This window comes from Budorcas taxicolor, chromosome 11 (assembly GCF_023091745.1).
Source record: "Budorcas taxicolor isolate Tak-1 chromosome 11, Takin1.1, whole genome shotgun sequence".
NCBI classification, from domain to species: Eukaryota; Metazoa; Chordata; class Mammalia; order Artiodactyla; family Bovidae; genus Budorcas; species Budorcas taxicolor.
In genome coordinates this window covers 91,478,289-91,550,377 of record NC_068920.1, presented here as the reverse complement: position 1 = coordinate 91,550,377, position 72,089 = coordinate 91,478,289, and positions in this window count along the sequence as shown.

Below are 72,089 nucleotides of genomic sequence, written 5' to 3'. Positions count from 1 at the left end.
TAAGCAAAAAAAAATATTTTATTTAATCAAATCTTTTTTGAAGTTATTGATATGATCATATATTTTTAATCTTTCATTAATGTGCTCAAACAGATTATGTCATGAAATACTCTGAAATGGAGCAAATTGTATTTTCCTGAAATTGTTGGGAAGCCCTTGGTGGTGATAGCTTATTGTTAAAGACCAAGAAGCCACAGAATAGGGCTCATCACTTGCTTTGTGCAGGGCATGTCATTCATTTACACAAGCACACTGGAGAGTTAGTAAAAAGTAGAAAACATGTATACTGAGAAAGCAGAGAGTGCTAGAGCTCTGAGTGTTCTTACCTTTTCCTGAAGATCCCAGAAGAGCCCCCCAAGATGATAGCTTATGTGAATGATGTCAGATTCATGATCTCCAAAGAAGAAGATTTAGCTTTGGGACCAGACACCAGACTTGATCACTTGAAAGCTTTTGTGTAGCAGAGTTTAGTACAGAGTTTAAACTGAGTTGTTTGTTGTGTAATTATCAGTTCCTGGCTTAAAGAAAAAAAGGTTTTATGTGACTAAGACTAAGGCATGTAGAGGACAAAAAAAAGAAAAGACATTTGTCCTTTCCTCCTCCTTGAGAATTCCAGACCCCATCTCCTCCTTGAGAACCCCAGACCCTTTTCTCCTCCTGAAAGACTTATAAACCTGCCTAGGAATTGACTCTCTCATGGGCTCAATGGTAGAAATCCATCTGCAATGCAGGAGATACAGTTTTGCTCCCTAGGTTGGGAAGATTCCCTGGAGAAGGAAATGGCAACTCATTCCAGTATTCTTGCCTGGGTAATCCGATGGACAGAGGAGCCTGGCAGGCTATAGTCCATGACATCACAAAAGAGTTGGACATGATATAGTGACTGAACAACACCAAGAATCTGACATTGTTAGATTTGGATTGCAAATATATTATTTAGAATTTTTGTATTTCTATTCAGCAGTGAGATTTATTTCTGATATTATTCTTGTCTAGTACCTCAATTTTGGTGATCTCATTAAAATAAGAGTTTGGCTTCTCTGTTTTCAGAGAAGTTTTGAAACTTTCTTGTGTTTTCTGAATTGAAATTATAATTTACCAATACATTTCAATAATGGTATTAACCAATAGTCTGAAGAAGTTTGTAGATATTATACTTACCTTTGCTGATCCTCAGTTTCTTTAATGGTGATACTACCAAATCTGCTTTATATGTTTCCTATGAGGACCAAATTATATAACATGAGAAGCATATGTTTGATTTAAACATTAATTAAAATTTATATGTAAAATGGACAGCCAATGGGAATTTGCTGTATGACTCAGGGAACTCAAACCAGGGCTCTATAACAACCTAGAAGAGTGGGATGGAGAAGGTGGTGGGAGGGAGCTTCAAGAAGAAGGGGGCATATGTATACCTATGGCTGATTCATGTTGATGTTTGCAGAAACCAACACAATTCTGTAAAGCAATTATCATTCAGTTAAAATATATACCAAAAAAAGCATACATGCACACAGAATAGAAATATAGAATGCTAACAGATTGAGAATTTTGACTGAATGACTATAAGATGATGACATTAAGGCATAGAAGAATTCTTAATCATCCACCTCTATTAAATTTGGAAAGTTTACTCTCTCTGCCTCATTTTACACATATGTGAAAGTGTGCATGCATATCAGATAACTGCTTTTCTTCATAAGATTTCTATGAAAGTCAAATATCAGTCTTTATTGAATAATAAAGGAATGAAACTAGTACATTAAGATATTAATTATGAAGACTGTGACAAATAAGCCTCAATTTTTCAGTGGCTTAAATCTTGAAATTTTAAAAGTTTTTATTAGTGACTAGTATTTAAATTAAAACACCTCTGTAAGTGAAAGGGGAAGCTATTAATTCTACTGTGAAAGTGGGCACAGTAATCCTGGGCACCCTGTTTCTCACTGTCGTAAGGGTCTGATACAGGTGTTCTTGGTCAGGTGACTTTGTCCCAGTGGTGAACCAGAGACTAAGTTCCTCCTTTTAGATTTTGGCTCTGTCATCTCTCGTCTGTGGATTACAAAACCATTCTAACGGAAGTCATATGCTAGTAAACAGCCTCCCAAAATTAAGAAAAGAAAAAAGAGCTCTAATCTGTAATATTTGCTGATTTCTTTGGTGTAAATATTCTCACCATAATAAACCTCAAACTGCCAAAAATTTATCAACTGGCTCAAATACGTCATCAAATATTTAAGAATGGGCTTTTGTGGACTGTAGAATCTAACTTCGGAGTGTCATTGACATGTCTTCATTCCAGTCAGCTGGAATGGAAAGAAAGCAGAGAAAATTATGTGCGGGTGACTTTTTACAGGCCAGGCCTTGAACGTGAGCTTATTATGATGATTTGCAAACCTCTGGTTAGAATTCAGTCACAGGCAGTGACTGTGACATGTGATCTGTGTATCCAGGAAGAAACAGAACTGAGTAATGTTAAGCAGCAAACATGCCTCTGCCACAGCTAGATGATCTCAGGGACTATCCCTTATTAAATATCATAAAAACAGGACTATGAATCTCCAGTTTTCTGTCCTCAAATAATGCAAACACTCAATCTTATATGTACTTCGGAGGAGGATTGAGTAATCACCTTTAAATGAAAATGCAGAAGGTGGACTGGACATACTGTTATGTAATAATTTTAGAAATAGTTTAATTATGGCTTGATAGAATTACTCTATATGTATTACTCATAAAACAGCTATTTTGTAGTTTCTATTAAATACTAAAGCATTGCCTTGAAATTTAGAAATCAAGAGGTGTTCAAAGTGCATTTTAAAAAATATTTATTTACTTGGCTGCGTCGTGTGAGATCTTTTGCTGTGATGCAGGGATTCCCTAGGTGTGGTGCATGGATTTAGTTGCTCCACAACATGTGGGATCTTAGCTCTCCAACCAGGGATCAAACCAGAGCCCCCTACATTGTAAGGCGGATTCTTAATTACTGGACCACCAGGGACACCACACCCCCAGAGTGCATTTTTATCTTTGAAATTTGTTTACATCTACTGTCTCTTACTTGAATCACTTTGTGGTAAGGATGGAATTGACAAATCTGAAGTAAGAAACAACAACAAAAGGTTTCACTGGTAGCTCTACTCCAATGGCAGCAGTGAAGAAGTAGAACAAAATTAAGCTACCTCTTGTTCTGATAATTTCCACATGTCAGCTTCAAAAGTGAACTTCTTAATTTTGCAGCTAGATCTCCACTGATTTTGTTTTAGGGTATGACAGTGTGTATCATAAATTACATAAAACGTCTATTTTGTTCAACTTGGGTTTTAATCAATATTTTCAGATTCCTTTGAGTTGCAGAAGTATTGTATTGAATTGATGGAAGTAAGACAATTCAATATCAAGTTTAACCATAATGGTATCATTATATTTTCTCATGAACTCATTTCAGAACATACTTTTTGTCATAGGCACAATGAAATTCCCTTTGAATTTTTTTTTCTTCTGATAGCTGATTGATTTGGTAGACAATGTTACAAAATGAAAATGTTAAAATATAAAGAAATTATTTTCAGGTTATAACTCTGCCTGAAATTTTCCCCTTGCATATCTTGTACAATATTTAACTTCTGAGTCTACTTTCCATGAACCCATTTGTTTCCTTAGTGTTTATGATCCATGTGGTATAGAAACCAGTTTCCAGTAGTAGAGAATAGTGGGTAACAATCACTAACCTAAAACCAAAATAAGTGGACTTGAAGTCTGACCACCAATTAGTAACTCAGTAATTTAGAGCAGGGCTTTCCTGGTGGTTCAGATGGTAAAGAATCTGCCTGCAATGACCTGGGTTCAATCCCTGCGTTTGGAAGATCCCCTGAAGGAGGGCATGTCAATCCACTCCATGATTCTTGCCTGGAGAATCCCATGGACAGAGGAGCCTGGTGGACTACAATCCATGGGATTGTAAAGAGTTGGACATGACTGAGCAACTAAGCAATTTAGAGCAAGTCATTTTAATTTTTCTGTGACTCAGTTTCTCTTTTGTGAAATGGAGGCTGAAAAATTTAACTCTGTACTCCAAAAGTTTGTTATAAGAAGTAACTGTCAACATATAAAAAACAGTTTAGAACAACAGTACATGGTGAGTGTTTTACAAACATTATTAATATAATTGTATTTATTATTTCTTGATGAGATTACAATTTTATTGTTTATTAAAAGTTTCTATATTTTCTTTATTTTTTTCTAAAATAAACATTTGCCCAATTAAAAACAAGCAAAAGCAACACCAAATTTCTTGCTGATTATTTTGGCAATACTCTTTTTTCATCTGAGGAGTTTAGATGATTTTGCTAATTTTAATCCTAAGAGGTAGAGGCCACATTTAATCTAAATAATTATTGTATTATAGTATAATAATTTTTCAAAGTTCAGATTTTTGTGATAATAAAAGATGAACAACTCCAAAATTAATTCCCGAGTTGAGTACTAAGAAAAGATCATAACTGACCCTTTTTACACCTTCAAGAAAAGTCACATAGACTGTTTTTCCTCCCTGTATTCTCTTTCCTGTTCTTCTGTTCAAAATTTCCTTTGACTAGTGAACTTTAAGATGTTTTTATAAGAAAGCATTTTTTAGTTATTATTAAAACAAATACTTTGTTGGGTATTAGTTGGGTTTTAACTTTTTGATGGGTAGAAAAAGTTTAAAATGTTGAATCCTTCACTGTGACCTATCACTTTCTTGCTATTCAGCTCCCTGAGATCTTAACTGTAAAATAGGCTAACAGTGTTGACCTCTAAAAATGTAGGCATAAAGTAATTTGTTTTCTATGTGTGGAAAAACTGTAAACATTGATGGACACAAAGGCTTTTGATGTTTCTTGTATTCCTCTCAGATGTGATTGTCTGTGGCATATCATAGCCCTGCTTAGAGGTCTGAGTTTCTGGCCTCATGCTGGCAGCTATATAAGTATCATAGTTTCAGTAAGAAAATTGTAGTCTCAAATCATAGTTTAAGCATTTTTAGTTCTTTATTATTTATATTAGATTCCATATTAGAGTATCTGGTTAATATTGTTACTGATCGCTTTTATATTTACATGCTATGTCTTAGTAAAATAAAAATTTTAATCTGATATCTTCCATTCATTAGCTTTATAAGCTTTGTTATGTCTAAATGCTCTAATAAACTAGAATGTTATAGTAGATTAGCTTGTTCCCTTCTTTCTATAACCATCTATGATTTATGAAATATAACCACTCCCAGGATCCTTTCTGAAATCAGATAATCAAACCCCACACACTAGAATGTTTCCAGTGAGACTACAGACCAAGAACTCAAGTCTATGAGACTGACAGCACACATTGAACAGATGACGTTTCACAGCAGTGTTAGATCAAAGCCAGAAGGATAGTGCCCTTGCTTATAGAAGTGCTCTGGGAACATATAATTCACATGACAGCAGTTTGGAAACTGGACAGTAGCATGTAGATGGAAGGTGATCATGTTGTTGTTCCATGATTATGGAGTTCCATGTTGTTCCAGTATTATGGAGTATGGTAGGGCTGAGAGGAACTTAGCAATTTGCTATTGAAAGATAGCTCATGTTTTGGGTAAGAAAGTGAGCTCTAGAGCTAGACTGCTTGGGGTTTGACTTCTGGAACCACCATTTACTAGCCAGGTGATTTGGGCAAGTTACTTCATACTCCTATGATATAGGTTCCCCACTTCTATAAATACTATTTATTTCACAAGAGTTGTTGTGAGGATTAAATGTTACATATATAGGAAATTTAAAAGGTTTCCTGCACACTGTAATTACATAATGGTTGTTGTTATTATTTCTATCAAGAAAAACTCCAAATTATTATAGTTAAAAAATTTGGAATTGCAATGTTTTCCCTATTGTCACTGAATAATTATTATCAATAATAAGGATATTAAAACTTTACAGTTGCAATTGTAATAAATATTTTCTATCATGTGGTGATTTGCTTTTAATTTAAAAATTTTATGTAGTCAAAATTATTGCTTTTTCCTAAAGGACTGTTTAAAGATGAAAAGAAAAAAAAAAACATTCAAATCACATTAATAAAATTTCATCTTTATGTATTTTCTTTTCTCATATAAAATCTTCTATATTTAATTTTCACAAACATCACCTGTGATAGCATCAATATACTGGCTCATGTTGACATCAAATCTTGTAATTTCTTTCTTTCTTTTTTTTTTTTTTCAATGAAAGGGAAATTTTATTGAGGCTTCAGGGCCATGGAGCTTGGGCAGGTGGCCACCTTGAGAGCCAAGGAGAAGCGGATGGAGGGGCCTTATTTGACCTTCTTCTTGGGGCACAGGTTGTTGATTTGGCTGCACTTGTAGCAGCTGAGTGCAGGGGTCTAATTGAGTATAACGCCTGTGGCAGATCATCTTGTCCCAGTTGTATTTCTGAGCAAACTGGTGGAGAGAAGGCTAGATGATGTCGTCTCACAGACAAAGCACCAAGTGTAGGGTGGACTTTTTCTGGATATAGTCTGACATATTGCAGCCATTCTCTGGCTGTATGCCAGTGAAAATCAGACTCTGCTGATCAGGTGGGAAGTCCTCCTTGTCTTGGATTTTGGCTTTGACATGATTCCCGGTAGTGTCACTGGTCTCAACCTCATGGGTGATGGTCTTGCCTGTTAGGGTTTTCACAAAGGTCTGCATCTGTTCGGCCACCTCATTGAAAAGAAAGAGGGCCTGGTTTCTTTCTTTGTTTTGATCTCTGTTAAAATCAGAGTTGCAGTGTGTGACCCAACATTAACACGTGCACGATACTTCTTTTAGAACTAAATTTGTATTGCTGTTTAGTCATTAGTGTACTTCTGTGATTTTCAGTTCAGTTCAGTTGCTCAGTCATGTCAGAATCTCTCCAACCTCCATGGACTTCAGCATGCCAGGCTTCCCTGTCCATCAACAACTCAAACTCATACCCATTGATTCAATGATACCATCCAATCATCTCATCCTCTGTTGTCCCCTTCTCCTCCTGCCTTCAATCTTCCCCAGCATGAGGGTCTTTTCAAATGAATTGGTTCTTCACATCAGGTGGCCAAAGTATTGGAGTTTCAGCTTCAGCATCAGTCCTTCCAATGAATATTCAGGACTTATTTCATTTAGGTGGATTGGTTGGATCTCCTTGCAGTTTAAGAGACTCTCAAGAGTCTTCTCCAACACCACAGATCAAAGGCATCAATTCTTTGGCACTCAGCTTTCTTTATAGTTCAACTCTCATATCCATATATGACTACTTGTAAAACCATAGCTTTGACTAGATGGACCTTTGTTGGCAAAGTAATGTCTATTTTTTTTAATATGCTGTCTAGGTTGGTCATACCTTTATTGTCTTTTAATTTCATTGCAGTCACCATCTGCAGTGATTTTGGAGCCCCCAAAATAGTCTGTCACTCTTTCCCCATCTATTTGCCTTGAAGTGATGGGACCAGATGCCATGATCTTTGTTTTCTGAATGTTGAGTGTTAAGCCAAATTTTTTACTCTCCACTTTCACCCTCATCAAGAGGCTCTTTAGTTCTTCTTCACATTCTGCTATAAGGGTGGTGTCATCTGCATATCTGAGGTTATTGATATTTCTCCTGGTAACCTTGATTCCAGCTTGTGCTACCTCCAGTCCAGCGTTTCTCATGATGTACTCTGCATAGAAGTTAAATAAGCAGGGTGACAATATACAGCCTTGATGTACTCCTTTTCCTATTTGGAACCAGTCTGTTGTTCCATGTCCAGTTCTAACTGTTGCTTGCTGGCCTGCATACAGATTTCTCAAGAGGCAGGTCAGGTGATCTGGTATTCCCATCTCTTTCAGAATTTTCCAGTTTATTGTAATCTACACAGTCAAAGGCTTTGGCATAGTCAATAAAGCAGAACTAGATGTTTTTCTGGTATTCTCTTGCTTTTTTGATGATCCAGTAGATGCGGCCAATTTGATCTCTGTTTCCTCTGGCTTTTCTAAATCCATCTTGAACATCTGGAAGTTCACAATTCATGTACTGTTGAAGCCTATCTTGGAGAATTTTGAGCATTACTTTGCTAGTGTGTGAAATGAGTGCAACTGTGAGGTAGTTTGAGCATTCTTTGGCATTGCCTTTCTTTGGGATTGGAATGAAAACTGACCTTTTCCGGTCCTGTGGCCACTGCTGAGTTTTCCAAATTTGTTGGCATATTGAGTGCAGCACTTTCACAGCATCATCTTTCAGGATTTGAAATAGCTCAACTGGAATTCCATCACCTCCACTAACTTTGTTCATGGTGATGCTTTCTAAGGCCCACTTGACTTCGTATTCCAGGATGTCTGGGTCACAATCACACTATTGTGGTTATCTTGGTCATGAAGTTCTTTTTTGTATAGTTCTCTGTATTCTTGCCACCTCTTCTTAATATCTTCTGCTTCTGTTAGGTCCATATCTTTCTGTCCTTTATTGAGCCCATCTTTGCATGAAATGTTCCCTTGGTGTCTCTAATTTTCTTGAAGAGATCTCTAGTCTTTCTCATTCTGTTGTTTTCCTCTATTTCTTTTCATTGGTCGCTGAGGAAGGCTATCTTATCTCTCATTGCTACTCTTTGGAACTCTGCATTCAAATGGGTATATCGTTCCTTTTCTCCTTTGCCTTTCACTTCTATTCTTTTCTCAGTTATTTCTAAGGCCTCCTCAGACAACCATTTTGGCTTTTTGCACTTATTTTCCTTGGGGATGGTCTGATCCCTGCCTCCTGTACAATGTCGTGAACCTCTGTCCATAGTTCTTCAGGCGCTCTGTCTGTCAGATCTAATCCCTTGAATCTATTTGTCATTTCCACTGTATAATCATAAGGGATTTGATTTAGGTCATAATTGGATGGTCTAGTGGTTTTCCTTACTTTGTTCAGTTTATGTCTGCATTTGGCAATAAAGAGTTCATGATCCAAGCCACAGTCAGCTTCCCCATCTTGTTTTTGCTAACTGTATCAAGCTTCTCCATCTTTGGCTGCAAAGAATATAATCAATCAGATTTCGGTATTGACCATCTAGATTTGTGGTTTTATGTTGTAATTATTTCTCTCCTTCAAATATTGCTGTAATAAACTCACTCCATAATTTTCTTCTCCAATGAATCCTCTCTTAAAATAATAATAAAGCCCCAAAATGAAACTGATAAGAAAGGAGCTGCTCTCTGTAAACAGGAAGACAGAAAGAGAATCACCCCCCGCCCAACAAATCCTCCCCTCTTTCATCCTTTCTCTGGCATCTTTGACAGAGGTAAATATACTGGGAACACAGTTTTTTAAACTATTAAACTTAAACCCTTTATAATTCACTCAGTCATCCACATGTTCTAAATTTGTTCCTGGTTCAAATAAGACCATCAGAGACTTCATTATTCTTGTCACTGTTTGATCCCCTGGTGGAATCGTTTCTCTGAGCTACACTTTCGCATACGACTCAGGATTTGTGGTATTTGCTGTAAGCCTGCTGTTGAAGAACTTTTCAAGTTCATTAAGGAGAATCACTTTTATGAGGCTCCACGGGGGACATGTTTATCAAACCTTAATACCAACACAGAAAAATGAACTTAATTCTATCTATTGATTTCATATTAAAGATACTGAAACTTGTAATTGATTTCTCTTTGTTTTGTTTTCCACTTAAATTTGGAATATGTAACTCATCTCTAACCATTATACACAACACTTCTTTGTTTAGTAGATTTACAGGAACTATCTTTTGTCTTGATTTCTTCATCTCTCTCACTTTTCTTGGCTTCTACAGGTTATGCTGGAAATAGCATATATATATGATTAATTATTGGTTTAAGTTCCAAGTAGTGAAATTACTGTGTGTGTATAAATAAATATTTTTGTTTATATTTGTTGCCTTTGATTTGATACAAGAGTTTCTGCCTTGTCTCAAAGCTAACTTTATCATCTTTTATCATTTTATGAAATTATTTCATTGTTTATGATCCTAACACACCCAAGATGAACAATGCACACCTTGTGACTGCTGCAAAAATTAAACAAGATGATTTATGTGCAGTATGTCTAACAGCTCTTGATAAATACTGCAGATGCATTAATAAATATTAGCCATGTAGAGTATTTTCTAGTCAGCCATATTACTTGTATCTTTAGTTTCCATTTAATAAAACAGAGTAAACATTATAGTTGCAGCAACTGCCTCAGCAATAGAAACTAAACATTTTTCTTTACTAATTTTGTCACCAGTGTCCTAGAGTCCTTGGACAAGTAATGGTTTCCTTCGGTGCACACTTTAGACAACTGAATTTATTCACACAAATCTTCCTGTGCCAATGCTGTAATTGTCCTTGTAAAATGGTCAAGAGCTATGGTTGAAAAAAATTAATGTCCATTAACCAAAAGACAATAAGTTCTCAAATACATAAGCTTTGTAGGGCTTTGCTGCAAGTAATGAATGACATTACCACACTTCATTTTCAAGCAATAATTAGTTTAATTGTAAGAGGTAGAAATTACTGCCAGGGCTTTTATTTATTGAGTTGACTTCACTCTGCTTGGGGATAATGTAATGTTTACCATGGAATATGTGTTGTTTACTTCGAGGATTATTTTCACAATCACATAGCTCTAAATGGTATATTAACTCAGGTAGAGGCTACTAACATGTGCAGCCAAACTAACTGTCCACACACTGCACAAGCAGGTTTAATTTTTTTAGTAACAGATTGAGCAATAAAGATGTGTCAGCATTGTCTGAAAATATGTACTCCACCATAAGTGAAATAATTCTATTCTGGTTTTATTTGTAAGAAAGAGAAAAGAAGTGGAAAGAGTCCTCTTGTTATGCATACCAGCTTTAGAAAATGAATGTGTCTTTGGCTCACTATACTTTAGATTTTAATTGCCTGTTTGACAGTAAACCTATTTCCATAATGTAGTGCCTATATTTCATGTTTTATTTGAAGCGTGTGCTCCTTTTTCCAGATAGCAGCATTTAGCTATTTTTGTTTATATAGCTTAGTGTCATAGCATTGTTTATTTCAATAAAAATCACTGTTCAAAGAGAATTTTTAGGACCCTTCTATTCTTCTGAAATGTTTGCACCCTTTGCCCATTATTTTGGAAGAAATTCCAACTGAAAAGTAAGAGTACAGTCGATATACTTTTAGAAAATCTAGTTTACATGTGTACTCTTCAGGCCATCCTCCAGAAAAATCCCAACTTACCTATAATGCTTCGGACCAAAGGTCACTCATTTTCTCTTTATGTCACTGAAAGTTTCAATTTGATCTCATGAAATCATAAAAATAAACCAAACATACTAATTGTAAGAATGCCAGTACATATCTGACAAAATAGGCTTTAAAACAAAGGTGGTAACAAGAGACAGAGAGAACATTATGATCAAAGCATCAGTCCAAGAAGAAGATTCAATTATAATTAAATATGCAAGAGAATTCCAGAAAAACATCTGCTTCTGCTTCACTGACTACACTAAAGCCTTTGACTGCATGGATCACAACAAACTGTGGAAAATTCTTCAAGAGATGAGAGTACCAGACCACCTGAGCTGCCTCCTGAGAAATCTGTACGCATGTCAGGAAGAAAGAGTTAGAACTAGACAGGGAACAACAGACTGGTTCCAAATAGGAAAAAGAGTACATCAAGGCTGTATATTGTCACCCTGCTTATTTAAATTATATGCAGAGTACATCATGTGAAATGCCAGGCTGGAAGAAACAAAAGCTGGAATCAAGATTGCCAGGAGAAATATCAATAATCTCAGATATGCAGATAACACCACCCTTATGGCAGAAAGAGAAGAGGAACTAAAGAGCCTCTTGATGAAGGTAAAAGAGGAGAGTGAAAAAGCTGGCTTAAAACTCAATATTCAAAAAACTAAGATCATGACATCCAGTCCTATCACTTCATGGCAAATAGATGGGGAAACAGTGGAAATAGTGTCAGACTTTATTTTCTTGGGCTCCAAGACCACTGCAGATGGTGACTGCAGCCATGAAATTAAAAGATGCTTTCTCCTTGGAAGAAAAGTTATGACAAATCTAGACAGCATATTAAAAAGCAGAGACATTACTTTGCCAACAAAGGTTTGTATAATCAAAGCTATGGTTTTTCCAGTAGTCTTTATGGATGTGAGAGTTGGACCATAAAGATGGCTGAATGCCAAAAAATTGATGCTTTTGAACTGTGATGTTGGAGAAGATTCTTGGGAGTCCCTTGGACTGCAAGGAGATCAAACCAGTCAATCCTAAAGGAAATCAACCCTTAATATTCACTGGAAGGATTAATGCTGAAGAGAAGCTCCAATACCTTGGGCACCTGATGCAAATAACTGATTCATTAGAAAAGACCCTGATGCTGGGAAAGATTGAAGTCAGGAGGAGAAGGGAAGACAGAGGACAAGATGGTTGGATGACATCATCAATTCAATGAACATAAGTTTGAGCCAGCTCAGGGAGATGGTGAAGGTCATGGAAGCCTGGCATGTTGCAGTCCACGTGGCCAAAGGGTCAGACATGAATGAGCAATTAAACAACAGTGCATCCAACATTTGTTGTTGTTGTTTAGTCGTTTAGTGGTGTCCAATTCTTTTGTGACCCCATCGACTATAGACCTCCAGGCTCCTCTGTCCATGGGCTTGACCAAGCAAGAATACAGGAGTGGGTTTCCATTTCCTTTTTTAGAGGATCTTCCTGATCCAGGGATCAAACCTGCATCTCCTACACTGGCAGGTGGATTCTTTACCACTGTGCCACCTGGGAAGCCTGTGCACCCAACATAGGAACACTTAAATACGTAGAGCAAATATTAATGGACATAAAGGGAGAAATTGATATTAAAAATAATAGTGAAGTGAAGTCACTCAGTCATGTCTGACTCTTTGTGACCCCATGGATTGTAGCCTACCAGGCTCCTCCATCCATGGGATTTTCCAGGCAAGAGTACTAGAGTGCATGGCCATTTCCTTCTCAAGGGGATATTCCCAACCCAGGGATCGAACCCAGGTCTTCTGCATTGTAGGCAGACACTTTACTGTCTGAGCCACCAGGGAAGTGGATAAAAATAGTAGGGAACATTAATATGTATGTGTGTGGGTATATGTGTGTGTGTATATGTATATGTATGTGTATATATATATATATGTATATGTATGTATATATAATATTCCAACCAAAAGCAACAGAATACACATTCATTTCAAGTGCACATGGAAAATTCTCCAGGATAAATCATATCCAGGGGATTTTCCTCACCCAGGGATTGAACCTGGATCTCCCACATTACAGGAAGACGCTTTACCCTCTGAGCCACCAGGGAAGCCCAACACATAAAAACATGGAGCTAAATAATATGCTACAAAATGACTAATTGATCATAGGAGAAATCAAATACCTGGAGACATATGAAAACAATAAACAGTAATCTAAAATCTATGGGATAAAGCAAAAGCAAGTCTAAGAGGGAAGTTTATAGCAACACAAGCCTACCTCAGGAAACAAAACAAACAAAAAACTCAAAGAACCTTACCTTGTATCTAAAAGAATTAGGAAAAGAATAAAGAATAAAACCAAAAGTTAACAGAAGGAAAGAAATCAAAGATCAGAGCAAAAATAAATGAAATAAAGACTAAAGGAAAATATAAAAGATCCATGAAACTGACTCTTTGAAAACAAAAAAAAAATTGATAAAACTTAGCCAGACTTATTAAAATAAAAAGAGGGTCCGAATCAATGAAAGGAAAAGTTACAACGAATACCAGAAAAATACAAAGGATCTCAATAGATTACTACAAATGATTATATGCCAATAAAATTGGTAACCTAGACTAGATGGACAAATTCGCAAAAATATATAATATTGCAAGACTGAAACAAGGAGAAATAGAAAATATGAACAGACCAATTACTAATTATGAGTTGAATCAGTAATTAAAATTCCAAACAAAAGTCCAGGATCAGATGCCTTTACAGGTGAAATCTATAAAACATTTACAGAAATGTTAACACCTATCCTTCTCAAATCATTCCAAAAAATTAGAGAGGAAAGAAAACTTCTGAACTCATTCTATGAGGCCAGCATCATCCTGATACCAAAAGTGGAGGAAGTTATCACAGAAAACTCCAGAGCAATGTCATTGATTAATATAGATGCAAAAATCCTCAAAAATATATGCAATCCAAATCCAGCAATACGTTAAAGGGATCATATACTATGATCAAGTGGGATCATATACTATGATCACATTGGTGTATTGGAAGAATTAGTGTTTTTGAAATGACCACAATATCTAAGACAATCTACAGATTCAATGCAATCCCTATCAAAATACCAATGGCATTTTCCACAAAACAACAACAAATAATTTTAAAATTTGTATGGAATCAAAAAAGACCCCAAATAGACAAAACATTTTTAGGATAGAAGACCAAAGCTAGTGGTATCATGTTCCAGCTTCAAGCTGTACTATAAAACTACATTAATCAAAACAGTATGGCACTGGCCCATAAACAATTACATAGATCAGTGGAACAAAATGGAGAGCCTAGAAATGAATCCACACTTTTATGAACAATCAATCTATGACAAAGGAGGCAAGATGTACAATGGGGAAAAGATTGATTGGAAGGAGATATTTGCAAATGATATATCTAATATGAACTTAATTGCAAAATATACAAATAACTTACTTGAGTTGACTTCAAAAACAAAACAAAAACACTTGATTTAAAAATGGGCAGGGAATCTTAACATTTTTTTCCAAGGAAGACATACAAATGATCAACAGGTATATGAAAAGATGGTCAACATCTCTAATCATCAGGGAAATGCAAATCAAAACTACAATGAGATATCATCCCATACCTGTCAGGATGGCTATTGTCAAAAAGGCAATAAATCTGTGTTGGTAAAGATGTAAAGTGAACACTTGAACACAGTTGGTGGGAATGTAAATTGATGCAACCACTACAGAAAACAGTATGCAGATTCCCCCAAAAATTAAAAATAGAACTACCAAATAGTTCTAGCAAACTAATAGATCTAGCAAAACTTCCACTTCTCGGTATTTATCTGAAGAAAACAAAAATACTAATTCAAAAAAATATATGTATCCCCATGTTCAATGAAGAATTATTTACAATAGCCAGGATATGGAATAAACCTAACTGCCTATCAATAGATGAATGCAACAAATGTGATGTGTATCTCTCTCTTTCCGTGGGGCTTCCCAGGTGGCTAAATTGAAAGAATCCACTTGCCAGTGCAGGAGACACAGGAGACACGGGTTTGATCACTGGGTTGGGAAGATCCCCTGGAGTAGGAAATGGCAACCTGCTCCAGTATTCTTGCCTGGAGAATTCCATTGATAGAGGAGCTGGTGAGCTGTATACACCAGGGGGTCACAAAGAGTCAGACACGACTGAGTGACTGGGCACATAGATTGATAAATATACACATACAGTGGACTATTACTCATAAAAGAATGAAATCTTGCCTTTTGTAGCAGCATGGATGGAACTAGAGGGTATTATGCTAAGTAAAATAAGTCAGACAGACAAAGACGAATCCTGTATGGTTTCACTTACACATAGACTCTAAAATTGAACAAATAAAACAAAGAGTATTATAGATACAGAGAAAATATAAGTGGTTGTCAGAGGGAAGGAGAGTCAGGGGAGGAAGGAAATAGGTAACAGAGATCATGAAGTACAAACTTCCAGTTGCAGAATAAATGTCACAGGTATGAAAAAAAAAACATTATGGGGAATATAGTCAATAACTATGTAATATTTTTGTATAGTGACAGATGGTAACTGGATTTAATATGGTGATCAGTTTGAAATGTATCAAAATATTGAGTCACTATGTCATGTAACAGGAACTAACATAGTATTGTAGGTCCATTATACTTCAAAACAAGCTCATAGAAAAAGAGGTCAGATCTGTGGTTACCAGAGGTAAGAAGAGGTCGGGGGAGGGGCAATTGGCTGAAAGTAGTCAAAAAGTACAAACTTCCAATTATAAGTAAGTACCAGTACTTTGGCCACCTCATGCGAAGAGTTGACTCATTGGAAAAGACTCTGATGCTGGGAGGGATTGGGGGCAGGAGGAGAAGGGGATGACAGAGGATGAGATGGCTGGATGGCATCACTGACTCAATGGACATGAGTCTGAGTGAACTCCGGGAGTTGGTGATGGACAGGGAGGCCTGGCGTGCTGCGATTCATGGGGTTGCAAAGAGTTGGACATGACTCAGCGACTGAACTGAACTGAACTGACTAAGGATGTAATGTACAACATGATGAACATAATTAACACTGCCATTTGTTGTTTATGATAGTCAAGAGTATAAATCTAAGCATTCTTATCAGAAGGAAGTTTTTTTCCATTTAGTTTGTATCTGTATGGGATGATGTTCATCCATGTATTGTGATAATCACTCCATGGTATATGTAAATCAGATCACTATGTGGTACACATTAGACTTATACAGTGCTTTGTGTCTACATAAATAAATAATATACCATTAAAATGAGCACTGAAATATAATTGCATTAAAAATAAATTGCAGAGTAATTACTTTAAGGATAAAGCTTTCAAAGACAGAGCTTTGAAAAAGCTCTGTTCAAAGACAGAGCTTTGAAGTATCTTTGTCAGAATCATAGGGTTCCCCAGAGATGCACTGGGACCCGCTGCAGTGGAAACAGCAGGCCTATCTGGATGTGTACTGAAGCCCCACTCCACTCCAGCTAGGGAAGTTCTGCCTTTATTTCTGTATGTTGTGTTTATAGATAAAATCTTTCAAGAAAAAAATGATGACAAAATCCCCTGACACCTAATCATGTTGATTCTACAGATGAGAAGTAGAGTCAGTGAAGACAAAGGACTTGCCTAGGTAATAATTACCTAGTATTACCTATATTTGTATTCATAATATATTTACTCCCACTGTTTTTTTGTTGTTGTTGTTGTTGTTGTTGTTGTTACCTAGCCTGGCTCAATTAATGTAGGTTCACATTTGCCTAACTATTAACAAAGGGTCATGTTCTGTAGGAGATGGTGATAGTTGCTCTCTATGACTATCCCTTGAAATATATGGATTTTTCCATCAAGAGGTATATAAGTTCTACTTGAGGTAAAGCTTCTATATCTGCCTCAAGTGTGTGTATATATATGCATACACACACACACACACACACACACACACACACACATGCACGCATACTTGAGGCAGGTTCATATATATTGAACTGTACATAACTTAAGTGTATAGTTGGTGTTTTGACAGGTGTATTCAGCCAGATAACCTATAGCCACATTATAATTCAGAATATGTCTATCACGTTTTCCTGTTCCTCACCACCCAGGCCGCCAAATCTGCTGGAAGCAACAATTTCCTGTTCCACCACCGTGGATAAGTTTTGCCTAGTTTTTAACTTCATACACATGCAATATATATGTTACCTACACTTTGTGTCTGGATTCGTTTGTTCATCACAATGTTTTGGAGATTCATCCCTATCACTGACTATATCAGTAACTGTATTTTAATTGCAGAGTAGTTTACCATTGATTGAATGGTAGACAAATCATTTGTTAATCCATTCTTCTACTGATGGACATTGAGGGGTTTTTGAGGTTTTTTTCACCATTTATTTAATTCTATGAATAGAGCTACTAAAAACATGTTTGTGCAGTTCTTTTTATGGACTTGTATCTATTTATCTTGGGAAAATAGAAATGAAATTGCTAGGTTGTAATCAAAAGATACATGTTTACCTTTTTAAGAAATTATCAAATATGTCTCTAAACTGGGCATTTCATTGTATACTCCCATCAGCAATGTATGAGAGTACCAATATCTCCCAATATTATCATCAGTCTTTTACTTTGAGCCATTTTGATGGCTTTGAAATGGTATCTTATTAAAGTTTCAATTTGTATTTTCCTTCTTACAGATGACATTTTTCATTTACTTACTGGTCAGTTTTATATATTCTTTTTTGAAAAATTTATTCAAGTTTCATGGCCGTTTTAAAATACATTTGTTTTCCTTATGGAGTCATAGAATTCATTGTACATTCTAAATACACTCCAAGTCTGTTGTAAAATATACATTTTGAAAATATTTTCTCTAAATTTTTGATCCGACTGTCTTAACACCAGTTCTTGATGAATAGAAGTTCTTAACTTTGATAAAATTCAGTCTTTCCCATATTATTATTTTTGATTAGTGCTTTTTGTGCCCAGGACATTTTTTTGCATACTGTAGCATATGAAGTTAATCTTTCATGATTCACTTTGGAAGCTTTATATTTTTAGCTTTTCTGTGTAGAACCTTGAATCATTTCAAATTATTGTGGATAACATTAGTTTCGGGTTAAGACTCATTTTCATCCTCTAGATTCTTACCCTGCACTGTATTGTGGTTCAGTTGCTAAGTCATGTCCTACCCTTTTCATTTTCACATATATTTTAGATTCGGCTTGCCGATTTCTATAAAAAGATAACTGGACTTTTACTGTATTGCATTCAATCTGCAAGTAAAATAGGGGAGAATTGAAAATAATATTGTCTTCTTTAATAAATATTGTATTTCTTTCTAGCTATTCAAAGTTCTAAAATGTTTTCTAAGTGATGTTTTGTTTTCAGTGTAGGGATCTTGCACTTTATATGTGTTTTTCTAAGTATCTTAGGGGTTATGGTACAAATATAAATGGTATTCTTTCACGTAACAGTTGGTTACTCCTGGTCTCAGAAATACAATGGATTTTTTGTATGTTAAAATTTTTTTGTATACCCGGGCTTCCCCTGTGGCTCAGATGGTAAAGGATCTGCTTGCAATGTGAGAGATCTGGGTTTTATCCCTGGGTTGGGAAGATTCCCTGGAGAAGGGAAAGGCAACCAACTGCAGTATTCTTACCTGGAGAATGCCATGGTGAGGAGCTTGGTTGACTACAGTCCTGGGGGTTGCAAAGAATTGGACATGACTAGTGACTAACACACTAACTAGCATCCTTTGATCTTTCTAAATTAACTTATTAATCATACTAGTTTTAAACTAGATACTTTAGGATTTCTATATTAACAACATGTTGTTTCTAAAAAAGGCAGCAAACATCTTACTTGCTGTTGTTTAGTTGCTAACTCATGTCTGGCCTTTTGGCGACTCCATGGACTATAGCCCGCCAGGCTACTCTGTCCATAGGATTTCTCAGGCAAGCATACTGGAGTGGGCTGCCATTTCCTTCTCTGGGTGATCTTTGTGACCCAGGGATCAAATACACAGACTCTTGCACTGGCAGACGGATTCTTTACCACTGAGCCACCTGGGAAGCTCTCACATCTTAATTCAATTCAGTTCAGTTCAGTAGCTCAGTTGTGTCCGACTTTGCAACCCCATGAATTGCAGCACACCAGGCCTCCCTGTCCATCACCAACATCTGGAGTTCCCTCAGACTCATGTCCACTGAGTCAGTGATGCCATCCAGCCATCTCATCCTGGGTCGTCCCCTTCTCCTCCTGCCCCTAATCCCTCCCAGCATCAGAGTCTTTTCCAATGAGTCAACTCTTCACATGAGGTGGCTAAAGTATTGGAGTTTCAGCTTTAGCATCAGTGCTTCCAAAGAAATCCCAGGACTGATCTCCTTAGAATGGACTGGTTGGATCTCCTTGCAGTCCAAGGGACTCTCAAGAGTCTTCTCCAACACCACAGTTCAAATGCATCAATTCTTCAGTGCTCAGCCTTCTTCACAGTCCAACTCTCACATCCATACATGACCACTGGAAAAACCATAGCCTTGACTAGATGGACCTTTGTTGGCAAAGTAATGTCTCTGCTCTTGAATATACTATCTAGGTTGGTCATAACTTTCCTTCCAAGGACTAAGCATCTTTTAATTTCATGGCTGCAGTCACCATCTGCAGTGATTTTGGAGCCCCCAAAAAGAAAGTATGCCACCGTTTCCACTGTTTCCCCATCTATTTTCCATGAAGTGATGGGACCAGATGCCATGATCTTCATTTTCTGAATGTTGAGCTTTAAGCCAACTTTTTCCCTTTCCTCTTTCACTTTCATCAAGAGGCTTTTTAGCTCCTCTTCACTTTCTGCCATAAGGGTGGTGTCATCTGCATATCTGAGGTTATTGATATTTCTCCCAGCAATCTTGATTCCAGCTTGTGCTTCTTCCAGCCCAGTGTTTCTCATGATGTACTCTGCATAGAAGTTAAATAAGCAGGGTGACAACATACAGCCTTGACGTACTCCTTTTCCTATTTGGAACCAGTCTGTTGTTCCATGTCCAGTTCTAACTGTTGCTTCCTGACCTGCATACAGATTTCTCAAGAGGCAGATCAGATTGTCTGGTATTCCCATCACTTTCAGAATTTTCCACAGTTTGTTGTGATCCACAGAGTCAAAGGCTTTGGCATAGTCAAGAAAGCAGAAATAGAGGTTTTTCTGGAACTCTCTTGCTTTTTCCATGATCCAGTGGATGTTGGCAATTTGATCTTTGGTTATTCTGCCCTTTCTAAAGCCAGCTTGAACATCTGAAAGTTCACGGTTTATGTATTGTTGAAGCCTGGCTTGGAGAATTTTGAGCATTATTTTATTAGCGTGTGAGATGAGTGCAATTGTGTGGTAGTTTGAACACTCTTTGGCATTGCCTTTTTTGGGGATTGGAATGAAAACGGACATTTTCCAGTCCTGTAGCCACTGCTGAGTTTTCCAAATTTGTTGGCATATTGAGTGCAGCACTTTCACAGCATCATCTTTCAGGATTTGAAATAGCTCAACTGTAATTGCATCACTGCCACTAGCTTTGTTTGTAGTGATGCTTTCTAAGGCCCACTTGACTTCGCATTCCAGGATGTCTGCTCTAGGTGAGTGACCACACCGTCATGATTATCTTGGTCGTGAAGATCTTTTTCGTACAGTTCTTCTGTGTATTCTTGCCACCTCCTCTTAATATCTTCTGCTTCCGTTAGGTCCATACCATTTCTGTCATTTATCGAGCCCATCTTTGCTTGAAATGTTCCCTTGGTATCTCTAATTTTCTTGAAGAGATCTCTAGTCTTTCCCATTCTGTTGTTTTCCTCTATTTCTTTGCATTGATTGCTGAAGAAGGCTTTCTTATCTCTTCTTGCTGTTCTTTGGAACTCTGCATTCAGATGCTTATATCTTGCCTTTTCTCCTTTGCTTTTGACTTCTCTTCTTTTCACAGCTATTTGTAAGGCCTCCCCAGACAGCCATTTTGCTTTTTTGCATTTCTTTTCCATGGGGATGGTCTTGATCCCTGTCTCCTGTGCAATGTCATGAACCTCATTCCATAGTTCATCAGACACTCAGTCTATCAGATCTAGGCCCATCAATCTGTTTGTCACTTCCACTGTATAATCATAAGGGATTTGATTGAGGTCATACCTGAATGGTCTAGTGGTTTTCCCTACTTTCTTCAATTTCAGTCTGAATTTGGCATTAAGGAGTCCATGATCTGAGCCACAGTCAGCTCCTGGTCTTGTTTTTGTTGACTGTATAGAGCTTCTCCATCTTTGGCTGCAAAGAATATAATCAATCTGATTTCGGTGTTGACCATCTGGTGATGTCCATGTGTAGAGTCTTCTCTTGTGTTGTTGGAAGAGGGTGTTTGCTATAACCGGTTCATTTTCTTGGCAAAACTCTATTTGTCTTTGCCCTGCTTCATTCCGCACTCCAAGGCCAAATTTGCCTGTTTCTCCAGGTGTTTCTTGACTTCCTACTTTTGCATTCCAGTCCCCTATAATGAAAAGGACATCTTTTTTGGGTGTTAGTTCTAAAGGGTCTTGTCGGTCTTCATAGAACCATTCAACTTCAGCTTCTTCAGCATTACTGGTTGGGGCATAGGCTTGGATTACTGTGATATTGAATGGTTTGCCTTGGAAATGAACAGAGATCATTCTGTCATTTTTGAGATTGCATCCAAGTACTGCATTTCAGACTCTTTTGTTGATCATGATGGCTACTCCATTTCTTCTGAGGGATTCCTGCCAGCAGTAGTAGATATAATGGTCATCTGAGTTAAATTCACCCATTCTAGTCCATTTGAGTTCGCTCATTCCTAGAATGTCGACATTCACTCTTGCCATCTCTTGTTTGACCACTTCCAATTTGCCTTGATTCATGGACCTAACATTCCAGGTCCTATGCAATATTGCCCTTTACAGCATTGGACCTTGCTTCTATCACCAGTCACATCCACAACGGGGTATTATTTTTGCTTTGACTCCATCCCTTCATTCTTTCTGAAGTTATTTCTTCACTGATCTCCAGTAGCATATTGGGCACCTACTGATGTGGGGAATTCCTCTTTCAGTATCCTATCATTTTGCCTTTTCATACTGTTCATGGGGTTCTCAAGGCAAGAATACTGAAGTGGTTTGCCATTCCCTTCTCCAGTGGACCACATTCTGTCAGACCTCTCCACCATGACCTGCCCATCTTGGGTGACCTCACGGGCATGGCTTAGTTTCACTGAGTTAGACAAGGCTGTGGTCCTAGTGTGATTAGATTGACTAGTTTTACTTAACTGCCTATAAATCTTTCGCTTTTCAGTTCAGTTGTTCAGTTGTGTCCAACTCTTTGCGACCCCATAGACTTCTTTCATTCCTTGTCTTATTGTAGTTGCTGAAACCTCCAGTACAGTGTTGATTAGAACTTGTAAGGACACATCTTTATCTTGTGGAAAACATTCAATATTTAATCATTAAGTGAGATGTTAGTTGTGAGGTTTTCATAGATATCCTTTCTTTCTCAGATTGAGGATGTTTCCTTCTTTTTCTAACTTACTGGGAAGTTTTAAAAAATCAAATAGATGAATAAACTTTTTCCAAAAGCTTTTTCTGTATATATTATTATTTTTCTCTTTTATTCAGTTACTATGGTAAATTTCATTGATGGAATTTGACTAATTAAAACAGTCTGGCATGCCTGAAATATGCTCCTCTAGGTCATCTTTTTTATATGTGGTCAGATTGGAGTTGTGAATATCGTTTTAAGGTATTGGTATCTATATTCTGGAGAATGTTTGGTCTGCAATTTTCTTATATTATCTTTATTTATTTTTTTTGTATCAAATATATGCTTACTTTATAATGTATTGGGTTGGCCAAATGTTCATTCAGGTTTGGCCAACCCAATAATATTCCCTCCTCTTACATTCTGAATTTATGTAAGGTTTTCTTCTTCTTCCTTAACTATTGGATAGTTTTACCAATAAAGGTAAATTTATATTTTGCTTTGTAGTAACTTCTCATTAATGAGTTTCTTATGTTCATTTAATGGTTTTTCTGCCTGTGACCTCTAGTATAAATTATTATTGGATAATTCAGTTTGCAAGTTATATTTAATAAGACATCTATTTTGGCTGTATTCAATTCTTGTTTATTTTCTATTGCCATTTAATCTTTTACATAATTTTCTGAAACTTCCGTGCATTAATTTCTTCATGGTAAGGGCCTGTGTTCTATGCGGCATAATATTCACAATTCTTATGCTATGGCATTTTGAGCACTTTGTGAATCCTTACTCATTTCATCTGTCAAAACTCTAAAAAACAGTCCTTTGTTTGTCTTTAATTAATTCTTTCAAGTGTCAAGTGAGTCCCCCTAGTTTTATTATTATTAAATTTGCTGATTATCAAATCTCTGTTCTTTATTAAAATAGATTTTATCTCAATGAAGTTCTCAATAAAAATGTAAAGTATCACCAACTTCCATAGGTAGGTAACTTCTGCAAATTCACAATACTTAAATTTAATTTTTTGTCATTCATTCACTTTTTTATCCATTACTTTTAAAACAAAGAACTATACCAATAAATCAGCCCTTCTATTCCTTGCCAGATGATTTATAGAAAATTATATTTAAGATAAACATTTATATTTCATATAAGTGAAATTTAAAATATGAATAAAATATAAAATGTACTTAAGATGGTGAAGTGTAATATAAATTTTAAAAATGAATCTTGAAGAAATAAAAACTACAGAAGGAAAACAAAATTTTAAAATTTTGAACTCAACTATAATAAACACCAGTTGTAAAAACAAAATTCCATTCCCTTAATTGGAGACAAGTAAGGTCATGTGGCCTAATTTTAACCCATGAGATGCTGAAAGATATTTGCAAAAGTTTGGTCATCTGTACTGTTAAGGAATAGCTTTCAGGGAGCATGTGAAGTTATACTTATAGATACAAAGAAGACAGTATGTATGCCTTCCTAGTCCTCATGGTTACTTTAAAACCACTTAGATGAAAAAGTTTTACACTGAAATAATTTCTGTGGTTAGCAGAAGGGAGTAATAACTAAAGCCTGGACTCTTGATGATATTATTGAATTTCTCAGCTCGAAGAACTGCCCTGTTTGGGCTTTATTATTTGGGTCAATTAATTAGATTGCTATTTAAGTTAGATCTTTCTTTCTTGCAGCTAAAAATATACCCAATGTTATTATTTTGTAATCCAGAAAATATAAAATACATATCGTGTGTGTGTGGTTTTTTATTTTGAGATTTCACTTTTTGAAGTGGAAACACTTAAGCAGCAGTAGAAATTGTTGACATAGGAATATATTTTAGAGAAATATAGAATATTTTTTAAAGACTGGAAACAAACTGTGGTTTGAGTATTATATTTAGGGAGGAAGCCAGACTGAAAAAGATCAGGGAGAAAGCTATCTCAGAGGAAGTGGGTAGATAATATCAGATTCATTTTAATATGAAGATGAGTTTCAGATTAATTACCTTAAGTGCAAACTTGATAATTGCGTTTCCATGGTTTATAAAATTTCCTATGTGTCCAAAGCCAAAAGAAAAAAAAATATTAGTTACTAAATGGATGTGGTATTATTTCAATATTGCTATTTACTTTAGTAGAACATACATAGTTTAGCAGAGTTTAAATCATCAATAATTATTTGGTTCTTACTTTTACCTTAATTTTTTCTGTGAGTGTTATGTGGTTCTGAATGTTGTATAATTTCAAGGAGCGCACATACCAGCTCTTAACAAGTTTGACAACAAGGAAAACCTTTCCATTAACCATCCTGTAAAAAGTATTTGGGAGGTAAACAGATATTTATATATACACATGTATATATAACTGGCCTATTTAATCAACCTTGAAAATATTCAGAATTTTCAAAAATGAAAGCATTCTCTTACCAAGGTCTGCTAGGATTTGGAGAAAAGAATCTGGGATATATCCTTCCTACTTTAGTTCATGTCTATTGTATCTAATCCACAGTAGCTAATATATTTTCAGTTTGATATAACTGCATATCTCAAGTGTGATATCCATAATCATACTCAACTCTGATCTTTTCTGTAGTGGCATTTTCTGTTGTCTCACTTTTCTTAGTACTTACTGCAATGATAAAGTTTGAAAAGAATTTTAAGGGGCCATTCCTATTGGTTTGTATTTGTTTAAGGCCATAGGGTTTTGTTTTGTTTTTTCAAAAAAGAACAATCAAAGGAATGGCTCTCTAAGTTAGTAAAACTTAGGCATATAATTGCAAAATATATATCTAATATGCGTTTTCCAGGAATAGCATGACACAGACAGACCATCTTGTTTGTCAGAATAATGTCGACATTTCCATTTCTGTTTCTTTCCATGGTTTTCCCTCACTTGGTGGAGTCTAGCCTGTGGGAGCATGGCAAACTCTTTCTACTACCAGTTTCACCTGTCATCTGTCACCTCTCTCTGTATGTGCTTGAACAAAATTAATGCAAGAGAGAAAATGGTACAGTTTAGGCCACCTTATCCTAATCTTCCCAGTATATATCACTGCGGGTAAAAGACAACCTGCAGGCTTTTATATACTGGATTTTTAAGGTAAATGTTATTTGATGAATTTTCATAAATATTCAATTTATAAAAAAAAATACTTTCCCCCTTCAAAAATAAATGGAAGGGTAATGACAACAATCCACCACCAAATATAAAATGGGGTCAAAGCTGACAGCTTAATATATAACAAAGCAGAGTTTATGTTTTCTGGGTCAGGAAAACAGAGTGCAGACAGTCTTCATCTACAATTTAAAAATACTTCACAGCAAATGTGCCTTCAAATATGGGCCAGTTGTTCTTGAATCATCAGAGTTGTCCTGTAGTCATTTTCCTAAAGGAAGGGAAAAGAGCTGGTTTGTTGAAAAGAGATTCAATTAATTAGGGAGATGTAGAGCATGAATAAATGGTGAAAACTTACAGCTTGTGATTAGGATTTTTGTGTCATTATTTTGTACCTCTGTTTATTTCACTGTTTCAGGCTCTGCAGCTGTGAGACAAAATGCCTGAGAGGACCTGGGAAAGATTCATCAGGGAATAGGCACTGGGCTGAAATTAAGTCATGTGAACTCAGTTCCTTCTGCTCCCACACTGTTCTTCACCTCTATGACTCCCAAGTGCTGAGTGTCCAAATTAGATGAACAACCTTGAGATGCAGAGGAAGTTTATAGAAGTTCTTTGAGATCTATGATAGAAGACATCAAAACAAGTCAGGATTATAGCTCTGATGTAGAGTTGGTAGGATGTTATGTAAGTAGAAAGAAGTTATGAGCCTCAAAGTAATTCAATATTTACCCAAAGTTTATGACATAATTGCAAAATTATTGCTGCTAGAGACCCAGGACTACTAGGTAGAGATTAGCTTCGTCTTTTCCAGGTTGCTCCCCAACTGGAATCTGAAATGAAGGAGACAAGAAAGATTTCAGTGCCTATGAGATAGATAAACAATGTACAAATGCAATTCAATAAAAGACTAGGCTCTGTGGAGGGTGTAGAGTGATGGAGGTTGATACCCACACTGGATTGGTAGAAAACCACAAAGATCAAGGGTACTTATGCTAGTGAAATGGGGCACTAGGTAAAGGGTACTTGATGTTTAACATAAAAAACAAACAAACAAACAAACCCAAAACTAAGAAACAGCATCAAAGTTCATGTATGGTCACATTAAACAATGGTGATTACACTCAAATACAGCTCTCTTAATGCGCCATGTGGACTTCTAAACCCTTTTGCTTTACTGTCTTATTTGTTTTTCATTTCATACCTGTGATGTGGGTTTTAATTGCATACTTCCTTAAAAATGGGGAAACAGGTATAGCAAAGTTAAATAATTTACCCATGACTGCACTGCTAGCAAGTGGCAGAGCCAACATTTGAATGCCTCTGACCTTTTCCCTTTCCTCAAGATGCCAAACTTCCTCAGATGATGCCAGTTCCACACACATGCTCAAGTTCTCAGGCCACAGACGGATGAACAGACAGAACACAAAATCCTGCTTACAGGCTGTCGCTCAGAGAGCAAACCAAAGAGGTCTCCAAAGGGAATAATGGAAACATCTCCTACAGAACATGACAGCCAACACAAGCCTGAATAAAGCTGTGAAGCATGAGCAAAATGAAGAAAAATGGCATGAAAGTATGTAGAGATGTGACCAGAGAGGAAATAAGGAGAGGAATAGGGAGGAAGAAATAGAGAGGGGTTATCTGTTAGGATTAGTTTCAGCTGCAATTAAAATAAATTCCAAGTTTAAACAAGATTTTTAAGAACTGTTGCTCTCATGTTAAAAGAGTCCACAGATAGATGTTCCATGGTTTTTCATGGCTGTCAGTGGTATGGAATCTACCTCCTAGTGCAGGAGACAAGAGTTTAATCCCTGGGTAGGGAAGATCCCCTGAAGAAGGTAATGTATTCTTCCCACTCCAGTATTCTTGCCGGGGAAATCCCATGGACAGAGGAGCCTGACAGGCTACAGTCCATGGGGTTGCAAAGAGTTAGACATGACTTAGTTACTAAAAGAACAGCAGGTAATCAGAGATCCTGGTTTCAACATATAGTTATAGCTGCAAAATGACCATTCACATTTCAGCCTTATATCCATGTTTTAGGGGTCAAGAGAAGGGAAAGAGTAAAGGGTGCATATTCTGCCTTTTAAAAGATGCTTCACTTAAAAAAAAAAAAAGTCTCATCACATTTGGGTGGCCAGAACTGACAGCTTATGGTGAATGGTGTCAGATTCATGATCTTCAAAGAAGATTTAGCTTAGGGACCAGGGACCATGCTTGATCACTCAAGAGCTTTTGTGTAGCAGAGTTTTATTAAAGTGAAAAAGGGACAGAGGAAGCTCTGATATAGACATTAGAAGGGGGATGGAGAATCACCCCTGTACTAGCTTTAGCAAGCTGCTTTATGTCTGTTAGAAAGTTATTAATCAGATAAGAGAGACACCTCAAGGCTGAAGGAGTTTCACCAGGCCCTTCTCCCACAGTATGCATTTTTGAGATAGGATGGCACAAGGTGTGTCATCCCCCAGCCATAAAACAATTGATATGAATACTAGTTCACTGAGGTAATATCAGTCAACAGTTAGTCTTAGGTGGAACCATTTTGAAGAAGGGCAAATTCCAAAGCAGATACACAGTTTCATTAACATAGTGTAAGAAAAACATTTGCATAAGAAAAACCACATTGGTTAGCTCAAGGTTTGAGAAAAGTTAAGTTCACGTGAAACCAGGTGTCATGGCAACACAGAATTTTAAGAGAAAGAAACCCTGACACTTGCAGTTTGCTTCCTCCTGCCACTTTAAGGGAGAGATAAAAAAATGCATGCCACTTGCAGTCTATTTCCATTTGGAGACCCCTGGCCTTCCTGCCTTTTACCCTCTCAGAACATAACCTCGTAGCCAGACCTATCTCCGAAGGAGGCTAAAAAAGTGACTGTCAACCCAGCAGCCATGTGCCTAAAAATTAGGCTTTTATTAATTAGGGAGACTATCAGGAGACAGCTGGTAGTTTCTATATGGAAATAAGGAAAGGGGTGGGGGGGAAGTGCAGCAAATATAATCTAGGAAAAGGACACAATTTGGAATAGCACACACCCAGGGTATGCCAAATATCGCTCCACAAGTACTCCATGCTATGGAACAAGTTAGTAAAAATATTAATTTACTAAAATGAAATACTTCAGAATGAAATTTTAGGAGATATCACAGAGGTAGAGAAAATCAAACATTATTAGCATATATGAAAAGTTTCAGATAATCGAAAAATGCTGAGGAAAATAATCAAGAATTAAGGATATTGGAGTGAATATAACAGATATGAAAGAGTGAGGAAAAGTCCTACATGAAGACAGCTTGTGTTTCTGGAAAAGAAAATCCACTGATTAGAATTAAACAGTGTTTACATTAAAATTAAACACTGAAAGAGCAGAAGATATTAAGAAGAGGTGGCAAGAATACACAGAAGAACTGTACAAAAAAGATCTTCACGACCAAGATAATCACGATGGTGTGATCACTCATCTAGAGCCAGACATCCTGGAATGCAGAGTCAAGTGGACCTTAGAAAGCATCACTGTGAACAAAGCTAGTAGAGGAGATGGAATTCCAGTTGAGCTCTTTCAAATCCTAAAAGATGATGCTGTGAAAGTGCTGCACTCAACATGCCAGCAAATTAGGAAAACTCAGCAGTGGCCACAGGACTGGAAAAGCACAGTTTTCATTCCAATCCCAAAGAAGGGCAATGCCAAAGAATATTCAAACTACTGCACAATTGCGCTCATCTCACACATTAAGTAATGCTCAAAATTCTCCAAACGATGCTTCAACAGTACTTGACCCATGAACTTCCAGATGTTCAAGCTGGATTTAGAAAAGGCAGAGGAACAATAGATAGAATTGCCTACATCCTCTGGATCATCAAAAAAGCGAGAGAATTCCAGAAAAACATCTACTTTTGCCTTATTGACTATGCCAAAGCCTTTGACTGTCTGGATCACAACAAACTGTGGAAAATTCTTCAAGAGAAGAAAATACCAGACAACCTGACCTGCCTCCTGAGAAGTCTGTATGTGGGTCAAGAAGAAACAGTTAGAACTGGTCATGGAACAACAGACTGGTTCCAAATCGGGAAGGGTGTAGTATGTTAAGGCTGTATATTGTCACCCTGCTTATTTAACTTATATGTAGAGTGCATCATGTGAAATGCCAGGCTGGTTGAAGCACAAACTGGAATCAAGATTGCTGGAAGAAATATCAATAACCTTAGATATGCAGATGACACCACCCTTATGGCAGAAAGCAAAAAAGAACTAAAGAGCCTCTTGATGAAGGTGAAAGAGGAGAGTGAAAAAGTTGGCTTAATAATGACCATTCAGAAAACTAAGATCATGGCATCCAGTCCCATCACTTCATGGTAAATAGATGGGGAAACAATGGAAACAATGAGAGACTTTATTTGGGGGGGCTTTAAAATCACTGAAGATGGTGACCACAGCCATTAAATTAAAAGACTTATTCCTTGGAAGAAAAGTTATAACCAACCTAGAGAGCATATTAAAAAGCACAGACATTACTTTGCTGACAAAGTTCTGTCTAGTCAAAGCTATGGTTTTTCCAGTAGTCATGTATGGATATGAGAGTTGGACCATAAAGAAAGCTGAGTGCTGAAGAACTGATGTTTTGAACTGTGGTCTTGGGAGAAGACACGTGAGAGTGCCTTGGACTGCAATGAGATCCAACCAGTCCATCCTAAAGGAAATCAGTCCTGCATATTCATTGGAAGGACTAATGCTGAAGCTAAAACTCCAATACTTTGGCCACCTTATAGGAAGAACTGACTTATTGGAAAAGACCCTGATGCTGGGAAAGATTCAAGGAGGGAGGAAAAGGGGATGACGGAGGATAAGAAGGTTGGGTGCGATCACTTAAGCCATGGGCATGAGTTTGAGTAGGCTCTGGGAGTTGGTGATGGACAGGGAAGTCTGGTGTGCTGCAGTCCATGGGGTCTCAAAGAGTTGGACACGACTGAGCAACTGAACTGAACTACATTAAAATATCATATAAGGTTTCCCTAAAATGAAAAAAAAGTTGAGAATTTAATATTGAAAAGATGTCATCTATACAGGAAAAAATGTTTATATATAAAATGATTGGCACTAATGTACATCCTTATGAATGAATCTTTCAGTCCTGTAGGTAGAGGTATTGAAAGAAAGAAACAAAAATGGAGGGATTAAGTTGGATTCCAATGAACCCACCACAGCATTCAGTGACAGAACATAATGAGAAGCATCTATTTAACTGTTGGAAAATGAAGTGTGATCCAAAAAAAGAGTGTACTTAGCAGAGAAATTATTGTTGTTTAGTTACTGTGTCTGACTCTGCAACCCCATTGACTATAGCCCGCCAGGCTTCTCTGTCCATGGAATTTCCAAGGCAGGAATACTGGAGTGGCTTGCCATTTCCTTCTCCAGGTGATTATCTTGACTCAGGGATAGAACCCACATCTCCTGCCTTGACAGGTGGACTCTTTACCACTGAGCCACCAGGGAAGCCCATAGAGATATAGCTCAAATACCAAGTCAATGGAGAAGCTCCTTTAAGCATAAAAGAAACCAGGGAATGTAGCACCAATGTTCTTTTCTCAAAACAAATCAAGAAAAGGACATATAACCCATTAAAAGATGAAAATTTAACAATTAGAATGCTAGTAGCATTGAACCTATTTAAAGATGAAAACTAAAGAACCAGAGCTATGGTTATAGAATGGAGCCTAAATATTAAACTTTGGATACTATAAAGTCAATAATGTAACTCATAAAACTTAGGAGGCAAGACAGAAGTACTAATTATATCATCAAAGCAAGGGTTATATTGAGACCTCTAAATTTGACACATATGTCAAAAAGAGACTTCATATTTGTATTGATTTTTCATAATCACTCTTTTCAATCTTTATGGTCATTTCAAACATGGTAAAGGAACGTTTATCCCATGTTAAGCAATTTGTTGGGTTTCAGTTTAATTTCCCATTATTTTCTTAAAGTCTAATAATTTTAGTCAGAAATAGCATTCTGGTTGCCCTAAATAGATATCTGTATCTATAGATATAGATCTCTCTCAATAGATAGGTAGGTAGGTAGGTTGTTATAGATACATATTTTTATTTGCAAGGACAGTGGTCTAGAAAGTTGATTATTTGTTAATTTTTTTATGGGTGGTGGGATTTTGAGTAGTATTTTCTTCTTGAAACATTAAACATTGATCAAATTATTATTTGTATGAATCACTTAAGGAAAAACTCATCATTTTTTAAAAGAAATCGGATAATCGGTAAAGGCCTCCCTGATGAGAATGATTAAGAAAATATCTGAAAGAAGTGAGAAAGCACGAGCAGAGATGCCCAGGGAGGGGTATACTGTACATACTTGAGGGATTTCTAGAAAGCTTGTGGTACAGCTCAAGAAGGAAAAGAGCAGTTGAAACAGATTTTGTGGTGTTTTGCAAATTCGTATAAGGCCATGAGCTTTTATTCCGAGTGATAGAGGAATCAACTGAGATTTATTTTTAAAAGCGTTGGCCAGAAATTTCATTCAGGCTTTTCTTAAGCTGTTATGAACTTTTTGGCCAACCCAATATATATAGGAATTGTATGGTCTGACTTATATTTTGAAAGGTTTCCTAAAAGGTTTTCTTTGTAGAGGATATACTTAGAATGATGAGAATGGTAGGAATGAGGCAAGATAAGAGGTTAATGAATAATCCAGGTGAAAGATATTGCAGCTTGAACCATAAGAATAGAGGTGGAAGAAAAGATAAATGGTTAGATTCTGGATAAATTCTTTTCCATTCAATGCACAGGTATTTATTAAATAAAAGTAACAATTAATGAAAGCATATTTTGTGCCAGAAACTACATTTAGATCTTTATCTGTATTATCTCATCCACAATTAACGGATGAGAAAATCAAGGTTTATATGAAGTTAAATGTCTTTTTTTTTTTTTTTTTGGTGAGATTCAAACTTATCCTGCTTTAAAAAAAAAAAAAAACTGGAGTAAAATTGCTTTACGATGTTGTGTTAGTTTCTGCTGTACAACAAAGTGAATCAGCTATAAGTATACATATATTTCCACCTCTTAAGCCTCCCTCCCCCAACTATCTCACCCCTCCAGGTCATCACAGAACTTGGAGCTGAGGCCTCTGTGCTTAACAGCAGCATCCTACTTACTGTTTTATACATGGTAGGGTGTATATGTTAGTGCTACTCAATTCAGCACCCCCTCTCCTTACCACCCTGTGTCCATATGTCTGGACATATTCCTGTTGTTGCTGTTCAGTCGCTAAGTAATATCCAAGTCATTGCAACACCATGGACTGCAGCATGCCAGGCTTCCCTGTCCTTACCTATCTCTTGGATTTTGCTCAAACTCATGTCACGTCAGTGATGCCATCCAACCATTTCATCCTCCATAGCCTCCTTCTTCTCTTGCCCTCAATCTTTCCCAAAATCAGGGTCCTTTCCAATGAGTCAGGTCTTTTCATCAGGTGGTCAAAGTATTAGAGCTTCAGCATCAGCCTTTCTGGTTAACATTCAGGGTTGATTTCCTTTAGGATTGACTGGTTTAATCTCTTTGATGTCCAAGGAATTCTCAAGGAAGATCTAATATGCCAATGGATTGGGTCTTAAATGTGAGAGACGATAAATAAAATAACAGCAAGAATTTTGGCTGAAGCAACTGGAAGAATGCTACTGCTGTTTCCTGAGATAGGGAACCCAGAAGAGGGAACAATATAAATTGTTGAGCATTATAAACTATTTTAGAATGTGTAAGCTTGAAATTTCTCTTGGGTATTTAAGTGGGGAGGTTGAATAGCAAGTTCGACTTCAGTTCAGTTCAGTTGCTTATTTGTGTCCGACTCTTTGCGACTCCATGAATTACAGCACGCCAGGCCTCCTGTCCATCACCAACTCCCGGAGATCATTCAAACTCACGTCCATTGAGTCGGTGATGCCATCCAGCCATCTCATCCTCTGTTGTTCCCTTCTCCTCCTTCCCCCAATCCCTCCCAGCATCAGGGTCTTTTCCAATGAGTCAACTCTTCGCATGAGGTGGCCAAAGTATTGGAGTTTCAGCTTTAGCATCATTCCTTCCAAAGAAATCCCAGACCGATCTCCTTTAAAATGGACTGGTTGGATCTCCTTGCAGTCCAAGGGAATCTCAAGAGTCTTCTCCAACACCACAGTTCAAAAGTATCAGTTCTTCAGTACTCAGTTTTCTTTATATTCCAACTCTCACATCCATACATGACCACTGGAAAAACCATAGCCTTGACTAGACGGACATTTGTTGGCAAAGTAATGTCTCTGCTTTTCAATATGCAATCTAGATTGGTCATAACTTTCCTTCCAAGGGGTAAGCGTCTTTTAATTTCATGGCTGCAGTCACCATCTGCAGTGATTTAAACAATAAAGTCTGACACTGTTTCCCCATCTATTTCCCATGAAGTGATGGGACCAGATGCTATGATCTTCATTTTCTGAATGTTGAGCTTTAAGCCAACTTTTTCACTCTCCACTTTCACTTTCATCAAGAGGCGTTTTAGTTCCTCTTCCCTTTCTGCCATAAGGGTGGTGTCATCTGCATATCTGAGGTTATTGATATTTCTCCCGGCAATCTTGATTCCAGCTTGTGTTTCTTCCAGCCCAGCGTTTCTCATGATGTACTCTGCATATGAGTTAAATAAGCCAGATGACAATATACAGCCTTGACATACTCCTTTTCCTATTTAGAACCAGTCTGTTCCATGTCCAGTTCAAACTGTTGCTTCCTGACCTGCATACAGATCTCTCAAGAGGCAGGTCAGGTGGTCTGGTATTCCCATCTCTTTCAGAATTTTCCACAGTTTATTGTGAAATTAGACTTAGGAGGATGTAATTCATGAGAGAGTTCTGGCTTAAACTCATGAGAGTTCTGCACATTTCAAAGTTATCAGTATAGGAATTGTGTTTAAAGTCAAAATACTGAATGAAACAATCAAGGGGTTATCAATAGAGGAAAGAAGAGGTTCAAGAAGCAGCTCAGATATAATCAGGGAGTGTAGCATTTGCAAAACTGACTTAAGGTGGAGGCCCGAAGTGAGGTATTAAAGAAACCTAGAGAGTGTTTTCCTGCACATCAAATGGTCAAAAATGTTTAGGATGGGGAAACTGTGTCAAATGATGTAAAGAAAAATAGGGACAGAGAAGAGCAACTTGGAGATGTAGGATGACTTTGACATGAAAGGCTTTGATAGAATAATTGGAAATAAAGTCTGACTGCAATGTGCATATAAGAGAAAAGAGAATTTAATATTGAAGCACATGTATTTTAAATTAGGTCTTTGATTATTCTCCTCCATATTCTCACTTCTCAAATTCCTACTTTTCTGATGATTTATCTTTCCTGTCTTCTACATCTTTTTATCTGTTTATTTAGAATTTTTCTCAAATTTATTTTCCAGCACTTTTCTTGAGAATTTCATCAATCCTGTCATAGTATTTTGTTTCCAAAGCTCTGTCAATTTCACTATTTTAAAAAATATCACCTTTTAATTTAAGTATTGCAGTATCTTTTAGGAGATATTTGGTCTTATCTCTCATTCCCTCCGTGGTCTATAGTTCTTCAAGTTGCTTTTTTTCCCTTTTCTGTGATTTAGTTCCTGTTTTTCCTGCCAGAGTCTTTACCCATATGTTATATTGTTCCTTTTTCTTGTTCATATTAGAGTAAGGCCCTAAAAACTTTATTATAAGTTACTTGCCTGTCAATGGGGTCAACTGAGGATTTTGCTGTAGGATGATCTGGCTGTACACTTTTGTGTCGGCACCCTGCTTATGTATAGTCTTTTCTCTAGAGCTAGTTAGATTTTACACACACACACACACACACACACACACAATCTTTCATATTCCTGCTTGAAGTTTTAAAATACTGTCAGAATTCTTGAACAAAATTTGGGAAAATTTCATTTAGTATGTAAATTTAATTTAACTTAATTGATTTGTTTTCACAATGGCATAGAAAACCACAATTTTGTGCCTGGTATACTTCTGTCCAAGGTGCCTCTGTATTTTTTTTTTAAAAATAACTTTTAAAAATTATTGAGGTGAAAAACTCACATAACATTAAAGTAATTGTTTTAAAATAAACAATTTGGTAGTGTTTAGCACATTTACTGCTGCTAAGTCACTTCAGTCGTGTCCGACTCTGTGTGATCCCATAGATGGTAGCCCACCAGTCTCCCTCATCCCTGGGATTCTCCAGGCAAGAACACTGGAGTGGGTTGCCATTTCCTTCTCCAATGCATGAAAGTGAAAAGTGAAAGGGAAGTCGCCCAGTCATGTCTGACTCTTCGCGACTCCATGGACCGCAGCCTACCAGGGTCCTCTGTCCATGGGATTTTCCAGGCAAGAGTACTGGAGTGGGGTGCCATCACCTTCTCCGTAGCACATTTACAGTGTCATGTAATTGCTACCTCTATGTAACAAAATATATTTATCACCCCGAAAAGAAATTCAGTACCACTGAAGCATTTCCCACTCTCTGTAAGCTGTGGCAGCCACTGATCTGCTTTCTATCATTATGGATGTACCTCTTCTGAATATTTTCTAGAAATGAAATCATATAATAAGTAACTTTCTAAAAAGTATTTTTATTGACATATAGTTGATTTACAATATATTAGTTTCAGCTGTACAGCATAAGGTTTATGTACTTTATAGCTTATACTTCATCAGATGTTCTTATAAGATAATAGCTATAATACCCTGTGCTGTAAAATAAATCCTTGTTTCCTATTTTATACATAGTAGTTCTATCTTTTAACCCTATATCCCTATCTTTTCCCTCCTCCTTTCCCTCTCACCTCTGGTAACCACTAGTTTATTTCCTTTTTCTGTGGCTTTAGTTCTGTTGTGCTATATACAGTCGTGTTATTTTTTTAGATTTCACATACAGTAGTAAGAGACCCTAGTTCCATTTCAGGGTCAGATAAGGGATAGGCTACCCACTCTAGTATTCTTCGGCTTCCCAATGGCCCAGTTGGTAAAAAACCCTCCTGCAATGTGGGAGACCAGAGTTTGATCCCTGGATTGGGAAGATCCCCTGGAGAAGGGTATGGCAAACCGTTCCAGTATGACAACCCATTCCAGTATACTTGCCTGGAGAACCCCCATGGACAGAGGAACCTGGGGGGCTATAATCCATGGGCTTGCAGTGAGTCAGACACAACTGAGAAACTCACTTCACTTTACTTCATATATATATATACATATATATGTATGTGTGTGTGTATATATATATATATATATATATATATATATATATATATACACACTCACACACACACATACGTACACAAACCATGTTTTTTTAATCCATTCATCAGTTAATGGACATTTGGGTTGCTTCCATATATTGGTCATTGTAAACAGTACTGCTGTGAACATTGGGGTGAGTGGTGGGTGTATATTTTCAAAGTAGTATTTTTGTATTTCCTGGATATATACCCAGGAGAGGAATTTCTGGATCATATGATATTTCTATTTTTAATTTTTGAGGAATGTCCATACTGTTTTCCATAGTGGCTACAACAATTTACATTCTTACCAACTGTGTACATTGGTTTGCTTTTTTCACATACTCTCCAGCATTTATTTGTGTTCTTTTGATGATAGCCATTCTGACAGGTATGAGGTGATAACTTGTCTTCATTTTGATTTGCATTTCTCCAATAGTTATGTTGAGTATCTTTTCATGTGTTTGTTAGCCTTCTTCAGAAAAATTTCCATTTGTTTTCTGCTCATTTTTTTTCTTTGGGTAATTTTTTTTCATTGTGTTGTAGGAGCTATTTATATATATATTGGATGGATAAAGTCCCAGAAATGTGCAACCTGTCAAGACTGAATCAAGAAGAAACAGACAATTTGAACACATAGATCAGTAATATTGAAATTGAATTTATAATTAAAAAAACTCCTAGCATGAAGTCCAGGACCAGACAGCTTCACAGGAATATTCTACCAAAAACATAACAAAGAATTAATATTTATCCTTTTTAGACTATTTCCCCAAATGAAGAAAGAACTCTTGTTGCTTAGTTTAAAAGAGTACTTTATATATTCTGGATACTAAACTCCCTACTAGGTGTGAAGTAATATCCATTGTGGTTTTGACTTGTATTCCTTTAATCACCAATGATACTGAACATTTTTACATGGGTTTGTTGGCCATTTGTATACCTGCTTCGGAGAAGCATTTATTCAAGCACTATACTCATTTTAAAATTTTGTTGTTATTCTGTTGCTTAGTTAAAAGAGTACTTTATTCTGGATAATAATTCCTTATCAGATATATGATTTGCAAGGATTTTTTTTCCTATTTTGTATGTTGTCTTTTCTCTTTTTTCATAAACTCTTTTGCACAAAACTTTTTAATTTTGATTAAGTCTGCTTTATCTATTTTTTTTTTTTCCCTTTGTGGCTCATGCTTTAGGTGTCAATCTCAGAAGCCACTGTCAACCCCTATGTCTTCTATGGGTTTTATGGCTTTAGCTCTTCTGTTCAGGTTCTTATCCATTTTGAGCTAATTTTTGTACATGGTGTAAGGCATGGGTTCAATTTGTATTATCTTTTAAAAAAACATATTCCTCTGCTCTTATGCTGAGGCTGGAGTCAAGTTTTACTCTTCTGTGTGGGCTCTTGGAAAGGATTTGGTGTTCTATCTTCATCAGTTCAGTCGCTCAGTCATGTCCGACTCTTTGCAACCCCATGAATCCCAGCACGGCAGGCCTCCCTGTCCATCACCAGCTCCCAGAGTTCACCCAAACTCATGTGCATCGAGTCGGTGATGCCATCCAGCCATCTCATCCTCTGTTTTCCCCTTCTCCTCCTGCCCCCAATCCCTCCCAGAGTCAGGGTCTTTTCCAATGAGTCAACTCTTCGCAAGAGGTGGCCAAAGTACTGGAGTTTCAGCTTCAGCATCAGTCCTTCCAATGAACACCTGAGACTGATCTCCTTTAGGATGGACTGGTTGGATCTCCTTGCAATCCAAGGGACTTGCAAGAGTCTTCTCCAACACCACAGTTCAAAAGCATCAATTCTTCAGTACTCAATTTTCTTTATATTTCAACTCACATCCATACATGACCACTGGAAAAACCATAGCCTTGACTAGACAGACCTTTGTTGGCAGAGTAATGTCTCTGCTTTTGAATATGCTGTCTAGATTGGTCATAACTTTCCTTCCAAGGAGTAAGCGTCTTTTAATTTTATGGCTGCAGTCACCATCTGCAGTGATTTTGGAGCCCCCCAAAATAAAGTCTGACACTTCATAGACTTTGATTAATCCACTTGTTTTCAGCTTCACCTTTGTTCCTATTGCCAGAAATCCTTGAAATAAATATTTTCTGAATATTTGGGGCCTTTAGCACAGTTTATGCTGCCTCTTACTTTTTCTCACTGCTGGCCAGGGTCTTGGCTATTTGCATCTGTTAAGTCAATCCATTTTTCTTTCTATTCTGCCATTGCCAAAAAGATTTTACTACTGTCTCCTTTACTGTTATTTTTGTTTTTTGATTTTATGCCTTAATGCTTTTCACCATCCTTGTACTGAACTTTTCAGAAAGGGAAGATATGAGTTATTGAATTTTCTTTGAATATGCCATCTTTTACCTTAGTATTCCTCATTGGTTACTACTATAATGTGTTTTTTTTTTTTTTTTGCTATTAGTGGATGGAATTTTTCTTCAGTGTGTGAAGAGAATTGAAGAAATAAAATTTGTTCTTTTTTTCCCTGCATGTTGGAAGAATTTTAATAAATTGGTAAATTTTCGGTGATGTGAAATGAAAAAAGCAGAATACCAACTGCAGAGCATATGAACAGCATTAATATATGGAGCATGACACTCTAAGGATGACTTTCTATCCTTTTATTTATGTGCTTGCTTCTCATGTTTTATTGAAGTTTAGTTGGTTTATTATGTTAGCTTTGAATGTACAGCTAGTGATCTGACGATCAAATACCTTAAAAAATGATCAGAACAAGTCCAGTAACCAGCTGTCACCATACAAAATTGCTGTTGTAGCATTATCAACTATACTCCTTATGTTGTATATGATGTGCTAAGTCGCTTCAGTCATGTTCAGCTCGAGGCTCTGTGGACTGAAGGCTCCACTGTCCATGGGATTCTTCAGGCAACACTACTGGAACGGGTTGCATTGCCCTCCTCCAGAGGCTCTTCCCGACCCAGTGATCAAACCTGCATCTCTTATGTTTCCTACTAGTGAGTTCTTTACCACTAGTGCCACCTATTTCTTTTAGAACAAAGTGTATATCTTAATCCTCTTTCCTATTTTACCTATCTCTTTACCCTCTTATTTCTAGCAAAAAATAGTTTTCTGCATTTATGAATATGTTTTTGTTTTCTTTTATTTGTTTTGTTTGTTAGAGTCTACATAAAAATGAGATCATATGGTATTGTCTTTCTCTGTCTGACTTAGTCCACTGGGCATAATACCTGCTAAGTCTATCCATGTTATAGCAAGTGGCAAAACTTCATTCTTTTTATGCCTGAGTGATATTCCATTACCATTTCTTCTTCATACACTCATCTATCAGTGAACATTTAGGTTGTTTCCATATTTTGGATATTATAAATAATGCTGCATTATACATAAAGGTGCATGTATCTTTTTGATACAGAATTTTTGTTTTCTTCTGGTGATTACCCATAAGTTGAATTATTGAATCAGAGAGGGGGATGACAAAGGATGAGATGATTGAATGGCATCACTGGCTTGATGGACCTGAGTTTGGGTAAACTCTGGGAGTTGGTGATGGACAGCGAAGCCTGGCATGCTGCAGTCCATGGGGTCACAAAGAGACGGACACAACTGAGTGACTGAACTGAACTGATGGTAGTTAAAAATCTCCATATTGTTTTCCATAGTGGATGCACCAATTTGCATTCCCACCAACAGTGCACCTGGGTGCCATTTTTCCAATGTCCTTGCTAACAGTTTTTTATATTTTTGATGCTAGCGCATTCTGAGATGATATCTGATTATAATTTTGATTTGCATTTCTCCAGTAATTAATGATGTTGAATGTATTTTCATGTGACTACTACCAGTCTGTATGTTTTGTTTGGGAAAATGTCTCTTCAGGTCCTTTGCCCTTATTGAATCAATTGTTGGCTTCTGATATTTAGTTCCATGATTTAACCACTTATTACATATATCATTTGCAAATGTTTTCTCCCAATCAGTAGGTTCCCTTTTTGTTTATTTATAAGTTTCCTTCACTCTACATGAGCATTTTAGTTTGATATAGTCCCATATGTTTATTTTTGTTTTCTTTGCCAGAGGAGATTGATTGAAAAAATAATTACAAGGTTGATGTCAAAGAGCATAACACCTATATTTTTTCCAGGAATTTTATGGTTTCAAATCTTCTATTTAAGCATTTAATCCATTTGAGGTTTGTTTTTTTTTTCTTTCCTGTACATGATATGAAAAAGAGGCCCAAATTCATTTCTTTGAATGCATCTGTCCAAGTTTCTAAGCATCATTTATTATAGATGCTGTCTCTTCCAAATTCTTTTTTAATTTGTTGAAAATTAATTGACCATGTAAGAGTTGGTTTATTTCTGGGCTATCTATTATCTTCCCTTGACCTATGTGTCTGTTTTGTGCCAGTACTATACTGTTTTGATTAGTGTAGCTTTATATTATAGTGTGAAGTCTAGGAGTCCAGCTTTGTTTTCTTTCTCAAAATTGCTTTGACTATTTGGAGTCTTTTGTGGTTACATACAAATTTTAGGGTTATGGAAAATTTTCATTGTTGTTTTGATAGAGATTGCATTGAATCTGTAGATTGCATTGGGTACTATGGATATTGTAACAATATTTGTTCCTCCCATTCATGAGCACAGTAAATCTTTCCATATGTTTGTATCATCTTCAGTTTATTTCATCAGTGTGTTACAGTTTTCAGAGTACAAGTCTTTTACCTTCTTGGTTAGTTTTTATTCCTAGGTATATTGATACAATTTTCTACATTTGTTTTTCTCATAGGTTGTTATTAGTGTATAGAAATACTATATAATTCTGTATATTGATTTTCTATCCTACAAAATTACTAAGACCATTTATTCTCATAGATTTTTTTTGGGGGGGGGGGAATGAAGTCTATAGGATTTCTATGTATTGGATCATGCCATCTTCAAACAGTAGTAGTTTTACTTATTCCTTTCCCTTTTGGATTTATTTCATTTCTTTTTCTTACATAATTACTCTAGCTCGGAAGACCAATACTAAGTTAAATAAAAGTAGCAAGAGTGGGCATCCTTATCTTGTTATTCATCTTAGAAGAAATGCATTCATACTATTGATTATGATGTTGATTGTGGGTTTATCATATATAGCCTTTATATATTGAGGTATATTCCCCATACCCACTTTATTGAGAATTTTTTTATTATGAATGGCTGTTGAATTCTGTCAGAATATTTTTCTGCATCTACTGAGATTAGCACATGATTTTTATTCTTCAGTTTCTTAATGTAGTGTATCACATTGCTTAATTTGCTGATATTGAAGCATTCTCATATGCTTGGAGTTAATATCACTTCATCATGACATATGCTCCTTTTAATGTATTGTTAACTCTGGTTTTCTAAAATTTTGTTGAGGATTTTTACATGTATGTTCATCAGAGAATACTGGCCTGTAGTCTTTTATCATTTCACCGTCTGGTTTTGTTATCAGGGTGATGCTGACCATGAAGAATGAGTTTGGAAATGTTCCTTCCTCTTTGGTTTTTGGGAATCCTTTAAGAAGGATAGGTATGAAGTCTTTGAAGTGTATAGTGGAACTCATCTGTGAAGATATGCAGTTGTACACTTTTGTGTTGAGAACCATGTTGTGTTGGTCGCTGTAGTGTCTGACTCTGACTCATGCACTGTAGCCTGCCAGGCTGCTCTGTCCATGGAATTCTGTAGGCAAGAATACTCGAGTGGATTGCCATTCCTTTCTCCAATTGAGAGCCATAAATAATTATTTATTGTTTCACTACTAGTAACTAACTGGTCTATTCAGGTTTTTTGTTTCTTCATGATTCAGTCTTGTCTTCAGATTGCGTATTTCGAGGAATTTATCCCTTTTTTGCTAGGTAACTCAGATTTTGGTGTATAATTTTTTGGAGTTGTCTCTCAAATTATTGATATCTATGGTATTGGTAGTAACTTCTCCTCTTTCAGTTCTGATTTTATTTGGGCTCTCTCACACATGCTAACATGTGCTCTCTCCCTCTCTCCCTTCCACTTTCATGTTTTATGTTTCTTGAAGGATCTTGCTAAAGGTTTATTGTTTATTATTTCAACAACTACTCTTAGTTTCTTGATTTTTTTCCCATTTTTAAGTCTTCACTTATTTCCACTCTGATCTTTAATATTTTCTTTCTTTTACTAATTTTGGATTTGTTGTTGTTGTCATTCCAGTTCCATAGGTGTAATGTTAGATTGTTCATCTGAGATTTTTGTTTCCTGAGTTAGGCCTGTATTGTTATAAATTTCCATCTTAGAAATGCCTTTGTTGTGTCCCATTATTTTGAAATATTGTATTTCTATTTCCATTTGTCCATGGTATTTTAAAATGTTATCTGATTTGCTCAGTGACTCATTGGCTATTTAGTAGTATTTTGTTTAGATTCCATGTGTTTGTGCTTTTTCTTGTAGTTGATTTCTAGTCACATACCATGGTCAGAAAAGATACTTGATATAATCTCAATCTTACTAAGTTTTTTTGAGTTTGTTTTGTGGCCCAGCATGTGATTTATTCTGGAGAATGTTCTATAAGCATTTGAAAAGAACGTCTGTCTATTCTGCTGTTTCTGGATGAAATGTTCTGTAGAGATCTATTAAATTCAGGTCATTAAATGTGCCATATGAAGCTAGTATTTCATATTCATTTTCTGTCTGGATGATTTGCCATCAAACTAACTGGGGTATTAAAGTTTCATATTGTTATTTCATTACTGTCAATTTCTCCCTTTGTCTGTTAATAGTTATGTATTTAGGTTCTCCAATGTTGGGGGTGTATATATCTATATGCGTGTGTGTGTGTGTGTGTGTGTGTGTGTGTGTATACACATATATATATATGCATATTTACAAGTGTTATATCTTTTTCTTGGATTGATAACTTTATCATCATGGATGTCCTTCTTTGGTCTTCCCAGATGGCACATTGGTAAAATATCCACCTGCCAATGCAGGAGACATGGGTTCAATCCCTAGGTTGGAAAAATCACCTGGAGAAGGGAATGGCAACCCACTCCAGTATTCTTGCCTGGAGAATTCCATGGACAGAGAAGCCTGGAAGGCTACAGTCCAAGGGGTTGCAAAGAGTTGGACACGACTGACTGAGCACAAAGCACAAAGTACTTCTTTGTCTTTTGTTATAATCTTTGTAAATTTGCTTTATCTGGTATAAATATTACTACCACAGGTTTCTTTTTGTTTCTATTTGCATGGAATATTTATTTATTTATTTTCATCCCTTCATTTATAGACTGCATGTGTCTTTAGACATAAAGTGAGTCTTCTGAGGCAACATACAGATGAGTTGTTTTTTAATCTATTTTGTACCCTGCGTCTTTTGATTGTGGCCTTAATCCATTTATATTTTCGTTAATGACCGATAGGCATGTACCCTTTGCAATTTTGTTGTTTTTTGCTCTTTTTTGTTTTTTGTTTCTTTATTCCTTCCTACTTCTCTTAATATCTTCATAGTTTAATTACTTTTTCAGTATTATGTTTGTTTTATTTAATTTTCTATTTATCAACTATCCATTTTTTCATTTATGGTTACCATGAAATTCTTATATAATATTCTTATATGTGTCTATTTTAAGCTGTCACTTAATTTGAGCATATTCTAAAAGCATTACATTTGAATCTTCCCCAAATACACCCTAATATGTGTCTGACATCATTTTTCTACCTTTTTTTATTTTGTATATATCCCTTAACTGATTTTGTTGTTCTTGTTGTTCAGTTGCTAAGTCATGTCTGACTCTTTTGGGACCCCATGAAGCCCATGAGGTTCCTCTGTCCAGGGAAGCCCTGATTTATGTAGATATATATTATTTTACTAGTTTTGTCTTTTAATCTTCATACTAGACAAATAGATGCTTGATCCACTTGCTGCTTTTACCATGTTTTCCCTTTGGCTGTGAGACTTTTTTCTTTCTCAGTTTTCGTATTTCTGGTTATGGTATTTTCTTTTTGTTACAAGAAGTTCCTATAGCATTTTTTGTTTGGTCACTTTAATGGTGATAAACTTCTTCAGCTTTTGCTTCTCTGGGAAACTGTCTTTCAATTCTGAATGATAAATTTGCAGGATAATGCATTCTTTGTCAGAAGCTGTTTCCCCCCACCCCACCTTCTGTTCTTTAAGTATATTGTTCTACTCCCTTCTGATTTCTAAAATCTCTGTTGAAAATTCAGTTGGTGATCTTGTGGGGGCTCCTCTGTATGTAACTAGTTGTTTTCCTTTGCTGCTTTGAAGATTCTCTCTTTAATTTTAATTTCCGAACACTTATATGTCTTGGTGTAGGTCTCCTTGAGTTATCTTGTTTGATACACTCTGTACTTTCTGGACTTTCAGGTCTGTTTCCTTTGCCTGGTTAATAAGTTTTCAGTCATTATTTCCTAAAATAGGCTTTCTGATCCTTTCTCTCTCTCTCTCTGTCTTCTGGAACTTCCTATAGTGAGTATACTTGACATTTTGCCAGTGGTCACATAAACTGTCCTCATGTTTGTTGTTGTTCCTTTCTTTTCCCTTTACTGTTTTTGGGTGATTTCCACTAGCTTGCCTTCCAGATAGGTGATCCTTTCTTCTACATCATATAATCCTTTGCTGGCTCCCTCTATTGTTTTTGTTTTTAAATATTATTTTATTCTTGAGCCTTAATTGATTCTTTTCACATATATTGTTTTTGTTTTTAAATATTATTTTATTCACATATATTTTTTCTGTCTCTTTGCTTAACTTCTCACTATGTTCTTCCAGTCTTCTTCTGAGTTCACTGAGTATCTTTATGACCATTAATTAGAATCTTTTCCCTGGGTGGTTCCTTATCTCTGTTTTCATTTAGTTCTTTTTCTGAGTTTTTGTCTTGTTCTTTCACTTGGAACATATTCCCTTGTCTCCTCACGTTGCCCAACTCTCCACTTTGTTTCTATGTATTAGGTATATCAGGTTTGTTTCCCAGTCTTGAGCGAGTGACTGTGTAGAACATATCCCAGGAATATCCCTCATGGTGGCTGTGTATGTCCTTCTGTTTGAAATGACCATGAATGCTATGGGAATGCTAGTGTTCTGGGTTTGTTCTCAGTGCAACTGGTTAAAAGACCTATGCAAGGCCAGACTCCAGGGTAGGCGTTGCTTTGGAGAGATGCCTGTGCTGACTGAGGATGTCTGTTGGGTCTGGCAAGGCAGGGGGCCGCTTTGGAGAAACTCTGGTGCCGGTTGTGGGAGTCTGCTGGGATTGGCAGGGTGCAGTGGTGCTTTGGATGGGATTTGGTGCCAGCTAAGTGTGCCTGCTGGTTTGGGGAAAGAGGGGAAGCAGCTTTGGAGAATCACTTGCTGTATTGCATCCATGGGTAAACGTGGGACTGTGTGAATGGCTCTATGAAGTTAGAGGGGGAGAGTCAGAAATGGCTTTTGCCAGTGCTGAACCAACTAGGGAGAGGGTAAATCATAAACAAAAAACAAGCCAAAATGATCAGACCATAAAACAAACAAAAATAACCTGTCATTTGCCTCTCTGTACCCAGAGAAGTTCTAAGAGATCCCCGTTCCTTGGGCACACACTCTAAGTCGGTGAATTTCTTTCTTAAATTTCCTCACTCTGAGTCCCAGTGCAAAGACAGCAGCCTGGAAAGAACCTGGGGAATACATGAAAGATATGCCCCAGCTTTCCAGGCTGCTGTCTTTGCACTGGGACTCAGAGTGAGGAAATTTAAAGGGCACAAGCCCTTTAAGGGCAAAGTCTCATTTTCCTACAAACCTCTGGCTAGCCTACATTTAAGTCACACTGACTTTCAAAGCCAGATGTTATGAGGTTTAATCTCCTCAGTGCAGCTCCTCTGGGCTGGGAGCCTGATATGGGGTTTGGAGCTATTGGTCCTCACAGGGAGCCTTTGAAGCTGTGATATCCTTCCCAAGTGTAGGTTACCATGCCAGGGTTATGGGTCCTCTCCAGATGGCATCTCTACCTGTCTTGTATTGCAGGGTAGATTTTTCATTTTCTTTCTTTAGTTGTGGTAAATCTTTTCTGCTGGTCTTCAGGTCATTCTCAGAGACAGTTTCTCTATGTGTAGTGCCTATTTTGGTGTGTATCTGGGAAGAGTTAAGCCCAGGATTTTCCTACTCTGACATCTTGTCCCAACACCTAAATATCCTTCTTCATTTAAAGTTTCAAAGGTAAAGTTTCATATTACGTATCCCTATGGAATCAGAATTTTTTTAACTTTTTCCTTTTATATTGGAATATAGTTAATTAACAGTGTTGTATTAGTTTCAGGTATACAGCAAAGTGATTCAGTAATGCATATACATGCATATATTTTTCAAATTCTTTCCCCAGTGTCCCCTGGGCTGTACACTAGGCCCTTGTTGGTTATCTCTTTTAAATACAGCAGTTTGTACATAGCAGTATTTTTGAAATCAACTGGAAACAAAGAAAGTGTCAAGAATACCCAGAGCCTCAGTGCAAAGTTACAAGTTTCTTTTCCTGCTGAAAACCCTCATGGACTTTTTGTTCTTATTAATTGGGCAGTGTATTAAACTTTGTTTACATGAAAAAGACCCTTCTAATAGATATAACACAGAACTTGCTATCATCATCAAGGAAAAATCTCAACATAGTGGTAAAATCTTATTTGATGTCAGGTGAGTTTGTTCCACTATTGATCTGTGCTTCTTTTTGAAAGAGGGCAAGAGTATTTACATTACTTTGGAAGCCCCGCTAAAACCTAGAAATGATTTTCAAAGACAATATGACTATACAGATAGTTACACTAAAGTATTATTAATACTGGAATCTTCCATCAAAATAAAATTGACAAAATTTTTCATGTTTATGGACATATACACAAATATACAGATATATGTGATTTTCCTGAAAGATATGAAATATATATAGAAAGACTATTTGGTAAAATGAACAACTATGACAAAAAGACATTGTCTTTAGATGATTTTTTTTCATTCTTATTTTCTTTTTTACATTCTTCTAAATGTTCTTTAACCAGCATACAAATGTGAACATGTTTGTGTATGTGGAAGTGAAGTGAAAGTGAAAGTGAAGTCACTCAGGTGTGTCCGATTCTTTGTGAACCCATGGACTGAAGCCCACCTGGCTCCTCCATCCATGGAATTTTCCAGGCAAGAGTAGTGGAGTGGGTTGCCATTTCCTTCTCCAGGAGATTTTTCTGACCCAGATATAGAACCCTGGGGCCTGCATTGCAGGCAGACGCTTTACCATCTGAGCCACCAGGGGGTTTTATAACTAAAATACAAATGTGAACCTGTTTGTGTATATATGTCAAATCAAAGCTTCAAGACTATTTCTCATAGTTTGCTGTGTAAGAAAATGTATTACTGACTATTAAGAAGTTCAAGGTAATTTTTAGCCTGATGAAACACAGAAATTGTTTCTGTGTAATATTTCAACTAAATAATTCAACTAAAATTTTTGATTTTTCACTAATTGAAATTTATTGCAATAATTCAACTAAAATTTATTGAGTATATATTATGTATAAGGCACTGTGCTATGAACAGTGGCAAATACAGAGGGAAATAAAATATTATTCTTGTCTTCAAGAATATATATTCATCACTTAATTTAGTATATAGAATAATATGTTATATACTAATATATAGATAGCTCAGTTGGTAAAGAATCCACCTACAATGTGGGAGGCCTGGGATCGATTTCTGGGTTGGGAAGATCCCCTGGAGAAGAGAAAGGCTATCCACTTCAGTATTCTGGCCTGGAGAATTCCATGGATTGTATAGTCCATGGGGTTGCAAACAGTTGGACTCGATTGAGCGACTTTCACTTACATAGTATATGTTCTAATATATATATATATATACACACACACACAAATGTGGTAATGAAAGAGAGGTTCTGTGAACTATGGCACTGTTTTTGAAAATTGCCAGTGCATGAGAATCACCTAGGGAAATTATTAAAGATGAAGATTTCTTATCCCTTCCCTAGTAGTCCTATGATTAGAAATTTATATTTTAGTAACTCCCTCAAGATAATGCTTCAAAGGACACTGAAATAAATGATAATGAAATGAGTACTGATATGAGATATACATATTTAGCATGTCTCTTTGTTTCTGTCTGTTACCAGGATATATTAGGGCAAAATTTTAAACCTTAAATCTTCAAATTTCATATACATAAATTAAGATAATCATTATTACATTATAGGGATATTATAGGTAATATAAATATTCCCAAGTGATCCAGATCAGTCTAAAGTACTCACAGTAGGTATTTCCAGATATATAATGTGGAAGTCTTAAACCATTGCCCAGTGGTAGACTGAGAAACGAAATTCTGAATCAAATGAAGCAGAAGTAATCAGAGAAGCTTTATCCAGAAAGAGAAATTGGATTGGGTCTTGAATGTTGAGAAAAACTTTGATAAACTAAGGTAAGGAAGAAATATTTTCTAGTCAGTAAAAACATGGTGGTGAGAAAAAATACCAGGTGTAGTTTGAGAGCTGTGAATGTGGCAGAGCAGAGAAAGCTTGGGTTGCCGTGGAAGACAAATGTGAAAATAGGTCTTCTGGGCAGATCATAAAGCATCTTGACAATCCACATAGTGATCTTTAAATTACTCTTAAATAGTGGGAAGTTTAACTCCATTTGAACAAGGAAGTGATTAGGGCACATAGGGTTTTAACACAGTGATTTGCTGCTCACATATGTTGTATTAAAGGCATGAGAGGACAGAGGTAGGGAGAACAGTCCACAGGCTACGGCAGTAAGTCAGATCATCAGTTACAAGTGTCTGAACTCAGGTAATGAAGAGGAAATGGAAAAATGAAGTGACATATGTGGGATATATCTGAAAAGGGTAGATAGAACCTAGAGACAGAAGTGATCTGAAAGTTGAGGAATAAGCAGTTTAAAGTTGATCAAGAAATTTTGAGGTTGAGTGAATAAAAGATTATGATTTCATTTTAAAACCACAGAGCAGAGTAAGAGAAAGAATCTGAGAAAAGATATGAAGATCTATTAAGTGGAAGTGTTAGGAGAATAATCCAGTGGCAAAGTCCAACAGGAATGTAGCAGTGAGGTTCCAGATGAAGAACTGGAGGTGAAAAGAATCAAAGGTCATTTTCATGAAAGCGAGAAGGTGAAGATACAGAAGTGGATGTAATTTTTCTAATTATTATTATATTAATGCCAATGTTAATCAAGCCGTGTGCCAGGCATTTTCCAAGTACTTGTTATACTTTGTATCATTTATGTTCACAACAACCATGAGAGGAAGGCATTCTTATTATCACCAGTTTATAAAGCACGGGACAGATTAAGAGTCAGTGCTTGCCAGAGGTCATATGGCAGAGTTGGCGTTTAAACCCAGGCAAATTGCAAGAGTGAACATCGACATTTTAGGAATCAGTGAACTAAAATGGACTAGAATGGGTGAATTTAACTCAGATGACCATTATAGCTACTACTATGGGCAAGAATCCCTTAGAATAAATGGAGTAGCCATCACAGTCAATAAAAGAGTCCAAAAATGCAGCACTTGGATGCAATCTCAAAAACGACAGAATGATCTCTGTTCATTTCTAAGGCAAACCATGCAATATCACAGTAACCCAAGTCTATGCCCCACCCAGTAATGCTGAAGAAGCTGAAGTTGAACAGTTCTATGAAGACATACAAGACCTTCTAGAACTAACACACACAAAAGATGCCCTCTTCATTTATAGAGCACTGGAACAAAAGTAGGAAGTCAAGAGCTACCAGGAGTAACAGAAAAACTTGGCCATGGAGTACAAAATGAAGCAGGGCAAAGGCTAACAGAGATTTCCCTAGAGAATGCACTGGTCATAGCAAATACCCTCTTCCAACAACACAAGAGAAGACTCTACACATGGCCATCACCAGATGGTCAATACCAAAATCAGATTGATCATATTCTTTGCAGCCAAAGATGCAGAAGCTCTATATAGTCAGCAAAAACAAGACTGAAAGCTGACTGTGGCTCAGATCATGAACTTCGTATTGCCAAATTCAGACTGAAAGAAAGTAGAGAAAAACCACTGGGTCATTCAGGTATGAACTAAATCAAATCCCTTACGATTATACAGTGGAAATGACTAATAGATTCAAGGGATATGGACAGAGGTTCATGACATTGTCCAGGAAGCAGGAATCAAGACCATCCCTGAGAAAAAGAAATGCAAGAAGGCAAAATGGTTGTCTGACGAGGCCTTACAAATAGCTGGGAATGAGTCAATGTAGGGGGAGAAGGGGATGACAGAGGATGAGATGGTTGGATGGGATCACTGAAACGATGGACATGAGTCTGAGTAGGCTCCGGGAGTTGGTGATGGACAGGGAAGCCTGAAGTGCTGCATTCCATGGGGTCTCAAAGAGTCAGACACGACTGAGTGACTGAACTGAACTGAAACTTGCTCCAAATTATGTGTTCTTAAACTTGACCTTTTGCTGTTCTCAACAGAAAATACAGTGTGAAAAGAGATAAATTCAAAGCCAGAACCCTTAGGAACACCCCTGTTAAAGTCTGAGTGGAGAACACACATACCTCAGCATCAGACTGAAAACAACACAAGACAACAAAGTGATCTTGTTACAAAGAGACAAAGGGGAAGGGAAAAGAAACAGCTGTCTAGAAATGAAATACAGTACACAAAGGACAGAGAAGATGGTCTTAATTTTTTTTTTTTTTTTCCCCTCTTGCAACTGAGAAGAAAAGTCTCTGGTAATTAGAAAAAAAGGTTTGTTGATCAAATGGTTTTAAGCTAGGTGCTATCTTTAATTTAACCCCCCGCCCCCAGTTTTTAACCTAGCCATATTGAATGTCATTTATAGCACTTAAGGAAAACATGCTAGGATATGGAAGGGCAGCAAAACTAATCCAAGAGAAATCTACACTCTGACTGGATGTCCTGGATGTTGCCATCTATTTGGCTCTCTTCCCAACAGAGAAGAGTCTCTCCATGGCTTCCTATCATTCTCTACCTCTCTGTATTTTCAGCATTTGTTCTGTGTCCCTTTCAACTTCTGCATCACATACACCTCCCCTGTGTCTCTTTAATGCCTTCACCTAGTTCACAGGTGAAGTTTGTATTAAGTTTGCTGCAAAAGAAACTTAACAAAAAGGAAGACTATTTGAAAACCTCATGAAACTAACTTTCAAAATGATCCATATTCTATGTATGTAGAAATCATCATTATCCTCAGTTTTACTTCTTTGCCAAGTGTCTTTTTAGGTAATAGTTCTTATTTGAACTTATTCCACATGTCCATTCAGACTCATGTGTGCTATAAATTTAACTCCTTCTCAGAAATATTTGAATTTTAACATGTTGAACCCCTCCATTCTGCCCTTATAAACTCTAACCAACTTCTGGCCCTGGAGCAGTTTGTGTGTCTAAGCACAAAGTACATGAGAAACTGATGTAGATGGCTCATCAGAACCATCTAAGATCAGTCTTGCTAAAGGTGCTGTATTAATCTTGGCACTTCAGTTTTCATGGTGGTTTTCGGGTTCTTGAAGTTTCCCTGTTCAAACCAGATGGTAGCTAAGGGTTCCTAACTCCTTGTGGATATAAGTGAACTAATCTGCCTATGCAGCTGACAATGGGCTACAGTTATTCCCATGGTAGATTAGAAATCCCTAGTGCTAATTTCCTTTGGTTACATCCATTTCTAGCTTCCACTTCCATTTTCATCCTTCTTGGTTCCAGTCTCCACCCAAATTTAAAACTCAACCCTTTACCAGATTTAACTGAAAACTCTACTCACATCTACACTTTATGAGAAGAATAATTTTGCTGAAGGAGTTGCAGAAGGAGTTGTGTAAAGAATTTTTAATTGGGTCCTGCCTATTGTTCTGCCTCCTTCATTACATATCTCCTTATCTCGGTTTAGTTTTATTTATTCCTTCACTTTTTTTTTTTCCCTTGGGTAGAACTGGATTCACTACTTTCTCTAAAACCTTTGGCCATTATTGATGCCTTTAGCATCTGAATTTTTTCCTAAGAACATGCTACTGCTGGTATTTCAAGTAATTACAATATTCTTCCTAAGAGGCACTTATGTAAACAAAATTTTCTCCATTTTGTTACACTATGAGACCTGTTTCTATGCTTTTACAATTCACACACATGACCTCCTTGTGTTCTCTAAGTTTCCTTTCAAGTGGGCTCCTCTTGATTTGTCTCTTTGCCTGAACAGTAAGTTGTTCTAGATCTTTGCCAGGTTAGTCTGTTGACTGAGAGCATTACTGTCATGCCTGTGCTATTTGGAAATTTGCCTGTCCTCCAGCCTTCATTTTGTCACTAACTCCTGAGCACCCCTCTCTCAAATGGTTCACTCCTTTCCTGAGTCCAAGTTATGACACCCAGTATTTGCCTCACCTTGTGGGAGTTCACCTTTCCCAATTTCATTCATCTTACTTCATTCAACTTCCTCAATCCAAGTTCTGACACCATGAAAATGCTCAATAAATATTTATAATCAATGATGAATGCATATAACTCTCTTGCTTCAGGAATCTCATGCATGGTCTGGTTACTGCAGAGTGGGCTTCTCCTAGGCTATTCTGCTGTACCAAGAAGATATCTGGGGTTATGTTTTAATGCTTTAGTCCAGAAGACATATATTACAACTATGCTTTGATGACATACAATGTAATTTTGAAGCAAAATCCAAAAGAAATGAAAACTAGTTTAAACCTAGGTATAGCTTGTTTGTTATTTTTTTTAAACCCAGCCTTTTGAAAAGGATTTTCTTGTCATCTTGCCTTAAACAGAGCAACCCAAGAAAGTTGTGAGTACCTAGTTCTATGAATAAGATTATAGTTATTTCAAATTTACTTTATATTTCAACAGTGACCTACTGGGACTATGTTGGCAGTCCAGTGGTTAAGACTTTATGCCTCCCCTGCAGGAGTCAGAGGGTCAATTCCTGGCTGGGGGAACTAAGGTCCCACATACCTTGTGGTGTGGAAAAAAAAGTGACCTACTATAGCCCAATAATTCAACTATTTATTTATCCTGGGAAAAAGTCTGCAAATATGCACCAGGAAATGCATATAAGAATGTTCATGGAATTAGAATTAATGTTAACTAAAAACAACTTAAGTATTCATGTTCAGAAAAATCAGCTTGTATAGAATTCTGTTGCATAAAAACATAGCAGTGAAAATGGACTGCCAATGCATTCATCTACATAGATAAAGTGTCTTGTTAACTGAAGGAGCAAGTTCCAGAAGGCTCTATAAAATATAGCATTGCTTTTATAATGGTCTAAAACAAAGCAGAATAGTCTTTGGGCAGGTCCCCCCCCCCCCCCCCCCAATGACTTAACCAAGAAGAGTAAGAATTCCTCCAATTATGAGGAAGAAGAGATAGACTTGAGTAAGTCAACATTTTTCCTTGTAAATCTTAATCATAGTGAATTGTCATTCTGTCCAAAATGTGGGAAATTAAAGCATCAATTTTTCATGGAAAAAATGGGAAAAATACTACCCTCCAAGAATAGAACACTGGAGAACTACATGGATAAAGAGGATCTGGTAACTTCTCTCTGAAATTCTTTCCAGTTGCATGAGACTGAGAACTCACTGAACTCTGGACATGGTAGGGGAGAATGAGTGACCTGCAAAAATAGATTTAAGGAGGAAAAGTGTGCTTACAATATTATATAGAGAAAAGAATCAGAAATGTCCCCCTAAGGTTGGAAAGAAAAGCGCTAATAATCAAGGGAATGCAAACCAAAACTAGTCAACAAGTTGATCAATTGGGGACTAAGAAATTAGACTATACATTTTAATGCTGTGTATTAATCTCCATTATTAGAAGAGTTTTATATTGATACAAAGCTCTAGGAAAACTTTTGACAATTTGTAGCAATTATATTAAAAACAATTATACCCTATGACTAGTCATCCTAATTTTTATAGATGTAATTCCAAGCTTGTTTATTACATTATTATTAATGATGTGAAAAATTAGGAAAAGCATGATTATCTGATAATAGTATACTGCAACATTTATCATAAATTTATTATCATAAATGATACATCCAGATGATAAAATATTATCTTTAAAATTTCTGACAGTATTCACAGCATGGAGACATATTCCTGATATCATTAGAAACTGATATTATAAATAAATTTAATTTTAATCTTGGCATGATGTCAACTATATAAATATATAGGAACATAATCAGGAAAATCATTTTCCTACAGGTATTGACATTGATAATTTTCATCCTACTTATATTTTCAAGGTTTTCTAACTTATCTACAGTGTATAGTTTTTAAAAACCTTAAATAACAAGAAACCAGCAAACTTTAAAAATGGTGTGTTGAAGCGTTAGGTAATTTTCCTTTCAACTCTTACAGCTAAATCTTCACTGTGGTAGAAAGAATACACACTAAGCACCAGGAGATCTAATCTCACCACTAACTAACCAGCTTTGTTAGAAAATCTCTTTGAGCCTATTTCTTTTGTCTTTAAAATGTCCAGCCTCTCTCAGAGGGGTTTTATGAGGATCAAATGGCATAATGTATTTGTAATCTCTTTAAAAGTACAAAGTGCTATACTAAGGCTGTTGAGAGAGCATTCCCTTCCCAAATACTCACTGGAAACTCATAGGCAACTTGTCAGAAAAGCACATTGTACTTTGATAGGAGTAGAAGTGTGATTCACATACCTTGTCTGAAATGAAGTGAACTTTAGTCATTTCAGTGGGCAAAGTGGACCAAGAATCCAGAAGGTCAAACATAAAATTTATTTAATTCTCCAGAGTCAAACAGGTAGCTAACTGCTGTTACTTGACTTGTATTCCAGGAAGTAAGTCAGGAGGGGTAGACTGATAGGGAGGTTTGTGACCCAAGGGGAAATATGACATCTAAAAGAAGCGACAACAGAGGAAAGGAAGAAACACTATGAACACTTAAAACTTTACTTAGTTTCAATGTTTTTTTTTTTTAACATATAGCACCTTAAAACAATGACTTGATTGGAATACCATGGGCAGAGTAGAAAAAACAGATGGCTCTGGTGAAGCCTAAGAAAGCTGGAGAAGTTAACGGTCTATTGAAAATGAACTCCTACATAAATTTGACTTCCACTTATGGGTAATGCAGATAGGATTAAATCTGAAATCTACCAGCTGATAACTCAAGGGTGTTCATTCTGACAGTCCCTGTCACAGTTGAAAGCCAAGTGATTAATACAAGAATCGGGTGTGTTAATTATCATGTAGAATACAGAAACTCTAATTCTCTGACAGCCTGGAAATGTCACTTCTCAAAGAAGGAGAACACTAAAATCATAAGTCAGAATCATTTTGAGTGCCCAATAATGTCATGATTTAAAATGGGTGATTTCCATAATTAGGTACATGTTCATTTCATTAGATCATGTGGGAGAAACTATGGAAAAATCCTTTGCTTTTTGATTATAAAAGCTAATACAATGCACAGTTACACTTTTATTACTATCAAGAGAAAATGACTGAAATAAATAAGATTCCCCACATGCCTCAAAACTTGTGTTGTGTTGCTCAAAATCTTTTGTGATGTTTATAGTAAAGGGGTTAAAAAGATAATCCCTAACTCTATCACATTTATAACCCAAACGAATTAAGAATGCAATTGAGATACCAAAAATGAGAATCAGTTCAGTTCAGTCACTCAGTCGTGTCCGACTCTTTGCGACCCCATCAATCGCAGCACTCCAGGCCTCCCTGTCCATCACTAACTCCCGGAGTTCACTCAAACTCATGTCCATCGAGTCGATGATGCCATCCAGCCATCTCATCCTCTGTTGTCCCCTTCTCCTCCTGTCCCCAATCCCTCCCAGCATCAGGGTCTTTTCCAATGAGTCAACTCTTCACATGAGGTGGCCAAAGTATAAGAGTTCCAGCTTTAGCATCAGTCCTTTCAATGAACACCCAGGACTGATCTCCTTTAGGATGGACTGGTTGGACCTCCTTGCAGTCCAAGGGACTCTCAAGAGTCTTCTCCAACACCACAGTTCAAAAGCATCAATTCTTTGGTGCTCAGCCTTCTTCACAGTCCAACTCTCACATCCATACATGACCACTGGAAAAACCATAGCCTTGACTAGATGAACCTTTGTTGGCAAAGGAATGTCTCTGCTTTTGAATATGCTATCTAAGTTGGTCATAACTTTCCTTCCAAGGAGTAAGCGTCTTTTAATTTCATGGCTGCACTCACCATCTGCAGTGATTTAAACAATAAAGTCTGACACTCTTTCCACTGTTTCCCCATCTATTTCCCATGAAGTGATGGGACCAGATGCCATGATCTTCATTTTCTGAATGTTGAGCTTTAAACCAACTTTTTCCCTCTCCACTTTCACGTTCATCAAGAGGTTTTTAGTTCCTTTTCACTTTCTGCCATAAGGGTGGTGTCATCTACATATCTGAGGTTATTGATATTTCTCCCAGCAATCTTGATTCCAGCTTGTGCTTCATCCAGCCCAGCATTTCTCATGATGTACTCTGCAAATAAGTTAAATAAGCAGGGTGACAATATACAGAGTCATTTTGAATAAAAGCACAAATACTAGAAGGATATTTCTTTTTAGAAAATAATGATTTGCTTCTTTCTTTAGGGCTGTGTTGAATCTTTGCTGCTGTGCAGGCTTTCCTCTAGTTGCAGCGAGTGGATGCTACTCTCCAGTTGTGGTGCGCTGGCTTCTCTTGTTGCAGAGCATGGGCTCCAGGTATGCAGGATTCAGTAGTTGCAGCATGTGGGCTCAGTAGTTGTGGCACGTTTGGCTCAATAGTTGCAGCTCCCAGGCTCTAGAGCACAGGCTCAACCGCTGTGGTGAACAGGCTTAGTTGCTCCATCGCATGTGGGATCTTCCTGGATCAGGGATTGAACTCTTGTCTCCTGCATTTGTAGGTGGATTCTTTACCACTGGGCCTCAGGGACACCCTAGAAGTATATTTCTAGCATCTTACATTCCTAAGAGGGACTTTAAATATGTTAAGCATAATTCTGAGTGTTCAAAGACCACACACAAACATGTATGTGTGTGTGTACATGCATGTATATAAATACATAGGTATTTTGATATCAAAGAAAACATAAACCCCTAGAAAGTTAATACAAACAAGGTGGGTTCTAACAGTAGAAAGAAGAAATGTGTGTATATGAAACATTGATTTATATGAAGTTTAATTTCATGAATTCTTATTTAAAAAACTTGGATATTTTACTGGATGGATGGCATCTCAGGTACTAGAAATTTTGAACTCAGTGACATTTGAGACAAATGAGGATTTCTGAGAAGAAACAGTGCATTGGTGATTCAGAATTAACTTATAAGCAGTAGTACATTATTTAAAGTGAGAAGAGATTTATCTATCTGATCTGGCACAGATACTTCTAATCCAACTGTTTCACAATAGGTCTAGTCTGGGGCTTCCTTGGTAGCTCAGTTGTAAAGAACCTGCCTGCCAATGCAGGAGGAATGCATTTGATCCCTGGGTCAGGAAGATCCCCTGGAGAAGGAAATGGCAACCCACTCCAGTATTCTTGCCTGGGGAATCTCATGGACAGAGGAGCCTGGTGGGCCACAGTGCATGGGATTGCAAAAGAGTTGGACACAACTGAATGACTAAGCAACAGCAACTAGTCTGGAATCAAACAAAATCCAGAGAAGAAGTGTTTACAAAGGATTCGGAACTATTGTGTGTCCATTTAGAAAAATGTTATTACTAGAAAAAGGGACTTGTGAAATTTTGAGGTTTGTATTATTGTTATAGAAAGAAGCAAAAGTCTAAACATAGACCTGGTTCATGGCACTTCCTCTGCCTTTTGGTGACTGACTGACTTTGGCCAAATGCACTTATCTGAGTCTTGATTCTCTTACTTTGAAATGGGTAACAAATAATAATTTCTCAGACAAAGTTAAGGGTTTTTAGAAGCATCAAATATATAAAATGAAATTAGTTTCAAATACATTAGGCTATAATCAGTTCTACAAATGTGTTGTTGAGAAAACAGATATACTTTTAAAATATATATGCTTTTTAAAAATCTACCTTTTTAATATTTTTTGGAATACTGTTTGTGAATTAAGTTCTGTAGAGGTAATACAATTTTAAATATATTAGGAGTATATCCTATTTAGAGACATCTTATGGGAAATCATTTTGTGAAACTAATAACCACCTCGCTTTTCATACACTGGATTCCTTTAAAGTCAGGTATATTTGAAGCTTCAGAATATGCAACATTTTTTTTTACCATAATAGCAATTCAAATTAGTAATTTTAAGAATTTTACCTTAAAAAATGAGAACATTTTCTACTTAGTTTTTGGCTCCTCATACTTGGTCCAAGAAAATCACTTGGTGTAGATTCTGTCATTTTTTTGTGAATAATGTGATAAGCATTTAGGGTGTTCCACAAGAAGAGTGAAAGTGGGAAATACCAAATATCCTTGGTATTAATAGAACCCTTTAGCAATTATTTTGTGTGTTTTGTTTGCTGATGTTTATTCTGGGAAGCTTATAGAGTGTTTGCCCGTGTTTCTCACATGGTCCACTAGGCTCATTGAACCAGATATTTAAGAAATATTAATTTAATATCCTCAATGGTTAAATTATATTGTAAGATTGTACAATTACTCTCCATCCTATTTCATCCTTCAGGGAAGAGTTCATTCTCTTCCTAGATAGCTTTCTTTTCTGTATTTTATTCTTAATGAAAAATTTAATTGTAGGAAGCCGAACTTTTTCGTTTTCCAATACATTAGTCAGAAAAGTGGAACTTAACTGTTTTCCTAATGTGGCCTTCTTTGTGGCTGTGCTTACAACTGGTGAGCTTCTCTAAGATCATTCTATGGAGTTGCTCTCTGGTCCCTACCTCTAAGCTCGACTCTCAGATTCCTCACACATTTCCCAGCTGCCAATTGGAAGTTAAGATGTCATGTATCCATCCCTATGAAATACATTACTGGCTAAATGAGATATGCTCTAATGTATATGATGTGTGTGCATGTGTGTTCAGTTGCTTCAGTTGTGTCCGACTGTTTGCTATCCTGTGAACTGTGACCCTCCTTTGTCCATGGGATTCTCCAGGCAAGAACACTGGAATGGGTTGACATGCCCTCCTCCAGAGAGGATCTTTCTGACCCAGGGATCGAACCTGCATCTCTAATGTCTCCTGCATTGGCAGCCAGGTTCTTGACCACTAGTGCTACCTGGGAAATCCTGTATATGATATATCCCTCATGAAAAATAAATGCTTACACTGCTAAGATCTATCTGAATGGAAAATGTGCATGAAACAAATAAATTCATACCCTTTCCTGTCATCAATTTTTCAAATAAAAAAGTGTTCTGGAAGCACAAATTGCACTATTTTTGAAAGTATTATACATAGCACTATTTATTTTCACACAATTTGGATGATCTGGCAAAAATCACTGACACCTTTGGTTTAGGTGTTTTTCTGTTTTATTTCTTCACAGGCTGTTAATGGGCTTGAGTGATTTTCAGAAGTGAAAGTTTTTACATTTCCTGGAAACTGAATCCTATGACCATGCAGAAAATTCTTTTGGCCTCAGTTTTTTTAAAATTCATTTTACTGATGTTTATGTTATTGTTAACCATACAATCAGAAGTTTAAAAGTAAATCTTACTATTTTTTAGGGCAAATTTTCACTCAGGGAAAGGAGAGAAAATGCCCCAAAGGCAGTAACATTGGGATATAAAAGCTAATATAATGAATAACATTTTGTGGCAGGCTTTGCTTATGCTTGTTCCTCAGTTAATGTTGAAGTGAAATAGTTTCTGCAGAAATGTAATCAACTATAAAAGACTGATAGAAAAGACAAACTGTGTATCAAAATACATAGGAAAGTTGGTCAAGAAGCATAGTAAAGAGCATAAAATAAACAGATCAAAAGGATAGCAATGAAAATGTCATGTCCCAAAGATTCTTAAGTGAGGAACATTTGAGAACAAGTGTAGTAGATGGTTTTTCGGGGTATATTTTCTGTTTGTCAACTGGTTTGAAGGGTGGGTTTTGAAGTATAAGAAGGAAGGATGTTCTCAGAACCACTTTCTATTTCCTTGGAATTTTAAGTATACAAAATGTTTTTAACATATATATACAAACACACACACATATATATATACACACACCCACATGCACAGAAGTTGATCTTTGCCTTTAGAGAAAAAGCAAACTACAAAAAACTGCCCTTGCACAGCTGAGCTGTTAGCATACAAAATGGATATTCCACCAAGTGCTGTTTTCACAAAGCTCCGCTGATCTGAATGAACTAGCCAATTGGAGTTTCTCTCCTCTCCTGTCTGGTCCATTGATTTCTGCCTGGACATATTGATCTCAGACTTTCTAGGTGGTTCACAAACAGCTCAGGTTAAATTAACTTGAGGACAGTGTTTGAAAATGTAGAATTACTCTCACTTTTTCATGCCTGTTATTAAGCATTGTTTCCAGAAGATCAATCTTTTAATTACATTGTGCCTCCCTACTGGTGGCTCTCAGTAACAAGAAGTGTATTGTGCACTGACTGGAAAAATAAAGAGAAGGGAAAATAAATATCCCTTCTAGCACATTGCCTTTGCAAAAGTGACATCTCCAGGATATTGAATAGAGCCTGGTCTTTACCAGTCTATCTAAAGTTGATCCTAAAATCTCTATCTCTATCAAAATTCACCTTCATAAATTCATATTTGGGTGGAAGCACATATACTATAATAGCTATGTGCTCACTACAATAGCTATGTGTATTTGTTGCATAATAGGAATTGTGTTAAGCAGGCTAAATATTATATACTATGAAATTGCTTCTGTGATCCTTTCCTGTTTTATGTTAGTTTCCTTCTACCTTTACTGAGATATAATTGACATACCACAATGTATAAGTTTAAGGTGTACAGCATAATAATTTAACTTATATATCTTTCCCTGTTTTAGAAGTGAGGAAACTAAGGCTCAGTGATATTGGATAACTTACCCATGGCCTTCAACAATAAGTGGCAGGTTATCCTAAATTTAGTTTTGACTTACCCCAAAGGTAAGGATATTAACTCTTATGCTATTTTTAATATATTTTTCCTCAAATAACTTAATGCACTACCATATTTTTTTTTACCTTTTGTATTGTGTCTCAATTTCTCGTAAGAAGAAAGGGGCAGAAATCATCCTTAGCACTTTGCAGATAGGAAAAACAGAAGCACAGAAAAACTGAGTAGCTTTTACAGTGTACGTAAGAGAAGAAGAGAACTAAATGTATATATGTTCTCATTGTGAATGTCTTTTTGTTCATGAGATGCTATATTAAAAATGCTGCAAATTCTTTGCAGAGTTATCCATTGGCGGAGTCCACTTCCCCTCTCCTTAGATCTGAATGACTTAACTTGACTGGTATTATGCAGCAGATGTATTCTCTTATTTCTGTGGGTTTGTAAGAAGCGCTGCAGCTTCTGCCCCACCTTAATCCAGTCACTCTAGGGGAAACCAGCTGCTTTGTAGGAAGTTACTCTGAGACCATCATTCTGTGAGGAAGCCACTTAGGCCAAAAGGACAGCAAAAAAGTACCTGGCCAGATTCAGCTCTTCTAACCATCTCATCCCAAGTCCCAGACAAGTAAATGAAACTGTTGCTTAGATGTTCTAGCCTCAGGGGCTACAATATGGAGAAGAGTCAAGGAGTCCAACTCACAACCAGGAGCAAAACCGCAGAGATATATTACCTCAGAAGAGGGGTCCCAGATATATCCAGCCATCTGAGCCATGCTATTCAGGTTCCAGTCAACATGCAAAAAGTGCACAGTGGACCAGTTGCTCCAAGGAATTCTAGAATATCATGGTGCCCTGCTATCTCTCAGACTAGTTTATCTACCCCACCATTGAGGTGCTTTATTATGGGCTTTATATGTTTAGCTCTTTACCTATAATAGTACACACAGATTTCTAGTGAGACATTATCTTGAGACATTGAGGGCCATGTCCCAAGGCAGATTTGAAAATCAATTACATACTTCTGGTTTGCTGTGAAAGTAAATAAAGGACATTGATCCCTAGTGATTTTCAACTTCTCATCAGACTCTCCTTTTATGATTTGGGTTTGTCTGACTGTGGGAACCTTAAAAAATTATAAGACATATGTGAGATGATAGACTTAGATATATTTTGAGAAAAGACATATGAATACATGAATATAAATGAGATTCTGGTGATGGAAGGTGCAATATTACACACTATTCTATCTACTGAGAAGTTTTAATATTTTAAGAACAAATAGCGTGGTTTGAGGTACACTTTCTCTGCATAATTCTGACCCTGCTCCCTTTGAATCCTATTTTTAGGAGTTACTTAGACTATTCAGAGGGAGTTTCCCTTGTAGCTCAATTAGTAAAGAATCTGCCTGCAATGCAGGGGACCAGGATTAGATCCCTGGGTTGGGAAGATCCCCTGGAGAAGGAAATGGTAACCTACTCCAGTAGTTTTGTCTGGGAAAACTCATAGACAGAGGAGCCTAGCGGGCTACAGTCCATGGGGTTGCAAGCGTCAAACACGACTTAGTGACTAAATCACCACCACCAGGCTATTCTGAAATTGTGGGAATGGGCGCACTTTCTAATAGAGTCTGGGAGGAGTCCCTAATGAAAAGTGTGAACAGATATTCTAGGCAAGCTTGATTTCATACTTCCAAGTATCTGTCATCAACTTGTAGACTTATGAGATCACCCACAGGGTAATACCCCACTGCAAAATCTACAGAATATATTTCTCTCTCGTCCATTAAATGCCTAACCTTTGAAATGTCTAGGACCTATATTTTTCTCAGATCGGAGAAAGGAATAAAGAGTAGCTCCATGCTATACAAAAGGAAAAAGGAAAGATGTGATACCTTTTCACCTTTGTTATCTCTCTATGCTGATTCCAGTCCCACCAAATGCAAGCTGGGAAGAGAAAGAAGGTTAAAGCAGTAATGTCACTGGAAGCAGAAAAATAGACAATGCGGAATTTTTAAGGACATTCCTTTGGAGACTCTAGCCTATATGAAATCAAATTCTAGTCTCCCCTTTTCTTTCTGGGGAGTTTGGGTAGCAACTCTTGCTGTACTTTTGCCACCTGATTATTATCCTCCCAAAATGCCTGCTAGCCATTTATCAAAAATCTACCTGGCTTTAGCTGAAGTGAGAGTAATACTTGTAGGATTTTGAAATACTGAATCTATATTAGGCCTCTGAAAAAGTGCTGACAAGTACCCTGGACAAATGTACCTAAGAACATTTTACATTAGCTGACTTTTCAAAGTTGCAGGATAGATCCCATGTCAATTCACTCTAGAGTTCCTAAGGATTTACAAGTGTATTGAGCGCTGAGAGTGGGAAATATGTGACCAAGTGGAGCGATGGAAGGAAAGATACTTGCTTGCTAAATATTAGCTTCACATTATAATCATTTCAATCAGAAGTTGAAAACAAGTTGGCTTGTCACACAACACCACACAGCTAAATTATATTTTCATTCTGTACCCCACAAGTCAGGAGCAATGTTTAAGAGTACTTGCGCTAAACAGGACCTTTAAAAATCTTCAAACCAATTGGCTATTTTTTTTTAAGTATTTATTTTTTAATTTAAGGATAATTGCTTTACAGAATTTTGTTGTTTTCTGTCAAACGTCAACATGAATCATCCATGGGTTTATAATTGGTTCTTTAAATAAAGTCTGTTTATTTCTCAAAGAATGTCCATAAGTGTAAGCTCGTCCAAAACACAAATCACTCAAATGTTCATTTAAGACTTTTTTTTTTTTAAATTCTGATTTAAATGTACAATCAAGAGCTCAGAAATAAACATATATAGCCTGGCCACAGTTACTGATGTAGGCAGACATCAATATTTTGACGGTTTTTCTTTTTTTTTTAATGAGTGATGGGAAATATTTACAGGTAGAATAATTATTCATTGGGGTCTGATTTGAAAACAACTGGATTATCACTAAGCAGTACTATAATGAAGTCTTTTGGTTGAGTTAAAAGCTGGTCTGTTTCTCTTATGAGAACAGTGACCAAAATCTCTGACATGGCCTGTAATGCTTTGTAAAATATGAGGCATGTCCTTATCTCCAGCCTCCATTTCTTTTTTTCATTTTCCTCCTTCTTTCTTTATTTATTTTTAACTGTAGGATAATACGATATTGTGTTTTTTTCTGCCAAATATCAACATGGATCAGCCATAGGTATACATATGTTCTCTCCTTCTTGAGCCTTGCTCCCACCTCCCACCCCATCCTTCCCCATGCTTCCCCTCTAGGTTATCACAGAGTCTTGGTTTGAGTTCCCTGAGTCATATTACAAATTCCCACTGACTACATAACATATATTACCGAGCTTCCATTTCTAAGACTCCACCTGTCTTTCTCTGTATCTATACCCCTAACCTTATTTTAGTCCTTGTAATGCTTTATTCACTATCCTGAAACAGGCAGTTCCACATTGTTTCAGACTCAGTCAAGTTAACTTTGTCATATTAAATTTCACTATTCCAATGTTATTGATTCCTGGCCTCTTTTCTTTCATCACCCTCCCCCTGCTATTACATGAAATATTGGAATAAGATAAACACTATATTATAGAAATATAGGTCATGATAATATTCTAGATTAAGTGATACCAATGTTGTTATGTAGTAGCTCATAAAAATATGTTAATATTACAGCCCATGACTACTATGCCTACTCTTGGAGGGATATATTGAGGAGCTATAAAGACTGAACCCTGGAAATTGTGGCATTATCTTTTCTTTACATTTTAGATAAGAATGAGTTATTTCAAGTTACTTAAGGTCTTTTCCTTCATGGCAAGGTGAATCACTAGGATAAATCATACACAATATGATAATTCCCAGTACTTTGTCTGTCATTAATCAGCTGGTTATAAAGTAGAGGATCACTGTGTGAACACGCACAATTTTTGATACAGGAACCCCTACTGTCATGGAGGATAACTTAAAGCCATAGAGCAATGAACATTTACAATTTGGGTGGTTAGACACTTATAAGAAATTACTGGAATTGCATTGATGAGAGTGATACAAATTTATGGAAAAGTTTAAGTTAAAAAGTGATTTGATTTAAAGAAAGAAGCAAATATAGCAAGTGGCAATGGATATGGCAAAAAGCATAAAACTGGGTATAGATAACTAAAATATTAATCTTTTCAATTTTGTCTTAGTCCCAAGTACATGAGACTAAATCTTTGGGGGTCATTGCCAATCTTTGCTCTGCTGCTGCTGTTGCTAAGTCGCTTCAGTCGTGTCGGACTCTGTGTGACCCCAGAGATGGCAGCCTACCAGGCTCCCCCGTCCCTGGGATTCTCCAGGCAAGAACACTGGAGTGGGTTGCCATTTCCCTCTCCAATGCATGAAAGTGAAGTCGCTCAGTTGTGTCTGACTCTTAGCGACCCCATGGACTGCAGCCCACCAGGCTCCTCCATCCATGGGATTTTCCAGGCAGGAGTACTGGAGTGGGTTGCCGTTGCCTTCTCCTCTTTGCTCAACCAGCTTAAATATCCATTTTCAGTCCAAAGCTGAGTTTTTTTTTTCTTTAAAAAAAAAAAAAAAAAAAACCCTTGGGTCATCTAAAATTACCTTATGTTTGGACATACCATGTTTATCCTTGAACCTAGGTTGACATTTTTCTCTTTGAATGTGGTTGTATTTGTCCCCTTCTTCCAAGTGAGAAATCAGGCAAGAAATAATGGATTAGTCAAACTGTCAATTTCAGACCTCCTGAGACCAAAGACTCTCTTACATAAAATTTGTGTACATAGATCAAAGGAGTACATGTGTGTGTGGGTGTGTGTATGTTGAGGAAGACACTAAAGATAACAATAGCTAATATTTGTTGAGACTTTGATCCAAAGGGTAGGGAGGTAAGAAGGTGGTACAAAGGATGGATAAGGATTAGGTAAGCAGTGGCTGGAGTAGGCACTAGAAGCTAAAAACAGGTTAGGGAATCCAATTAGTCAGAAGAGAGTGCTGGTGAGTGTTAAATGTCTGCACTCCAGTTTGAGACCAAGGTTCTGTGCTCAAGGCAATGTTTTGTTTGTCCCAGTGCACCAGAGTATAGGGGCTGTGTTTACTTAAAATGAGTGGACAAGGTAAAAAAAAAAAAAAGCCTGAAATTTAAAAGAATGATGGTCCTATGGACTCTTCCCACAGGATTCCTGTGCCCTAAACCTTGTCTGTCCTGGTGGCTGGCTTCTGAGGTCTGCTGCTCAAGATGTCTTTTTTATAGACTCCTTCACCAGGACTTGTCACTCATATCCTTCTATCTCAGTGTACTCAAATAATATTGCTTGGTCACACATGTTTTCATAAGGCCCAAATGTTTACACTTTCCTTCAACTTACTCCATAGAATCCTTACACTCCTATTAATGGCCATTGTTTTTAAGAAAATGCCAAACTTCTTATATATCTATAGTAATCAGTACTCTGCACTATGGGCTGAGAGTTAGACACAGAGGTCTGTACAGCCATCTAGATAGCCCACAAGTAGATTCTTACCAACATGCACAAGTGGCTTCTGACAAAAATGCACATGGAACTCAATGGAAGATAAATACTATTTTTAAGAAATGATATTGGAACAACTAGATATCTATAATAAAAAAGTCAATCTTGACCTGAGTCCCACACCTTATACAAAAAGTAACTCAAAATGGATCATGAACATAAATGTACAATTTCATACAGTTATAAGAAAATCTGTGTGATCAAAAAGTAGGCAAAAATTTCTTAGAGTTCATACCATAAATGTGTTCCATAAAAGGAAAAATTGATAAATTAGATTTCATCCAAATTTAAAAGTTTTGCTCTGTGAAAGACCCTGTTAGAAGAATGAAAAGATAGAGTGGGAAAATGTACATGCAAACCACATGCCCCTCAAAGGACTAGTATCTAGAATATATAATAAAATCTTGAGACTCAACAGTAGATGAATAGTCTAATTGGAAAACGGGCAGAACAAATGAGGAGGCATTTCACTGAAGAGAAAATACAGATGGCAAATAAGCACATGAATAGATGTTTAACATCATTAGCCATTAGGGAAATGCAAATTAAAGCCACAATGAAATATCACTACATATTGATCAAAATGACTAAAATAAAAAATAACAAGATTAAATGCTGGTGAGAACGCAAACAAACTATACCATGTACACTTTGCTGGTGGGAATGTGGAATGGCACATTCATTTTGGAAAAGATTAGCATTCTCTTTTAAAGTAAACCTGTACCTACCATGGGCATATGACACAGCAACTATGCTCCTGGACATTTATTCCAGAAATATAAAAACAGGTTCACACAAAAACCTTTACATGTTTTTACAGTAATAGCCAATAACTGGAAACTACTCAGATGTCCTTCAATAGGTGACTGAATGATTATGGCACTTCAGTATCATTGAAAACTGCTTGGCAACAGAAGGAGCATACTACGAATATACCTAATAGTCCATAGATTTATGCAAAATGAAAAATAATCCCCCAAATTCCATAATATATGATTAAAATTACATAATATTCTTGAAGTGACAAAATTATAGAAACAGAATAGGTTAAGGATGGAAAGAGGAAGTAGGTATCATTATAAAAGGGTAACAGGAGGAAGTATTGTGATGATGGAAATGTACTATAATATTCTGGTTAAGATATTGTATTAGGGGAGTTATCATTGGGAGATGTTACATTGGGAGAAATTGAGTAAAGGGTACATAGAACCTCTTTGTATTACTTCTTATTAATATAATTACATATGAACCCACAATTATCTCAAAATTAAAAAAGAATAAAAATTATCTGGATACACTGTAGATATGTTTCTAGGAAAGCAAGATGATACTAAGATGAGGTGATGAACTAATGGAGAGAGGGAATAGATGTGGCTTAAGCTAAGTCAGTGGCAGTGGTATTTGTGATGACTGTATCAGGTTGAAACATACGGAGGTGGTAGAAACCAGTAATACTTCTGAATATTTGTATGTGGAAGTAAAGGAAAAGGAGGTGTTATGAAGTCTAAATTTGAGATTTTGATAATTGGCTGGATAATGCTGATGATATTTATTGAAATAATTTAAGAATACGAGCAGGTTCGTGCAAAAGGGAAAAGAAGCCAAGCAAATGTTCACTCAGCTTTGTTTGTTTTCATTGTAAGCTGTATTACCTAAACAGTTGATGTTTTCAATGGATGTGAAAACTTTATGCATCATGTTTCAAAGATCTAATTTTATTTGATGTGTACTAATGAGAGCTGTGAATTGCATTTTACTGAAAGAATCAAGTTTTGCTATGGATAGTCATCCTCATTTTACCTATTTGCAAATATACATTTTATCTATTATAAATAGTATTGATTTGGCAGGTTGGAAAAATATATATGTTTCATTCCTGGCTCACCATGGGCAATTATACTCTACCCACACCTCCCCACTGCAGTTCATCTTATTAGCATGTCTCTTGCTAGTGGGGAGAAAGAGTTCTACTTTACATCATCAGATCTTGGCTAACTGTCCTCAAACCCATGCAACTAAATACCTAGTGACTAAATATTCTGGTTCACTTCATTAGTGTGCAGTGAGAGGAGGAATGAGCATCTGGAAATTGAAGCTCTCTCTGAAAGATAATTTTCCATTAATTTCACATGAGAGCTGCTGCTGCTGCTGCTGCTGCTGCTGCTGCTGCTAAGTTGCTTCAGTCGTGTCCGACTCTGTGCGACCCCATGGACAGCAGCCTACCAGGCTCTCCCGTCCCTGGGGTTCTCCAGGCAAGAACACTGGACTGGGTTCCTTCTCCAATGCATCAGATGAGAGGTGCTGACTATCAAATAAAATACACTGCTGACTTCTTTAAACCTAAAAAAAACTAAGGGTAAGACTTCTAATTTGGGAGTTGGTAGAGATTATCTGAATAACTACCTATTCTTGAATAAAAGTCATATATACTCTAAATTTAAAAAAAATATATCTATCTATATATATATATATATATGAAATCACATGATTTGTAAAGGAGAGCCCTAAACATTGCTGCTTGTATTTCATATTGTATTTTCTCCCTCTGCTGGCCAAGTGCTACATCAACATTGAAATAAGCAAAAAAAAAAAAAAGAAAAAAGATGTTTTTCCTCTGCAGTGGTATAATTAGATGCTACAACGGCAAATATATTAAGAGAAAATGTCATAAAATATTTTGTACATTTTTCTAACCCTTGATGCCCTCAAGTATTCTCTACACTCTCTCCTAAAAAGAAAAAAAAAACTTCCCTCAGGAAAGAGTTACATTAGTAATGTCTCAGTTCAGTTCAGTTCAGTTCGGTCGCTCAGTCATGTCCGACTCTTTGTGACCCCATGAATTGCAGCACGCCAGGCCTCCCTGTCCATCACCATCTCCCAGAGTTCACTCAGACTCACGTCCATTGAGTCAGTGATGCCATCCAGCCATCTCATCCTCTGTCGTCCCCTTCTCCTCCTGCCCCCAATCCCTCCCAGCATCAGAGTCTTTTCCAATGAGTCAACTCTTCACATGAGGTGGCCAAAGTACTGGAGTTTCAGCTTTAGCATCATTTCCTCCAAAGAAATCCCAGGGTTGATCTCCTTCAGAATGGACTGGTTGGATCTCCTTGCAGTCCAAGGGACTCTCAAGAGTCTTCTCCAACACCACAGTTCAAAAGCATCAGTTCTTCAGTACTCACATCCGTCAACTCTCACATCCATACATGACCACTGGAAAAACCATAGCCTTGACTAGACGGACCTTTGTTGGCAAAGTAATGTCTCTGCTTTTGAATATGCTATCTAGGTTGGTCATAACTTTTCTTCCAAAGAGTAAGCGTCTACCTTGGTATAATTTGAAGCTAATAGGCTCCCTGGAAGAGTTGATTCAACTTCACAAAACATTTTTTAGGTCTACATGTGACAAGAGCCCTACTAGTTGCTGAGTATATAAAAATGAATAAAGTATTGTCCTATTCTATCCCTCAGGAACTCAAAGTCTAGCAGGGAAGGTAAATCCATAAAGAGTTAAAATTCAGCATAACTGCTGCAAGACAAAATTGTGAAGAGTCAGGAAATTATGGGTGAAGAAGGAATTCGTAGCCTTAAGAGTCATGGGAAACTGCAGGGAAAACAAACAAACAAAAAAAAACAGATATGCGGTTTAAAGGATTTTTGCCATATGCTAGCCACTCAGGAGGGTTATTTGGGATAATGAAACAGCATGGGCAAAAGTACAGAGGGTGAAATCTTTATTTTGGACTAATGATGACTAGGTATGTGGCAGAGAGTTAGAGTTTATGGGTCAAAAAGTAAGTTAGGTTTGGATCAGAAATTTAAGACTCAAGATAGATATTCTAAGGAGTTGAGACCCTGCCTTATGCCAAATAAGAGACCACAATGATTTTTAAGCAAGTGCTTAACATGATTATTTTAGTATATTTGCATTTGTGGCTTGACTTTGTTTATTATGAAAGAATTTACAACAGCATTAAGGATGGGAAGAGGTTTTTGTTTGTTTGTTTCTTTCTTTCTTTTATGACATGCTATTTTCTTGAACCACTACTAGCCATAAAAGGTTGGGAGCTGGGAGTAGCATTTAAGGCTGAGATTCAGGTCTTGGCTGCTTTCTTTTCTGTTTGTTTGCATTCAGTCTTTGATGACTTTAGGAAAGAAATTCATGTCATTTTGACATCGGGAGAGAGGGAGATGGAAGGTATAATACCTCACAGTAATTCCATAAACACCTAATGTACAAATAAATATTTTAAAAAATGAAAGTACGTTATATCTAATTTTCTGAAG